This window comes from Gastrolobium bilobum, unplaced genomic scaffold (assembly GCF_033153095.1).
Source record: "Gastrolobium bilobum isolate Gb01-03AN ecotype WA unplaced genomic scaffold, APGP_CSIRO_Gbil_v1 utg1076, whole genome shotgun sequence".
NCBI lineage: Eukaryota > Viridiplantae > Streptophyta > Magnoliopsida > Fabales > Fabaceae > Gastrolobium > Gastrolobium bilobum.
Window position 1 is genome coordinate 142,576 of NW_026899578.1, and position 72,089 is coordinate 214,664.

Here is a 72,089-nt window from a genome sequence, read left to right on the forward strand (position 1 = left end):
ATCTGACTGTTGTTCACCTATATATGAATTATTATAAAAAATAAAAAAATATAAGAATGATGTTGACAAAAAAAAATAACTATATATTATTGATGGCTTTAATGTTTCTAAAGAGAATGTAGATAAGTTATCTACATTCGCTCTCAAAACGACGTCATTTTGGATTGAAAAAGTAAAAAATTATAATGAAAAAGACTATTATAACTCTGAAATAAATTATAATTATAAAAATACCTTAACTTCTGCCTCAAAACGACGTCATTTTATGTTCAATATAGATAAATTATCTACATTAACTGTAGAAAAAACGAACTCATTATTGATAGTACATAATTATAAAGGATATGAATTTATTTTTATGTACTACCCATAATACATAGTTATAAAAAACATAAAAAATAATTATATACCACTTGTGATAGATTTTTTTTTTACAGGACACCTTGCGACAGACCCAAAAAAATTGTAAAAGTAAATGTCAGCTGTTAGGATTATTTAGAATTTATGAGAACATGGTGAAGAAGTAAGAACGAGGGAGAGAAAAGAGCAAGAGAGAAAGAAGTGTCAAACTTATCATGCCATTTTTTTAGCTCACCAGAGCTTTAATATTCCCTAACAAATTCGTAACTGACTCAAGGTTAACTATCCCCTGAGTAGCACATGTATTACACGTCATAGTCAATAAACATTTTACTGAAATTAAAATGGGCTCATTCCCCTAACACTTATACTGATCCAAATAATTGGGTTTCTTTATAATCCTCTTGGGCCTAGCAATAGAGTGGGCCGTAACATCCCCTCCCTGTTGAAGACCTGCCTCGTCCCTGAGGTTGCTGGATTTTGGGCCGTGCTGGTTTGGAGGAGTGACATGTGTGGTTTGGTGAGTGGGTAGGTGAACAACTGTCCTGGGCTCATTAACATCCGTTGGATGACTGGAAGTGGGGTTGAGGTGGACGGTTGTGATCTCCCTTGTTGGTGGTGATGCTGATTGCATTGAAGAGTTGTGTTGTTGTTGGGTGGCCTTTGGCACAACTTCAAAAACAGAGGAATCAGAGACAATTTCAACTTGGAGCGTCGATGGCGGCAAGATCGCAGCTTTATGATCTTGTGTTGGTGTGGGTTGGGTTGGGGTGGATGAAATTGCCGATCTTGTCGCTGACTCCGGTGGAACCACCCTGTCATGAACATCGGTTAGCAGAGAGGGGTTTTCCCTGATGTCACGCTCATCTTCCCAGGTGGAATCTTCTGGGGGTAAACCATCCCACTAGATCAGAAGTTGGGGTATTTGTACATCGTTGCGCCAAATGGTTCGGGATGCGATGACAGCCTGGGGTCTATGGACTAGTGTGAACTCTGTTGGTGACTGGGGTAGTTGATGGATTTGAGGTGTCTGGGAAGAGTGAAATGGACGTAGTAAGGCCACATGAAACACTGGATGTATGCGGGAAGAGGTAGGGAGGTCCAATCGGTATGCAATCGGGCCGATTCGCTCCAGGACTTTAAAGGGATCGTAATATCTCAGGCTGAGTTTATGGGACGATCTTTGTTGCACCGATAGTTGTCTATACGGTTGCAAACGTAACAAGACTTGATCTCCCACCCCAAAGGTAACATCTTTTTTCTTTTTGTCTGCAACTGCTTTCATATGCTGCTGAGCCCTAATCAGGTGGATTTTACTTTTGCGAGGATGTCTGCTCGCGATGTCAGTTCTGAATCAACCGCCTCATTTGATGAAGTCCCCAGTGTGTAAGCTAGCATATTTGGTGGAGGTTTACCTTAGATGATGTGGTAGGGGGACATGCCTGTAGAGCTATGTGTGGTGGTGTTGTAACGATATTCAACCCATGCTAAATGTTTGGCCCAGGAAGACGGAAAATCATGTGTGAAGGCCCGAAGGTAAAGTTGCAAGCTTCTGTTCAACCTTTATGTGACTCCGTCTGTTTGGGGGTGATAAGCTGAGCTGAATTTGAGCTTGGTTCCTTGCAGATGAAAAATAGTCTTCCAGAAGTTACTTAAGAAAAGTGGGTCACGGTCAGATATGATGGAACATGGGATCCCATGAATCTTCCTAACTGTGTTGCAGAAAACCTGTGCTACTTTTTAAGCTGTGTATTGAGGCGGTAAAGGAGCAAAGTGGGCACCTTTGGAGAAACGGTCAACCACTACCAATATGGTCGAGAAGCCAGATGAGCTGGGTAAGTGAGTAATAAAGTCCATGGCTAAGTCAGTCCAAATTTGGTCCGGCGGTGAAATTGGTTGGAGTAAACCCAAAGGGTAATGATTGGGTGGCTTGATCTTTTAACATATTTCACAATTTTGTACAAAATTTTTAACTTCTTTTCTAATGGATTTCCAGGTAAAATTGTGGTTGATCCTTGTCAATGTGCTTCTGACACCGGAATGTCCACCTTGAATAGCTGAGTGCAGATCCTGCAGTAAGTGAGGGATCAATTGTGAGTCAGATGACAAGAATAGTCTGCGGTGGTGGAATAGGAGGTTGTCTTTAATGCACCACTGAGGGTATGCAGTTGGGTTGTCTTTGAGAGACCGTAAAATGGATGAGGCATATGGGTCTCTATTCAGTTCCTCCTCTAGCAACTCTCGGTAGTCACTGATGGGTACTGTGAAAGCTACTAACAGAGGACAAGTTGCAACTACCCCATGATTGGGATGGCGAGACAACGCGCCAGCTACCTTGTTGGTCCTGCCGAACTTGTGAACTATAGTGTAGTTGAATCCCATCAGCTTGGAGAGGAATTACTGCTGCTCAGGCGTCTGGATCACCTGGTTCATGATATTATGGAGGCTCTGATGGTCAGTGCAAATGGTGAAAGGAACACCCAGTAGGTATTGACGCCATTTAGCCACTGCAGATGTAGTGGTGAACATCTCCCTTATGTAAGTAGATTTACCCCTCATGGTTGGTGATAGTTTGCAGCTATAAAATGAAATAGGGTGGCCTTTTGTAATAACACAGTGCTTATGCCCACACCTGAGGTGTCAGTCTCAATAGTAAATGGTTCCTTGAAGTTGGGGAGAGCCAGAGTTGGAGCGGTGGTGAGATGATCTTTTAATTTCTTGAAGGCAGTTTCTGCTTCCACCGACCAAAGAAATCCATCTTTAGTGAGCAAATATGTTAGAGGACTGGATATTTAGGCGTAATGCTTAAAGAATCTTCTGTAATAACCGAAAAGTCCCAGAAATGCTCGCACTTGGGTGGCATTGTGTGGAGGTGGCCAATCTGATATGGCTTGCAGTTTTTGAGGGTCAGGTGCCACTCCCGTACCCGAGATTACATGCCCCAAGAATTGTATAGTTTGCTGAAAAAAACTGCGTTTTGATAACTTGGAAAATAAGGAATGCCTTCGTAGTGTGGTGGGAACAATTGATAGGTGTTGAATGTGATCCTGCAAAGTTTGACTGTACACCAAAATGTCATAAAAAAAAATAACCACAAAGCGACGGAGATAGGGTGAAAACACCTCATTCATGGTAGCTTGGAAGGTGGAAAGAGCGTTGGATAGGCCAAAGGGCATCACCCTGAATTCATAATGGCCACAGTGTGTTCGGAAGGCTGTTTTGTGAATATCATCAGGTGCCATTTGGATTTGATGATAGCCCGAACGCAAATCCAATTTGGAAAAGATTACAGATCCATGTAATTCATCTAGAAGTTCATCAATGGTGGGATTTGGGAACTTGTCCTTGACTGTCACTGTATTTAGTGCTTTGTAATCTACATAAAAACGCCAAGTTCCGTCGTTCTTTTTGACCAAAAGAACAGGTGAGATGAATGTCGATTGGCTGGGTTGGATAATTCCGGTAAGTAGCATTTCCTGCACCAATCTTTCAATTTCGTTTTTTTGGTAATGTGGATAACGATAGGGTTTGACTTGTATTGGTTTGGTTGCAGGTTCCAGAATAATTCGGTGGTTATATGGTCTATCTGGAGGTAGTTTAGATGGTTCAGCAAAGACTTCAGGGAATTGAGAGATAAGGTGTTTGGTTTCGGGAAAGTGTATAGGCTCCAAGTCTGGTGGTGTTGCTTGTATTTTTGTATTGAAGCACATGAGACATGTTTCCAGGGAATCTTGGGTAGCTAATTTGTGTAACTGAGCAGGGGAAATAGGGTTGACTTGTAAAGGCTTGTCTCCTTGTAAGGTGATGGGAATTGACTTGTGGTCAAAGATCATGGTAAGAGCTTGGTAGTCCATAACAATGGGTCCCAAAGTGGCCAGCCCCTAGACTCCCAGGACAATGTCAACACCTTTAAGTTCCCGCACAAATAAGTCCACCTAGAATAAGTGGTTCTGGATCAAGACAGGGGTGTTACAGCATTTTGCCGAGCAGATAAGGTGATCTTCATTCCCCACTTGTACTTTGAATGGAATGATGGACAACAACACCAAATCAAGGAAACGAGCCATTCGCGGGGTTATAAAATTGTGAGTACTTCCTCCATCAACCAAGATTTTTGTTGTTTGTCCATCAATCAATCCTTGCACATGAAATGATCTGGACGAAGAGGTGCCAAATAATGCATTAAAGCTTATTTATGGGGCCACATCTTGATCTGGTGGACTTTCTTCTGTGTCCTTATCATCAGGTGGGTCAGGCTCTTCTTCCATTCCCTCTAAATACAGAAGTGTGGCTATGCCTTTACATTTATGACCGAAAACATACCTCTCATCACAGTTGTAACATAGATTTTTCTCTCTTCTTGCCAGCATTTCTTCTGGAGATAAACGACGGATAGGTAAGGCAGGGATCGGTTTATTTTGAATGGATTTTGGTGGGTTTGTAAGTCATTTGGGTTCAGTGGCAGTAAGGGTGGACATTATGGTTTTGGGTGATGGAACCCAAGACTTATGAGACATTTCCTCAGTGAATTGATCCTCATACACTCTGGCAAGAGCAAAAGCCTCATGAAAATCACGAGGTCTGTGTGTGAGAACCAGGCGACGGATCTTCTTTTTAAGGCCCGAAATGAAAATGCTACGCAACATGGGAATTGAGATACCAGGCACCTTGCTTGCAAGTCTTTCAAAAAGGTCTTGATAATCACTCACAGAGCTTGTCTGCTGGAGTTTCACTAAGGCACCGGTTTGGTGTTCAAATTCTGAAGGACCAAAATGGTATTGTAGTGCTACACAGAAGGCTGACCAAACACGTAAGTTACTATCATCAAAAGATCTATTAAACCAACATGCTGCTGGATCTGTAAGATGAATGGAAGCTAACAATAAACGGTCATTCTCTTGAATGTTGTAGAATCGAAAATACCTTTCCGCTACTGTTATCAACAAAGACGGATCGCCAGACGAGAATTTGGGAAACTCAAGTTTAATTTGACGGAATCGTTGTGTTTCTGATCCCGATTGGTTGTTGTGATTGTGTGGTCCAGGTCCTAAAAGACTTGCTGCCGAAGTACTCGCCGAATTCTGTTGTTGAAGAGTTATAAGGCATGTAAGAGTTTCCTGAACTTGTGATTGGGATTCTTGAAGAGTGAAGAATTGTTGTTCACGGATGGATTCAGAAATTTCCAACCGGTGTTGTAATTCATCCATGCGTTTCTTAACCTCTGTTTGCATATTATCCATACGATTTGTAACATCTTTCAATCGAGTGTTTTCTGCCGTGAATACTGGGAGGAAATTGAGTGCAATGAAAGCTCCAAGTTGTTAGGATTATTTTAGAATTTATGAGAACAGGGTGAAGAAGTAAGAACGAGGGAGAGAAAAGAGCAAGAGAGAAAGAAGTGTCAAACTTTTCTTGCCATTTTCTTAACTCACCAGAGCTTTAATATTCCCTAACAAATTCGTAACTGACTCAAGGTTAACTATCCCCTGAGTAGCACATGTATTACACGTCATAGTCAATCAACATTTTACTGAAATTAAAATGGGCTCATTCCCCTGACACTTATCCTGATCCAAATAATTGGGTTTCTTTATAATCCTTTTAGGCCTAGCAATAGAGTGGGCCGTAACATCAGCCAAAGTTGATTCAACTGGTAAGATCAAATAGTATTAATATTTTTTTTATGATGGATTAACCTCCGTTCTTCTTATTTTTCTTCTTCTCATCAAATACTAATTATCCCAATACTATATTGAGGGCAATAATTATATATCATATATAAAAAAAAAATTAAAGAATTAACACATAATTTTTATAATGAATGAACTAGTTAGTTGAGTCAATGTCAACTCTGGGAATCACAATATGTGTATTTAGTTATAAACTCTATCAATTTTGCAGGTTATTGTCACGTGGTCCAATAGAAAAGTTAATAGTATAAATATGAAAGGAATATATTGAAAGGAATCTATCTGATTTAAATTTTTTAAGCATATCCTATTTAATACTTGTTTAGCGTGAAGAAGAAAAGTGGAATATACAGCGGCTTTTGCTTTCTTGATACGGTAAGAAACGAGGGGGGAAAATGGCTCTTTGATCATTTGGGATTTTTTGAAGATTTAATTGATCAATTTGGTATTTGATTCACGGTGTTTATTAATGGGGTCATTTAGTGACATGAGGGGATCCAACGTCACTGAGTGCCGCTACCATCCTCCGGAGTCATTCGCATTCTTTTTTTTTTTAATTGAGTAACGCCTCCTCTCGTGGGGCACTCATAGGATTGTGCCAAGTGGAACAATCTCGTGAGTCCCGTTATCGTAAAATTTTGAAAAGTCATAACTTTTGACTCGCGTATTTAAATTAAATTTTTTTATTTCACATAACTTTTTGATATCTACACAATGACACCTCATTCAACATATTTTATCTTTCATTAACATAGTTCGAATTTTCAACACTAGTTTCACTTTTTTACAGACGAGATTGAAAAAAAGAAAAGAAAAGAAAAGAATGTGAGTGACGCGGGGAGGGTAGCGACTCTCAGTGTTGCTGAGTCCCCCTCCCAAGTGACCCTCATTGATAAATATCGTGAATTAAATACCAGACTGAAAAAATTAAAGGGATAAAAATTCCAAATGGGTCAAAGAGCTGAGAAAAAATAGTTGTACGAGTAGTTAACATGAGTAATTAAGATGAGAAAAATATTTTAACTTTTGTTACAGATTTTTTTTCTATAATACTTATATAATAATGAGTAGATTTTATTAAAAAAATAAAAGAAAAAAATAGTTTTATACGAACGTGGTTGAAAAAAAATTTATACGGAAAAAACAAAAATATTAAACTCAATTAAAATATCCACTATTTTATTTATGAGGAAGGTTATACTTACAATTTTATTTTTTTACAACTCTTACAATCATATCTTAACACTATTGATTTCTGCCAATTAACGGTTATCATTTATTGGGAATTAATAATTAATTAATGAGTTTAATTTACGAAAATCATAACCGTTGATTGACAAAAATCAACGGTGTGAAAATATGATCATAAGAAGTTGTAAAAAAAAAATTGTAAGAATAACCTTTTCCTTTATTTATTCCCGATTCTCTTTTCCTGACCGGCCCAATTCAGTCAACTATCCGGGGTTGAATTCGTCCATCACCTATTCACCACCACCTAATAATAATAACAACACAAACGTATTTTTATATAATAAAATAGGCTATTACTCATAGGAGTGATTTTATAATTTTTTAATTATAAAATCTGTTTTTAAATCTCAGTTACTTATAATCTAAAAATATATATATATTATACCAAAAAAATAAATAAATATATATATATATATATATATATATATATTTTCATTTTTTTTTACATTATTGATCTTTCTATTCAAATTTCAATTGTCCTACTGTTATAAATGGAAATAGAATACATTATTTGGCAAGTTTTCAATATTTTAATTTGATCTCCTATTAAAATGACATATGTCATGCTTAATTTAACTTTTTTTTATAGTTTTGAATTTATATTTTTATTAATTACGCATTCGCTAAACCGTGTATATATATATGAGAAAAGTATTTCTCCAGTCACTGGAGATAAAGTTATCTCCAGTGAGCTCAAAACGACGTCGTTTTGGGTTATAAGATTAAAAAATTATAATGATAAAGACTAAAATAACCCTGCAATATATTATAATTATAAAAATACCTTGATTTTCGTCCCAAAACGACGTCGTTTTGAGCTCACTGGAGATAACTTATTTTCATTGACTGGAGAAATCTTTTACCCTATATATATATATATATATATATATATATATATATATATATACATATACATATACATACATATATATATATATATATATGTGTGTGTGTGTGTAAAATCATTTCTGCAGTCGCTTTACGTACAACAACGACAGATGTATGGTTATGATTCTTCACATTTAATGTTTTCATCCTTTGTATGGTTATGATTCTCCGCATTTAATGCTTTCAAGTATATATATGGCAAGTATTTAATTGCTGCACGTACAGCAGATGCAGAAATGTAAACCCCACACACACACATATATACATAGAAGATTATATTTACAAATTTGTTGTTTACAAACTATACTAAGTATGACGGATCATACTTCAATCAAGAGTGTATGACCGGTCATACTTAGTGTAATTTGTAAATAAAAAATGTAAACGGATCCTTCTCCATATATATATATATGGGATATAAATCTATCATGTAACAAGAAAATTTTTATTTTTCCTACAGTCACAAATAATGTTGGGGTCCGCTGATTTTTTATTCTCTCTCTTACTTTCACTTTCTCTCTCTTCTAAATGTGTGTCTACAGGAAAAACTAAAATTTTCCTGTGACATAATACATATATATCCCTATATATATATATATATATATATATATAAAGTATTTATTTAATATTATTGAACTCGAATCGAAATACTAGATCGATGAATTATTGATTCGAGTCACTAAGGATATGCATGACAACCATTCTGTTCCCTGACACTGTTTTTGAAAAGAAATAATTCTTTTCTATTTCTGTGCATTGGAATAGTTTATGAGACAAAATATATGTTAAATAACATATTATATTTTTATTCCGAGAATGAGAATTGCATTTGATAACATAACAAATAATATAATAAAATATAATTCTTATTAAGCATAATTTTTTTTCAGATTACACTTTCCTTTAAATATGGTGTGGTGGCGGCGACGTGGTGGTGGTAATAATGACAATGGTAGTGGTGGTGGTGGGGGTAATGGCATGATGGTGGTGGTGATGGAAGTGGTTGCGGCGATGGTGGTGGCGGCGGCGGCGATGTTAGTGGTGGAGGTGGTGGTAATGACATGGTGGTGGTGGTAACAGCAGTGGTTGCAGCGATGGTGGTGGTGGAGGCGGCAGCGGTAATTGTGGCGATGGTGGTGACAGTAGTGGCTGCAATGGTGGTGGTGGTAATGACGGTAGTAGCTGCGACGATGGTGGTGGTATTTGGTGGCAGTGGTAGCGACGACATTGGTAATGGTAGCAATGGTGACGACAGTGACTGTGACGATGGTGTTGGTGGTTGATGGGGTGGCATGGTGGTGGTAGTGACAGTAGTGGCTAGGGAAATAGTGGTGGTGGCGGCAATGGTGGTTGTAATGACATGGTGGTGGTGGTGACGGCAGTGGCGGCGATGGTGGAGGTCGCATTGTGGTTGTGACGACGGCACTGGTGGTACGACAACAACAACGACAATGGTAATGATGGTTGTGTCGGTATGATGGTAGTGGTGGAGAGTGATTGAGAGAGACAAGTCTGTCTCATTTTGTGTCTTGGAACAAAAAAACAGAATTTTTTTGATTCTTTTTTCTGTATCCCAGCACAAAAATTAAATTGGTTTATCCCGAAAATAAAAAAAAAAAACCGATTTTACCAAACGAATTTCCTATCTAATTTTGTTCTCGGAAATAGAAATTAAAAAAGAACTGATTATGGGAAGGTTGTCATGTACATCCTAATGAAATTGCTTAAACTGAATTTACAAAATAATAATAATAGAAACATTGCAACATATATATGATGTTGACTTAGTTGTAATTGTTGCTTGGGCTCATCCTCATTGGTTTAATTCTTTACTATACTAATTGTTTAAATATTGAGAAATATAATAATCATGTTAGAGGATGCCGTGCAACAACAAAATAATTATATAGTACAGATAAGATATAGTTATAACGGATATGAAAAAACTTTAATATTATAACCATATACTATGCGTAATACATAGTTATAAGAGGTATACAAAAATAATTATGTATTACTCGTAATACATAATTATTATTATTTTTACAAAATGTCCTTTGATAGGACATTCGACGAACCCTTAAATATTTTATACAAAAATAAAAAAATCAACTGATTCTAATTCCTGATTGAAATGATTGGACTTCTTAGCATATATAGCAATGTTTTGAAAATTAGGTTCGGTTCAGCCGGGTCGAAACAAGTCTTCATGACCCGGTGGGTTTCTCAGTTCCAGTAGCCATTTGAATTTTGAATCGAACATGCAATTAACTCGGTTTATACTGGTTGACTCGGTTGAGTCTCGGTGACTCGACGAATTATACAAAACTCAATTTGGACCAGTTTTAGCAGCCATTTATTCCACATATATGCGTGTTTTTTTTTCCGTTATATTTTTAGTTCACAGGTTATAAATCTTGGCGCCACTTTGTTTTAGTTCATGTAAAATTATTACTTGCTTTTTCTTCGATGTTGATGATAAGGAGTTTGACATTTTTGTTGTTGGTTGAAAACGATTATGGTCGTTTTTGGTAGCTCTAAGGGTGTTATGTGACCTTTTTTTTATTTATTAATATGGTGTACCTCATCATTTGTTTGAAAGCCTAAAACAAGAAATAGTGATTAGATAAACCCTACATAAACTTTGGCCTTAAGTAATAAAAACTACCATCCTTTTTGCAGTGTAGCAATATAACCCAAAAGCTTGAAAAATGATTTCTTGTAATATGGGTACCTTTGTTTGCTGCATGATGAATTGCCAATTTCTTCTGTGAATTTTTAATATAATTAATATATTTATATTTTTTAATATGTGCACAATATATCCGGTTGAACCAATGACTCAGCACCTCGACCGAGTCGATGACCGATCCGAGTTTCAAAATATTGGTATATAGTAAATGGGAAAAACATTTGTCATTTTAAAGTATATAACTTTGTTTCATTTTAGATTCTAACCATTGATTTCCGTCAATCAACGGTTAAGATTTATTGTGTCAAACTTATTAATTAATTAATAATTCATAATAAAATCCATTAAATCTTGACCGTTGGGTGAAAGAAATCAACGGTTATGATCTAAAATAACACAAAATTATATCTTTTAAAAGTACAAACATTTTTCCCAAAACAAATAGTCCATATTTGTGGTTCATATCACAACTTTTTTTTTACTACTTTTTCTTTCTTTATTTTTAATTTTACCATTTATGAGCTCACTATTCATTATGTTGAATATACGAGGCTTGCATTATTTGTAAGACTAACATTAAGGCAGTGTCGTCCGCCACGCCTTCAATGAAGCAAGAAGACTAACATTACCCTCCCATTATGGCTTCTCATTCTACTTCCAGAAAGTGGGAAAATTTTAATATGCACCCGGCTCACTAAATTTTTTGTGCTCTTTTTCCTTTTTTTGGTAAAAAAAAAATACTCTTAAACCCTTATTTTTTCTTATATTTTTCTCCTAGTCCTTTTTATTTTTCGTTTTTGACCAGGAGCATCACACTTCCGGACTATCAAATAATCGTTCCAGAAAGTGAGGTTTGCCCTAACAGATGTAATAGATATATGATGGAATAGTTGTTTTTTGGGCAATGGTGATTAGTGATCACTAGCATGGTACCTTTACTTCTATATGACATTGATGTGATTTGGATTAGGCAAATGTCATGTCATAAGAACTAATGTGTTAGGGTTAGTTGATGTTGCACTAAATTTCAAGCTTATGTAAGTTGGAGGTAGTTTTAATTCACAATTTATCTGCATTTTGAAGGGTTTTTTCTATTATGGTTAAATTTTGAATTTTCAATAATTGTTGTGAGTGAATGATGTGTAGTTGTTATTTAAAATTTATCAGTTATCTGTCCTAACTTTTCTCTGTTAAAATAACAGAATCAAATCACATGAATGGCTTTTTGACCTTAGTAGTGTCATTTTCATAAGGTTTCACCAGAATAATTTCTCGGTCAAACATATTACCTATATAATGCATAACGACGCGGTACTGTGGGAATCACTTTAGGACGTGACACTTTAGCAACCGCGTCCTTTGCAGTTGTTCTTGACCACAGGAACGTGATACCCTGGCAATCACGACTGGAACGTGATATCCTGGCAATCACGTCCTATTCCCAAGACGCGGTACACTCTCAGCCACATGTCAGTGGGTCCCATCCCAAAAAAAATTCAACAGGAAGCGGTAGTGTTTAAGCCGCGTTCCAGGTTACAAGTCAAGTCGGAATCAAGCAGATATATATATTTTACCTAAAATTTAGACATATTGATATATTCACGGTAAAAGAGTTCAAAAAATCCAATAAAAGCAACAAGTTATTTTCGTACAAAATGGTTTTTTTATAGTTGCTAGCAATTTATTCGTTACTGGTTAGAAGACTAACTCTTAAACCAGAGAATAATTAATTTAGAAATTTAAAAACAATAAAATTATAATTATTATAATTTTAAGGTGTTGGATGAAGTTCTTTATAATAGTTTATATTATTCACTTACACACTCACTTATACGAAAGCCCTTTGAGCTTGAAGTATGAATTTTGCATAGATTCTTTTTTTTTTTTTACCTTAATATAAATCATTAAAAAAACTCTCACTCATCACATTAAAATTTTGGATTAAATTGTTTCTTTCACATATTGAAAATCGAAAAAGCAGACCAAACACGAAACAGGGGTATAAGATTGGGTACTATTGGATTTATTGGATGTTATGTACTCTTTTACAATGAATATATCAATATGCCTAAATTTTAGGTGATACATATATATCTCCTTGGCTCCGATTTGACTTGTAACCTGGAACGCGGCTTATACACTACTGCTTCCTGTTGAATTCTTTTTGGGATGAGACGCACTGACATGTGGTTGAGAGTGTACCGTGTCTTGGGAATAGGACATGATTGCCAAGGTATCACGTTCCAGTCGTGATTGCCAGGGTATCACGTTCCTGTGATCAACAACAAATGCAAAGGACGCGGTTGCTAAACTGTCACGTCCTAAAGTGATTCCCACAGTACCGCGTCGTTATGCATTATATAGGTAATATGTTTGACCAAGAAATTATTCCGGTGAGACCTTATAAAAATGACACTACTAAGGTCAAAAAGCCCACATGAATTGATAATTTTTAGGTTAAATTGCATAAAACCATAATCAACTTAAGTGCCTTTTCAAATAACCACCCTCTAATTTCAATCAAAACAATAAATTCCTTAAATTATAAGATTAACACAATTAAACATATCTGATAATTTTAAGACATTTTTGCCCTTATTCTTACCTCCTATCAGCTATGACTATTACTAGCCACCACCTGTTGCCATTGGCTTGGCCTCCCACCACCTATGATGCACGGACACGGACACGGGACACGACACGACACGACACGCCGACACGTTAATTCTAAAAAATGTCATATTTGGACACGTTGGGACACGTTTTGATATTAAATAAATTTTTAATATATATAATATAATTTATATTTAAGACATATAAGAGTCCATAATAAGTCATATAACCAATCAAATATTTAAATTTCATAACATAAATATAAATATAAATAATTTTTCGTACTTTGTTAATTTTTCATGTCAAATTTCATAACAGAAAAAAATTAATTTATAAATTATTTCTTTTATATTTAGTTAACAAAATAAAATTAAGATTTAAAAAAAAAAAAAAACGTGTCCTAGCGTTGACTGCGTGTCCAAAAAAGTTGACTGTGTGTCCAAAAAACGTGTCGGAACGTGTCGGAGAGTTGACCGCGTGTCCCCAAATATTGACCACGTGTCGGACGCGTGTCCGAGCGTGTCTGTATCGGACACGTGTCCGACACGCAAAATTTTGTTTGATCAGCGTGTCCGTGGTTTAGTGCCCACCACCACGCACCCTTCATTAGACAAATGTTTGAAAAATTCCAGGAAAAAAACCAATATGTGTGTTATACGGTCGAAAAAATTGGTTTATGCCATTCATAATTATTTATTTATTTATTTTTATTTTTTTTCTCATCTTTTATTATTGTTGATCTTTTATATAGTTATCATTATTCAAATTATCCTGTCATAATCCAATGGGTGCAGCTCAGTTGGTAACTTGGCGCTGAGTTAGTGGAGTTGGATATGTGTTCGATTCCCACTGAATGCATTCTTGAGGAGGGGGCTGAACCTTTAGCCATCACTGTTCCCCCGCACTCTGGATTAGTCTCATAGCCGGCTCAAAGAGTCGAAGCTCGTAGAGATACCGGAGAGAGCCAACTCGTCTTAAAAAGATAATTAGAATTGAGTAACTCCAAAAAAAAATTATCCTTTCATATCTTTTTCAAGGATCCACTCCCTCGACAGTAAATTGGGACGCTTCGGCGCACACACTAATCGTAGAATCCAAGATTCGACCCTCACTCTCACACACACCTACTGTGGCGCCGCATTTGAAGACTTTGTCGCACGCCCACGTGCCCCTCCCATGTTCTATTGCTTCATTCCTACGCCGTAAACCCCGTGTATACTCAACCACGGTCAACCGAAAATCTTAACCATGGTTAAACTTGCCACAAATTAATTATGATTCGCAGTTTTATTATGGTAATCAGAGTGCGACCCTTGCATCCTGGCTTCGCTGGTTTCTATCTGCCACGTCGTCAACAATTATTAGCCACCCCATTCTGGGCTCCACTCAGGTAACAGTCACTATCCCTTGTATGTAATCATGACATCATGGTCTCGCAATTGTTTCCATCTTGTCAACTTCTGATCAACTAACGGCTCTGATTTGAAATCCACGTAGCCACCTCTTATTCTTGTTTCTAGGTATGTGTCCAAGCTATTAATGAGCTCAAATTACAACCGTAACCAACGACTTTTTGGTTCATATACGAGTTTTTTTTATGTGCTTAATTATTGATCATTACCAATTATATGACCTATTATAATGCTTTTAATATAGGTCGTGGGGAAGAGATGCATTAAGTACATAGATTTGTGAGAGGAAGATGTTTCTCCGTCTCGACCCCGAATTTTTTATTTTTGGACTAGAAACCCGTACTGTGATCGAATTCTTGTATAGTACCACCACTACATTAGAGAACTTTCCAGTCTGATGATCTAATGTTGAAAAAAATTATATAGTGCTTGAGCATACAAGTTGGTTCAACTATTAATTAAAGACCCAATACTAATTGATACACGTATCAAATTAAATTAAACTGCTTATCCAGTATCCACCACTATCTTGGCCATAAACAAAAGAGAAAACGGCTGGCCACTTCTCAATTGGGACCCTGTGACGCTCTCCTCATAAGTTATATTATCTTCTCATTTCCGATAATTGATTTCAATTCTAATTTAAAAAATATTGAATTACTCGTTTTTTTTACTTTGGCTTATAGAGATATTCATAAAATATGCAGAAGTTGAAACTTCAAAGCTAATTAATTTAAGACTTTAATATTTCTAAAGTGAATGTAGATAAGTTATCTATATTCGCTCTCAAAATTACGTCACTTTGAATTAAAAATTAAAAAATTATAATAAAAAATATTATTATAACTCTGAAATAAATTATAATTATAAAAATACCATGATTTTCACCTTAAAATAATATCATTTTGAATTGAATGTAGATAAATTATCTACATTGACTTTAGAAAAAGCAAACTCTTAATTTAAATTAAATTGAAAAGTGGAAGCGTACAATAGAGGCAATAGAAAAAAGGGGAGGATAAGGATGCGTTAGAAATTTAGAATTCAAAACTAGAGGGTAAGTAGTTGGTCTGAACGCGCACTAAAAGGCCAACATGCTTAACGACAAAACTAAAGAAAATGACAACGTTGAAGACACCGGCACCTGCCAGTTTCAAGCGGGCACGTGTCGTTTACAAACATCGCATCGGACACGCGTCGTTTTTTGGTTGGCTATAGCGTAATATTTGCGTCATTACAAGCATTTTTCTGAAACTAACTCGAGGTTATGACAGGGTTAATTAGGGGATTGATTATGTGATTAACAGTAGTAATCAAGGTGACACGGTGCTATATAACAGAGTGAGAGTCTGAAAGCCAAAATCAAGAGCGGCGAGAGATACTCACAAATTTTTTTTTGTCCCCATTTTCGTGAGCGCTTTCAGATTGTGTGGTAGAGCTTTCTTTCATCTTAATTCGTCTCCTTTTCCCCCCTCTGTAACACCCCGCTTCTCTGAATCCCTTTCTGTTAATCATCTGTCTTTCAAGTTATGATTTTTGGGTTTGTCTTTAAATTGATCAAGAAGCAAACTTGAAGGATTTCTCGAAAGTCAGGTGTTTTCAGAATCGAGATCCAGTTTTTTTTTTTTTGTTTGTTTCCTTTTGCCTTTAAATTTGTTAGTAATCCCCCCGCCCCCCCTTATTTCCTGTTTTTCATCTTTGAAATTAGCCAAGAGGGTTAATTTTTGATCCCTCAAAGTTTTTTTTTTTTTTTTTTTTGTTCTTCTAAGATCCTGGGATTGAAGGGATTGTCTATTTAAAATCTCTTTCATCCTTTTTTTCTTGTAGAAAAAATTTCTTTTTTTTTTTTTTGGTTTAAACTTTTAGTTTCAGACCTGTTCTTCAGTTTTAGAAAGACGCAGGCTTAGTTTTACAAGCTATGGCAGCTATGATGGATTTCTACAACAGTACACAACTTCTTTCAGATCCCTTCAGGGGTGAACTAATGGAAGTTCTTGAACCTTTTATCAAAAGTCCTTCCCCAACCCTTTCTTCTTCTTCTTCTTCTTCTTCTCCCTCTCCCTCTCCCTCTCCCTCTGCGGCCTCATCCCCTTGTTCAAACTCATCTCTACCTTCTACTTCTTACTCTCCTCCTTCCACCTACTTCCACTCCTCTCCTCCTCTACCTACTCACCCCACTTTCTATTCCAATGGTTGCCCAACATCGATGACCCATGTATTTGTAGACGGGTTATCCAACAGCCAAAACATCATAGGCTTCGAGCAACCAACTTCTCTACTTGGTCTCAACCACCTCACACCATCTCAGATCAATCAGATCCAGGCTCAATTCCAGTTACAGAACCAGCAGAACTTGTCATGGCAACATCATCATCATCATCACAACACACTCAATTTCCTTAGTCCTAAGCCAATCCCAATGAAGCATGTGGGTATGCCTCCAAAACCCACCAAGCTTTACCGAGGGGTGAGACAGAGGCATTGGGGTAAATGGGTCGCTGAGATCAGACTCCCAAAGAACCGTACAAGGCTATGGCTTGGTACCTTCGACACTGCGGAAGAAGCTGCCTTGGCTTACGACAAGGCTGCTTACAAGCTCCGAGGTGACTTTGCTAGGCTTAACTTCCCCAACCTACGACACCAAGGTTCCTGTGTTGGAGGAGAATTCGGTGAATACAAGCCTCTTCATTCCTCTGTCGATGCCAAGCTTCAGGCTATTTGTGAAGGCTTGGTTGATTTGCAGAAACAGGGGAAGTCAGAGAAGAAGAAGCCTTTGACCTCGTCCAAGAGGTCAGCAACAGCGCGATCGAAACTGGGGTCGAAGGTGGCTCAGCCAGAGTCGACGGTGACTCACTCGGAGGTGCAATCGGTTGTTTGTGAAGCTGATTTGAAAGGTTTGGAGAAGAGTTACAAGGTTGATTCAGCTTCCTTGTCTCTGGTGATGACCGAGAGCGAGGGATCTGAAGGTTCTTCACCCCTTTCGGATCTTACTTTTGCTGATCATATCAGTGAGCCACAGTGGGAAGGTGATTCGGATAATTTCAATCTGCACAAGTACCCATCTTACGAGATCGATTGGGATTCTCTGTGAAGCCGTGTTGTGTTCTAGTCTGTGTCAGATATATTATGTAGTTTGTATCTTAGGGAAAGGTATCATGCATAATTTAAGTATATTTGTAGGTCTTAGTGTCTCAGGTGGCTACTGCAATGGAGTTTTTGGCAATTGCAGGGCTACTCCTTAGGGTATTTTGTTATGTTTTTTGCATGTTAATTATTCTGTCAATATCTTGTATAATCTCTATCTACCTTAGGGTCACAGCTGGGTTTTTTTTTCTTGCTGGGCCAGGTAGAATGTCTCTAGTTATGTTTTGAAGTTTATTGTTGTAATCTACTAGAATTCCATCTTATGAATTATTAATATTGTACTAAGTTTGTATGATACGTGTTTTCCCTTTTCATATACGTCTCAATTCGAAATATTTGGATGCTTTCTTGATCGCTGTGTTCTTGGACATCTACATACGTGTGAGAAAACCCCATTTTAATGGGACTGACATCCCCAAGTTTTCTTTCGAGTGATTTTAACTCATCTCGACTAATCTTATGCATTAGGAATTACGTTATATTTTTCTCGCTAGATTTTGCTCAAGTTTCATAATTTAAGGTTGATTCAATTACATCTTGTGCTCTTGAAGATTTTCTTAAGCTTGGTCTCTATTGAAAGGAATAAGCCAATAAGCATAAGTGATTTTAGTCTGGGTTATTATAAAGTGTGTACGCGATCAGAATCAGGACATTGCCGGAAGGCTCTCAGAATATATTCCTCCATTGAGTAGATACAGCAAATTTTATTTGCTTAATGAGGTGCTAAATAAAAAGGATAGCACTTTTTTGTGAACCTTTTTATTTAGTAGCTGGTACACGGAATGTGGGCACAGTAATGCTTCACTTCTGATTTGGACATTCCGCATAAGTATAACCCCTCACACGTTTAAAATGGCTATGAAATATGAATACACTCTCAACCAGGTTATACAATGAGATGGCCAGCATCTGTGACTTCTGTAAGTTTATTTTGTTTTATCTTATTTTTTCACTATATGTGAACACTGAATAGCTCTGCAGAAAAAATATTTCTTGATGACTAATTTTGAAAATTGAAAATTCGAAAATCGCAAAGGGTTCCCATGAAAATCCCGAAGCACAATATGCTGGCTTTAGCAAAACTCGTATTCGATAATCAAACATAAAAAGTATAAAACAAAGCTTTCACCCTTTCACTGTTTCACATCTTTCGCGTCTCCCCATGATCAAAAGTTAATCAAGAAACTTAAGTGTATTTGATTGTTGATTTTTTTTTTAAAATTATTTTGTAAAATAATTAATGAAATATGTGTTTTTTATTTAAATTAATTTAAAAATTAAAATACAAAACAAAAATGGAAGAGATTATACTTACCACCTATTTACTACATGTTATTAGCAAATCTTAACTGTTGATTTTCGTCAATCTAACGATTGTAATTTATGAGGTCATACTTATTAATTAATTATTAATTTATAATAAATTATAACCGTTAGATTGACGGAAATTCACGGTTAAAATTTGGTAGTAACAAGTAGTAAAAAAATAGGTAGTAAGTATAACATTTCTCAACAAAAATAACTTAAATATGTTCTCTAAATTTAATTGTAAAAATAAAAAAATCTATTTCCATAAAAGTTATTTCAAAAAATAGGGAAAAAAAAACACTATTGAAATACCCTATTGACTAATTTATTATAAAAAATTCGAATGTGCGTGTCTTCTCAGGTAATGTACAATATATTATCTGTTCTTATCTTTATTCGGGGAGATGGGATGAGTTATCCGAATAACTTCTATCAACAAAGCGGGGTCGGGGCCATTGCATAATCCAATCCAAATAAAGAAGATGGCGCTAACAGGGTGAAAAAATTGTGTAGAGATAGAGGGTAACATGTCATTCACGAAAAAAAGAAAAAAAAGCATCCTTGCACTTTGCTTATCATTTGTTCTTTGTAATATTACTTTTATTATTATTACTTTTTTTTGAATGCTTCTTTTATTATTATTACTACACATTATGCATGTCACTTCAAATCGTTGATGCAGCAAACAGGATAACTAAAATTCTAACATAAAGGTTTAATTACAGTTTTATTCCTGTACTGTAACTAAAGTGTGATTTTGATCTTTAATAATTTTTTTCAGCAATCAAATCCCTTGGGCGGCGTTTGGTTGAGGAGAAATTTTATGAATAATAGGAAAATGTTATGCATAGGAAAATGGGTGAGAAGTGAGATTGGTAGGAAAATGTAAAAAAAAAGTTGTTTGGTTGGAAAAAATTTTACAGGAAAAATTAGGTAACTTTTGTAAAGTCTATGTTTGGCTATAGGTAACATATAGATGGGAAAATGCAGTGGCTATTATGAAAATAATCCTGATTTAAATTTTTTTTGAATGAACAGGGAAGACACCCGTTACCCGTAAACAGGGTTTTCCTTTCCCAACGTCAATGAACGTTATGTATGAACAAGAATAAAATAACAGCTACTAGTCTTAGTTTCAGCTCCAAGGACAGTGATTCTTTCCAGTTCTGATCTCATCCATTATTTTCCCATCATGCATTTAAGTGTTTCAAAAACAAAAAATCATTCACTTCATACCCCTCTCACTTTCACATGCAACACCAATCAAGTTCAGAGCAAAAAATCGACGCTTTACGTTTGTTCCTATGCGCCCAGACATCACTATTCCTTCTCCAATTCCGAATTTGCAATGTTTCTTCCCCTCTCACTCGCGGCGCAAAGAACGGAGGCTTCGCCGCCGCCACGGCGATCCTCGGCAACCCTAGTGAAGAAAGTGATTCAGATTCTTCTCCCTTTCTCTGCGATGAAAACGCAGAGAAGAAAACATCCTAGGCGGTTGTTCCTACGGGCGGAAGCATCGAATTGAACGCGAGCACGCCACGAATGTTGGCTGCGGCGGCGGCAGCAGAATCGAGTTCGAGAACCCCGCATGGCGGCAGAGCAGGACCGGCGGCTGATGAGGTGCGGCCATGGGGTGGCTTGATGCCGTGGACCCAGCGAACGAGTGCGATGCGAGAGGAACGGTTAGGGTCGTACTCGATCCTTTCGACGACGCCCAATGAAGAAGCGGTGTTCCGTTTGAGATCGACGGTTCGCTGCAACCGCTACGCGCCATTGCCTTATTGCTCTCTTGACCCCAGACAGGAGGGTACGCTCGTCATCTGATTCTTGCCCATTGTGACGATTTACATAGATAACATGCAATACCACATAGCAAATTAGAAAATTTCACCGGGTATTTGGATCAGATACACATGCAAATTGTTAAGGTGGGGTAATGATATAGGTGGGCATATCTTCAAAAAGCTTCAACCAAACAGGGGCACTCACTAATCCCACTTCTCAAATGCCTATGCATCTCATCAGAATCCATTAACCAAACACCTCCTTAATTTTTCCCATACACGAGTCACGTTACGGTATTGTTTATATATATATATATATATATATATATATATATATATATATATATATATTCTTACTTTTTTTATTCTTTCGTTTTCCTTAATTCATTTTTGACCGGTTGCTAATAAAAATCTTAATTTTGTGATTTTATTTTGTTGCGTCCAATTCAGAATAGAAAACTAAAGAGTATTGAGATAGGATTTGAACTCAAGACCACTTTAGCTGGACTTCTATTGGCTGATAGCAAGTTCACCCATATTCATGTTATATCAATTTGGGTTTGCCATTAATGGGCTGGCTATTAAATTACTACTATTCAACAGTATACAAAATATCGGGCCTAATTAGTACGCGATATAGGCCCATTAGGCATTACGTTTTTAAAGTTAAGTTTGTCCGAAAATGGCCTCCATCCCATATATGGTTTCAATTGGACAAACTTAACTTGACCATTTTCGGAACCAAATAAATGAAAGCCCAGGATGTGATCTATCACACCACTAACAAGCATAGCTCCTAGATAGGAATTTTGCTCTTAATGTTAGGCTGGGTTTATATTTTTACATAAAAAATGCACTTACAGGTAATTACTTTCATTTCTTTTTTCATTAGAAGTGTTAGTACGCGATATAGGAGAGTAATAATTGGCCTGGAAAATCAAATCTCTAACATCAATGTTCCACTCAATTTTAAAAAGATCGATAGCAATTGAGTTACAAACTCATGATAGATGGGATCATTTTTTAATTTCTATCATGTATGCAAACGTAATTCTGGAATTTTGTTTTTATCTTCATGACTATTATCATAGAGAAAACAAAAAATATTTGATTATCTATATATTTATGGACCTTTACTTAAGTGGCATTCTATATTTAACATTCTAACCTAATATTGGGATGTCTCCCGTGTCTCTTATTTTCAACCAAAGCTTTACTACTTTCTCTCTAAATCACTTATTATCAATTCTCTCTCATGCGTAGTGCATACACTAACGCCACTTTGATGCCCCAAGCAAACTACACCCCACTTTTCCTCTCTAATAACATCACAACGTCGTACGACCCCTTCTTCCTTGTCTCCTCCCCACCGCTCCCCATACTCCCATGGAGGAGCGGGACCCGCCACCACATTATGCAAACAATAGCCATAGTTCCAAACCCAAGTTACCTAACATCGACCCCGGCACCTACGTTGTCCACGTCCCCAAGGATCAAATCTACCGTGTTCCGCCCCCAGAAAATGCCCGTATCGCTGAGAACTATCGAAACCCTCCCTCGAGGGATACTAAACAAACACGCTGCTGGTGTTTTGTGTTAATCATTGTGTTCATCGCCATTGTCATTTTTATTGGAGGCCTTCTTGGTGGCCTTTTCTCCATAGTACTTACACCAAAGGACCCTAGGTTTTCCATCCAACGCTTTCTCCTAGAGACCACACCCCACCCCAAATACAACATCACTTTACAAGTCTACAATCCAAATTCAAAAGTGGACATTTCTTATAAAGAAGGAGGGGTTGTTTCCCTCTCTTTAAGGCGACAAGGAATTGCTTCAGGAGCCTACCCAACTTTCCATCAACCACATCATAATTCAACAGTGTTTGGCGTTGCTTTGAAAGGCTCAAAAGCTGGTTTCCCTAAGGAGGTGGACGAAAGCATGAAAAGCGATACTAACAAAGTGCATGTCGCATTCTCCTTAACCATTCACGTCCTAGCACGAATGAGAATGGGGTTGTTGCGTAGTGGGACAATGAAATACGACGTTACGTGCCAACTGCTGGTGGATACATTGGCGAAAACCACTACTCGTGTGCTTTCTCAACAATGCCAAACCAAACGACACTAGCTGCTTGATCAGCAGTTGCTGCTTCCTCGTCATCTTGACTTGTGACCCAGGTGTTATAGATTTTAAAGTTTTCTTCTTCAATTCGATGATGTTTTGGTTTTGACCCAACGTGCATATTTTAGTGATCGGAAAAAAGTTGTATATAAGTTGTATATTTTTATTACACCCCTTGCGAATATTAGATGCTTAATTATAATTTCTTGTATTTGCTTTTTGCGGTTGAGGGACGCTATTTCCTACGAATGAGTTCTGTATCACAAGTATAACGGAAGTGAGTCACTCTAACGTAAAGATAAGGATGGTAGTATTTTATACATGGGTTTTATAAGAGTTATGTTGTAGAAAAAATGATTGTGTATTATTATAGAGATTCGTTTTGTGTGTGTAATTTCTTTTATTTCTTTTTTTTTTCAAAAAATGTAGATCCCACAAAATGTTGTGTGCAGAAAAATTTGTTGTGTCGTGTTAAATGACAAATGCAAATCCCTTTATACATGTATATGAATCATGGGTATAGTCATATGAATTGGCTACTGTGTGCATCAAATTTTCTGAAAAGAAGAAAACTACTGCACAATCAATAGCGGAAATGGAGTGGACAAATCTAACAAGGAAGCATAATTTAAATATAAGGTCACACCATCACAAAGCATTTAGGAGAACTCTTGTGATTGTGACTCAGATTGACTAAAAGGCTTCTTAAATAGTAACAAAACCTGATGTTGGTGTATAATATCATTTGAAGTCAATTTCTATTTTCTCCATTCATTGTTTTAATTTTTCCAAAATCATCATATATACTCCTCCAAGCTTTTTGATGAGCAAGTGAAATAGTAGATGATTTTCAACTATTTAATTAAGGCACTTAAACAATTTGTTTTCCAATGACGAGTTCTCTATTATTAATTTTTTTTAAAGGGAGGCAATCAATCAAGAATTTGGAGGAAATCCCACGACACCTTTGTTCGAAATCAATAGCGGGTGATTCATTGATAAGATTATGTTGTCAAAACCTAAATATATCATCACGTCAAAAAAATAAAATAATAATTATTGGTTGGATCTGAAATTAAACTTTGAACAACGAAACGTCTCATCTACTGTTTAAAATACTCATTGGAAGCAAACTTATCTCCCCTGCATGCATATAAGAAATATCTAACAAAGGAGCGCGAAGGTATTTAGTGGGCCTGGACTATGGTGATCTTTTCTCAAAATAAAAAAAAAAGAAGGGATGGAAGAGAAAAAAATCAAAAAGAAAATGGTATAAATGAAAGAAAAATTTTCATTTATAAAAAAGGAACCACTGAATAAGTGATGGACTTGGAGCATATTAAATTTTTCCCGAAGGCACCTTTGGGTACCTTGTAACTGAAAGAGAGAAAGATTCTTTCTAATTTCTTTTAGTTTTTTTTCCGTTACTACTTCCCACTATTCATCATAAACTGTTACAACAATCACATTAACACAACAAAGTATCTTATAGTAAAGAACTATTAAATTTTTTTATTTAAAATGAAATTGAAAAGATATCTGAACAGCTTCGGAGGCCCGATGAGGTGATTGGGCTAATTTATTTGACAGGCTTCTAAGTTAGTGGTCTTTCAGGATTGTTATGTACACATAAAATAAATCAACAATAAATAAATCAATTTCATCACACTTAATTATTTAAAGAATAATAAATAAATAATAAAAATACATTAGAAGTGAACTTAAAGCAACCCTGTAAATGGGAATTATCAGATATATATTTTAATTGGAGAGTAAAAGCAGAGATAGATAAAAAAGAATAGATTACTTAATTTGCCCCAAATCAGGTCTAGTCTTCTGTTTTGGTTGTTTGTTTGCTTTTTACTTTTTAAATTTTTAACATTTCAAATTATAGTTCACCTCTGATTTTTTTTAAAATATTTGAATTTGAATTTGTTGTTAACAGTTTCTTTTCGTAGACAATGTGCAAGTGCTTTCCAAGTTTTGGCTGAAATTAATGACCTAATTTTAAAATGAGATAGTTTACCCTCATTCAAACTTCTCTAATCAAATAAATAACCTTGTGACTTATTACCTCTTGGTGTATATAATGATTTTTTTTTTTTTTTTGAAAAAAATTAAACTGTGTTGTAAATGCCCAAGTGCTTGTACGCTCCGCGGGCTTGACTTAGCAATGTACTTGGAAAAAATAAATTTTATCTAGACTTATGCACAAAATTCTAGTTTAAATAAGTTCCGAATTAATTGTTTATATTTTTAATATATCGTTTTGACATTACTAGCTTCTCATGAACTAATCCTGAGTAGAATTTTTCTTAATGGTAAAAGAAGACGTAATAAATTAGAAAAATCATTTTTCAAAAAAAAGAAAAGAAGGGTAACTGTACTTTTTTATTTATTTTTGAAGGTGGGGCAAATTTATTCTCTAACTCCAACAACAATAATGATAAAGTGCAAAATAGAGCACTTGCAAAGGAGAAACGAAACGTTAAAATTGTTGGCACATATCCAAAGGCCACCCTTCTTAAGCACTGAGTTGTGTGTACGTGTTATATGGAGCTACTACTCATTAAAAGTTGCAGCTTCTAGGTAAGGAAAGGTTAAAATGCCAGCCCATACAAGCATTTTCTTTGGCATTGTATAGTCATCAAAGTTAGCTGCTTGCTCGAATGCTCGTTATGGTTACATCTGTCCCATTTGAAGAGCTGGCTCGATGCATGGTAGCCGAAAGCTATGCTATAATGCTCAGCGATTTGTTTTTATAATTATTTTTTTATTATATAGTTTATCATCAATTTCAGGTTTTTGTCCTTCTAATGAGTCAACCATGAATGAAGGGCTAGATACCAGCAATAACCCCTTTATGCAAACTAAAAAACCCCACTATTTTGCTCCCTCCAACAGCAACAGCTGGTAATAAACGTACTTATCCAATTATTCAATTCCCAACCGGTGCTAACCAACAATATATATACCATTAATCAACACCGTACGACGTTTCTTATATTTTGGCGCATTTGCATAATATAACAATGAACACCGATATATATGCTCGACCCTAAATGCGGGGACCAATCCAAGTCCTTCTGCAGATTGTAGACACGTTTATATGTATATCCATCCATTATTGAGTACCTCTATGGAAAAATAAAGCATGACGGAGAACCATATATAACTTATTGTTTAAGCAATAATAACAGTGTACTTGACTAATAATTAAACAATAACCCTAGTTGTTGAGGACGCAAGAGTATTTTAATAAGGTGGGAACTTTAAAGGTTTTAAATATATCCCCTTTAAGTTGGGTTTGGTCTGTCAACTTATGAACGCAGAGCGTATTCTAGCAATTAAACTTTCTAGGATATTTTTTTATTCCCAGGTGTGGTTTTATTGGGAGCACAAAGGTTGTAACTTAGAGCTGAAAGGTATATAAATCTTAAATTGCCTCGATATCACCCATAATAGGAAAATGAATATATAGCAAGCACGCTTTATATAATTTATCATTCACAAGTAATGAATAATACTTTACATGAGTGAAAGCTGTTGGACTTTAGCATAATGAGAGAGTGATGAGGGGTTCAGTTGGATGTGTTGGGGAGTGGCGGTTTTCTTTCAATAATTGGAGCTTCTAAGACTTGGTTTATTTCAGTTTAAGGCACCAATGATGAGAGACTGAATCTGTAGTGCAACCTATCTTTACACGTATGAAAATGAAAGCATGGGTTCCAAGGCCTGGAAGCATGTTTGGTGTCCCCATTAAGAATCCCAATGTCTTCTTCAAATCAAGCATTTTGAGTGGATTCCAACTCCTCTTCAACCATTTATAAGATTCACAAAGTGGTGGGTTTCCCTTTCAACACCTAACCCTTTGAAAATAACCCATTAAACTAGAAATTAGATCTCTAACTTTGTATAAAATATTACTATTTTGAGATTCCACTTTGATGATATTCGATTGAGGTGGGCTCTGTCAAATCTGGGTGCCCAATGGTTTAGTTCACCGTCTCTTTGTGAGCAATTAAAGGCTCTGTTGTTGAGGTTTAATATCCTAATTAAACAAGGATGGAACTTTCAATTGTTAATTGTAAGGGATGTTGGGAATTAGAATCAATATCAACCCTCTGCCGTAATAAGTGCTTCTCTTAATTAGTTTATTATCCCAGATTCTCTTCTTTAATTAGCTATAGGAACAGTCTTTAACATATAATCATGATCATAATTAATAAAATATGCCCCAGATTTAGAGTTCCTGGCTCCCTGTGATGGTGCCAGCCGCTCCAACTCTCATCTCAGTCCCATTAAAGTTTATTAAATTCATTCCTTGTGCCCATGTCATTTTCAATCTCATGTCTGTCAAAAGGATGATCATAGATATGCGCCTAGTATGCAAGTTGGAAGGTACAAAAACGAGCATGTTATTTAGTGAGAATCTGAGACTATTATTGTCATGGATATATATATTTCGTTCAATTTCAACTCCCTATGTTTGGTAACTACGTGACTAGGTTCGCAGCACCTTGATCATATGGAATATGGTTTTGAGCAATAATGGAAGTGTCTTTGAGGGCTTCATGACACAATGATGGGTATAGGGACTAGGGTAGAGTTGATCCTTTGACGTGTTAGTTGTCTTATTAGCTAGTTTAGTAATAATGCTATGCATAATTCAGGTCAGGAAAAAGTGGGCAACCAAAACAGAAACATGTATAATCGATAATCAAAGGAGGAGCCATTACGTTACCAGTTTGAAATAGTATTTATGCTTCCACACAAGGTTTGAAATTATACCCTTTGAACAATTATTGCATGGTCATTGCAAAAGACGCAAGCCAAAGCATGATTTACAAAGCTTTTTGGGTAAAACACAAACAATGCGATTTTATTGGTCTCACTTGGATTCTATTTATTTTATTTTTGGTGCGAGTGACACCTGGATTTATGATCAGGCTAACGCGATTCGTGATGATAAGGATATGCATGAGAAACATAATTATTGACTTTTTTCTGTTCCCTCCCTCTTTATACAGTTATAGTGAGCGATTCAACTAACCGTACTATTGTTAATTAAATTAAAAAATTCAAATATTTAATTAAATGCGATAGTTAATTTATATTTACAACCTCTTTTTTATAATCATTTTGTTATCGTTAAATTAAAATATAAATAACAATTTTTTATCCATTAATTTAATTTTAATTCAACGAAAATAAAAATGATCATAAAAAAAGAGAGAATGTAAGTATAACTTCTTTCCTAATAAATAAACCAAATAAAATTTTATATTGACCCCAAAGTTAAAAGAGTTTTGAATTAACCCCACTAATCTAATTCAGTAGGGCAAGATCAGAAGGGTGGCCAAAATTGTCCCTACCAAAATTTCTAATGCAGTTAAAGCTATTTTCAAGTTGATCAGCCACTCACCTTCTGTGTGCGCTGCTGGGCATGTTCCCATGAAAACTTGGTTCGGTATTTATTTTTTTGACATGATATTGAAGCATTGTTAAGTGGTGAATAAAGTTTTAAACATTTATTGTGAAATAAGTAATTAATAAATGCTTAATAATCCATTTTCGGTACCCCACCTATAACAACCAATGTTATTAAAATCAGCCCGGTCATTGATCCGGTCGAGGTACTGTGTCACTGGTTCAACCACATGACCCAATAATTATATGCAATTCTATAATTTATATTATAAATTATAAATATACTGAAATATCTAAAAAAATATAAAAATATAAAATATTTTAAAATAATAAATAATAAATTACACATTATTATCCAATAAAGGATTAAACAAAAATATAATGATCGTGATACGAGATTTCAGGTTTAGTAAAAGACATCTCTAATTATAAATCAAATCAAAATTTTCTCCATAGTGCATAATTGAGATAATATTAGTATTGTAGGTACATAACCTATGTAAGTCAATAAACAAAAATACTCAAATATGTCCATTATAATTTTTTTTGAAATTTTTTATTGGGAATCGGGTCGGGTCACCGATTTTCACAAAAATTGGCCGGGTCGCACCGGTTCTCATGCATGGCCGGTCCGTTGCTTTACCTAGACCGCTTATATGATCGATTTTTCGGTTTCCAGGTTGACCCGGCCGGGCTGATATGATTTTATTAACATTGATAACAACTATACCTTAACAACTGTCATCCAATTAAACATCAATCAATAGAATTTCAACTTGCGTGCACTTATTAATTTGTTAGAGATAGACCTTAAATTCGTAATATTTTTAATACAAAATAGAGTCTTAAAACTCCTAAATTAAGGACTAAAATATGAATTTAATGCCTATAATTTGTTAATATTGAAATAATAAGATAAATTGTTATTAAGTTTTTTTATGATTAATTAAGTTAATTTTATGCTTTTTGGTGTTTTAAATATTTGAGAAGATATGGAGGCACAATGATATGCCCTCGGCATATAGATATTTAAGGGTTAAAAGAGCAAGGATTTGACAATAATTCAGTGATAAAAGTTATGCTTTTTAAAGAATTATTGATAATCACCTTCAGGCATGTTCTCAATTTGATTCTATGTTTTTGTAGGAGGAAAGAATGAAAAAGCCACTGTTGCAAACAATCACCTCACACGAACATTGTGAGAATGGGGCGGATCGCGTCATTATCACGGCCTTTCCACGCGAATTGCGCAACATTGGCGCTGATCGTGCCAAGAATGAGGATGAAGGGGCCAACACCACTGTATCTTCACGCAAATAGCGTGGTATCCACGCTGATCGCGCCAATCACAGCTGTTGTCCACTGCCTGCCCGCGTAGATCGCGCGGAATTAGCGCTGGTGGCGCGGGTGTCGCGAATGCAGTTCCTGATTTCATGGGCTTTTCTAACACGGAAGTAAAATCAAATATTCTAGAGGATTTTGACCTGATTGAGATTCTTTTCAGAAACAAGAAATCAAAGTTTATAAAAGGGTGGAAAATTACAGAGACAAGGGATCTTTTTGGCTGGAGAAATCACAAAAAAACAAATTGAGAGAAAGCTTTTGGGAGACGGGAGACTGAAGATTCAAGATTCTTCTTCATCTTCTGTTTCTTCTGGTTTTATTCTTTTATGAATTCTTTTGCATTATTTAATTTGTCAGAGATGAATATGTGTGGCTAGTCTTTTATTATTGTGGTAAGGGTCACAACCCTTAATGTGAACCCCTTGTAGTTTGGTTAAATTTATGGTTATTTATTTAAATTGAATTTATCTTGTTTTGTTCTTCATCTCATAATTCTTTTGGAACCGATCAATCTATTAGGATTGCAAGGGTTAGGGTTTTCAATAGGGATATTGAGATTCTAATTCCTGACAAAAGGTAAGGTAACTGTTCATGTATGCACTAGGGATAGGCTACATGAACCGCAAACGTTAAAGATTCACTGATTCTAAGGCTTAACTTGAAAAAGGATTTCTAAGGGATTAGGATTCTAATAGAGTTAATAAGGTTAAAGTCATTAAGGAATTAAGGCTTAACCAATTAAATAAAAGATAGTAGATCATTTGATCAATTGAATAAATTAAATATAAATGTTAATCCAAGTTACAAGGTGGGGATCATAAATGTGTTTGTTTCTCGTTACCGCAATATTCTTCCAAATATTTTCTGATCAACCATTAATCTTTTGTTCTTAAGTTTAAAAAGAATCTTGGAATTTAATTTTACTTTATTGATTTGTCTTTGCTTATTACAAACCACAATTGTTCTTTAAACCAATTTTATTAATCCCACAAGAAAAGAATAGTTATAATAAACTCGGTGCTTCAATCCTCGTGGAGACGATACTCTTTTGCTGAGGCTTTAGCGAATATGCCTAACTATGCTAAATTCATGACACAAATATCGTGATTGTTGCAAAAATTAGATGAAATCTCATTTAAAAGATTTGGCACCTGAACACCCAAAAAGAAAAGCCCATTCCTAATTCCTAGTGTTGACGTCTTTACAAGTATTACCTTCATGGCTTTCTAAATGAGTTTTTGGGGGACCAAGATAAAGCCTTGTGACCAGAAGCTTTACACGTAAGGAGATCAAATTGGGATTCATAGAGATTCACCACGCCCTCATTGAGATGGAGATTGAGGAAGCCTTTACGATTTCTTTTATTTTTGTTTCAATTGTCATGTTTGTCTAATTGTTTTTTTATAGATATGGCTAGATAAAACCCTTTTGAATCTTAAATTAATTTACTTTTTCCTCTTTTTTTCATGTTGCGCAATTATTCTGCTTATCATTCTTAATTCTTCTTTGAATTGACAATCATAAAGGGATACTGGGGTTATGCGTAACAGTAGGAATAATGGTGTATGACTCTATTTTGAATAGATTTCCAGGTTTTGTGTTATTTAGGGATAGACTAATAAAGTTTACGAGGGGGTTAATTCATCGTTCTTAACTATAAAGCACCAACACATAATTTTTTTTTGAAAAATGCTTATAGGACACCAGCACGTTACAACACACGGTGAGCGCTCCGACACGCATCTGACATATTTTTTTTTGTAGGTCTAAATTTTATTTTATTAACTAAACATGAAAAAATAATTTATAAATTAATTTTTTCTGTTATGGAATTTGACATGAAAAATTAACAAGGAACGGATTTTTTATTATTTTATATTTATGTTATGAAATTTGAATATTTGATTGGTTATATGACTTATTATGGACTATTATATGTATTAAATATAAATTATATTATATATATTAAAAATATTATTTAATATCAAAACGTGTCTTAACGTGTCGAAATGTGGCATTTTTTAGAATTAATGTATCGGCGTGTCGTGTCATGTGTTAGTGTCGGTGTAACATAGTTCTTAATGCTTGCCCTAATAGGGATTACTAAGGAATTATGATTCGTAACAGGTCAAAGAATTAAAATATCAAGGGATTGAGTTTTTGAATAATTTAAGGATGAATTGTTCGATAACATAAGTTTGAATATTGTTTGGGAGGGGAACTAGATTAGTTTGGAGGAAAATGGCAGAAATCGAAACCCTAACTGCGTGTTCTATTCTTGATTTTTGACCCAACTTTTAATTTGAATTTTTTTCTCTGCACTTAATTAATAATATTTAACAATTGTTTCCTTATAATTACTATTCCAATCAATTCCATAAAAACCTTTCCAATTAATTCAACTTTGTAAATTAGTACTTGTGCTACCGGTGTACTTTCCATGCAACAACAATTAGTTATCTTTAGGGTGTGTTTGGTACAAGAGAAATTTTTTGGTGACCGGAAATCATGATTAATGGGAATTCAGTAGAAATTGAGTTTACTTGGAATCTTACGAAAGAGGTGTTTGGTTCGCCAAAATATTACCGGGAATATTGGGTAAAAATTACTGATTCCATATTTGGTTTAGAACGAAATATGACTTGTAATATGAGGTTATTTTACAAAAATAACCCCAAACTATTTTTACTTTTGTAATTGATAGATTGGGTCTAGATTTTTATGTGTATTGAGGTATTTTTGTCTCAAAATTTATTATTGTGCTTTCCCTTTACTTGGTATTCTGATTGGTATTCCGAATTATCATATTATTTTTGGTAATCTGAATAGTGACTTTTCTTTATAAATCAAATTACCAGTAATCCTTGGATATCCGGGAATCGTAATTTATTCCTTCTACCAAACGTGGTAATTACATTTACCAAAAGAAGGATTACCGGTAATCCTCTTCAAAAACCTGAAACAAACACCCCCTCAGGGATAAAATTTTAAGCACAGGAAGACACTTCTCCTTTAGACACAAATACGTATATTATGTCAGTCACTTTTTCATTTTTACTATAAATCGTAATATTTAAATATAAATAATTTTTTATTATGTATTGTGAGGCGGGTATCAGGAGAAGCTCATGGAGGAAAACCACCACCAATAGGCTGAGCTATACCAATTGTAGCAAGTGAGTCTAACACTATGTCACAACTCAAAACCTTAAGACATTGTGTTCATGCAGGTCAATCCACTTATATACGCTTCACTTAGCCCATTATCTACCAATGTGAGACTCATCACACTTGAATATCCTAACAATCTTTCTCTCAAGTGTGAAATCCAACATTGATATACTCTCCCTTAACCGAGTACTCTAAGCCCAGTACTCAATCACCACACTTGAATATTTCAACATGTATATAATAAGAAATAACACTAGTATATAAGTAAATGTTAGACATATATAATATAAAAATTGAGCCTCTACCTACAACCTTAAGCTGATATGTGAAATGGTTGCATAACATGATTGGTGACTACGGATAGAAAAAAAAAAATTATATTATATCTCTCAAACACCAGATCACCCGATGGTTCTTTACTATAACATTACAATATAAGAAGAATATCTTACAACCGGATGGGCTGCGCAAAAGAATCTTGACAACTGTTATAAAGCTCTACTCTTTTTTGGTGAATTTTATATAACTCTACTCTGTATAAAGATTGACTTGGCTCTGATTGTGGAAATGAGGGTAAGAGACACCAAGTTCAAGATTTCACATGGTTTTGTATCTTTAATTTTCTTTAGCCTTCACTTAATTGGATGTCAAACTGAATAAGCTGGAGTTCCCGAGAACACTGTTATCCATAATTTCCTTTGAGTTTAAAATACTTATGCCATATGCATTTGGTCAGTAACCCATATCCACAAACTTAAATTTATGCCACAATCGAGGTCAAAATTATATATAGTGACTGAGCAATTACCATAACCATAATGATATAAACAAGTGTTAAGTGGTCGAAATTACTCATTTCTTAAACAATTGAAAGATGAACTTCAATTGTATAGATTCTCTTACTTGAATATAGTTTGCGTCTGGTACGAGTTGAAACAAAAAGATTGGAAAAGAAATACTCCATAAAAATTGAGAAGTTTTGAATACATATCTTGAATGTAAAAAAACTACTTATTTAATACTGTAATTATATTTGTCCAGATGATTACAAACCTTCGCAAAGTGAAGGAAAACCATTGATAAGGGATGCAAAAAAACGAAAAGGAGACTTTTTAATAATAAATTAATAAATGATTAATATGAAATGTATGTAAAGTTTACGATAGACTTTTTCTATGTAAGGATCATTACTGTATTAAATTTCCTAAACTAACGATCATTTTTGTATTTGATTGTCTAAATCAGCTTTTAAGTTGCCGTTTGTAATTATCTTTTCAAGTATAAATTGGTCACACGTACGATAAGTACATTTAAGAGCAACAAGGTTGACGTGCCATTTGCAACTGCAGCATAAAACATCTGTCTTTCACTATCCCCATGCGCATGCAAACGAGTGAAGGAATCTCTCTGTTTGGACTTTGTCCTTAAAAATTTAAATTATGAAAATTTGTTATTTTCCATTTTCAACAAGAAAGTGATACAATTAGATCCACCCCTTCACCAAATTCTGAGGTGGTGTCAATTCCTTAAACTGATCGTCTACAATCTAAAACTTTATACACTTGTGGGTGTCACGGTACTTGATCTTTTCCACTCCACCAAACGCCGCAAAAATTGCTCAACCTGTATGTAGGCATAAAGTTATTGTTTATATATTGCTCAGATTCACCATTCATATTATAAAGATATAACAGACTGATGCTTGAATTAAACAATATTACCAATTAAACATTTAAAAAATTACGAATTATGTTGGATAATATATTGGACTTGCCTCGGATGGATCTTGTAATGTGTAGGAAGCGTCTGTTTCTTTTGGAACTCTAGAAACAAGAATCCCAATCCCTTGACCCCTACCGCGCAAAACCTGATGATTATATTATATCCATAATGTTAACTAGTCAGTTAAAAAATATAAGTGAAACATATACAATTAAGAGCAATATACTTTTAGTTTTAACTATGAAGGTGGCGGCATTTGTTACCTTAAACGCATCCTCATCCGTTCGGTCATCACCAATATAGATTGGAAATACGTCATCAGAATTCTCGTATCCTAGAAAAATGTAAAGAATAATATAAGTTAATTAGGACAAATGGCTCATAAAAGCAAGGCTAGCTATTTTTGCATGAATATGTACTCACCTAACGATTTTAATAAGAATTCAAGAGCCTTGCCCTTGTCCCATTTGATGGTTGGACGAATCTCTAGCACTTTTCTCCCTTGGGTGAGCCTAAGTTTTGGGTACTCATTGAGCACCAATCTAACTTTCTCCGCCAACGCTGCCCAACTCTAAGAAAAAAGCAAGGGGTAAAATGGTTAGATAATTAAAATGGTGATTTTTTAATTTCTTAATTTTTTTTATTTTTTTACGTGTTCGTGTGGGTTTGGTAATTCTACTAATTGAGCAATTATATATTATGTTGACTGGTACCTTTTCCTCAACACAACGGAAGTGCACGGACAAGCAAAACTTATTGTTCTCTACCTTAGCCCCTGGGACAGACTTTGTTTTTTCTAACAAGATCCTGTGCACCTGAAAATTTGTTTTGATAACGTACGACTCAGTTAATATCCAATTTGGTGGGAATAGAGGTTTGAAAATAAAATAAAAATAAAATGAACCTCATCAATCATGGGCAGGAATTGACTCGCAGGTTGGAACAACACTGATTCATCATTACCCTGAAAAAAAATCAAGAAGCTAAGCAGAGAGAACATAAAGATAAAATCTTCAACACATTTATTAGTTACAGAAACTCTCTCTCTCACTTTCTTAGGACTTTGGCTTTTTGTTGGCCCCTTGATGTCCATGCCATGGCTTCCTGCGTAATACAGTTCTGCCAATTTAACAAAGTTATATACCTGAAAAAGAAAAAATCAATTACTTATGAGGAGAAAAATAAAAAACATTTATCATTGATATAATCAATAATAAGTTATTTTTATTTTTATTTTTATTTTTTTGCTTTGAAGAAAATGTACCTTGTCTCTGCACCTTCCGGTGACGATGGCTGTGGGAAAATGTCTTGCTATGTCCTTTAGCGTGGCTCTCATCTAATTTAAGGAAACAAAGACAAAAATTAATGACAAACATTTAACATAAGCTTTATTATATATATGGATATGAATGAAACACGAGGGAACAAAAGGAAAACCTTTCTAGTCATGAAGGCTTTATCTGGATCTGCAACGATCGGGGAGAGAGTTCCATCGTAGTCAAGGAAAATTACTGTCTGCTTTCCTTTCGAGTTATATATTATCTGATCAAACATGTTCAGCGCTGAAGGATGATAGAGCTTCAAAAAGTTGAAAAATCGGAGCAGAGCCAAGTCAGCATATATAACCATTGATACACAATAGCCAAAAAAAATAAATAAAGTTAAACCAGATGTTCCAAAAGAAAAGTGCTTACAATCCAAGAACTTTTTTCTTGGTTTTCAGAAGCAGGTGGTAAACTAGATTTGACACGCGTTGGAGAAGAAGCTCTCATTGAATCAATCCATGTGCTAACTTTAGCTCCTTCCAACCTTTTCATGTGGGGCAGTCCCAAAAACCCACCAAACGCAGCCAGTGATTCTGGCACTACTACTGTTCTTGGTAACACAGGCGAGTTTGAAATGGACGCTACAGCAATAAGCGTGTTAATACATGACTCTTCAGGAGTCACCACATTCAAGTTCGTCATCTTATCTTACCTTCAAATTTCAAAGCCTTTTTTATGCTAACGCAAAGGTTATTAGAAACTTGTGGATAGAGAAATGTAACGAAGAAACTGTGCAAACAGGGTATTATTGGATATTAGAATAAAGGGGAAGTAGAAGGAGAAGAAAAACAGAGTAGAGAAGTGATGGTGATTATGGTACGTGGTTTCTTCCTCTGCTCAATAAGGGCTTTATAGAAAGAAGAAGAAGAAGAAAAAAAAAAGTTGTGGGAAAAAAAAAAAAATCAGAGTCGGGTTTGAGTGGTTGGCTACTTGGCTAGCTCAAGTCACAAATAATTATAAACAAGCCAGGGGTGTCTGGTCAATTTATAAACTTAGGTTTCACGGCACAAACCGACGAAGCAATCACTTCTCTTTCCCTGACCCTTGTACTTTTCAGCAACTATACTAAATATGCAAATGGAGGGGCCACCATATGATCCCACAGCTACCTCCTTTTTTTTTTCTGGTGTAAAAAAGTGTGCATAATAATTTGGAAACTTCACCGCTAGTTTCGTTACACTTACCACTTATTTGCTTTATCCTATCCTAGTTAAAAGGATACCTGTTTATCAGAAGAGATTCTTAATTAGGTGAATGGGGTTTACGTAGTTAAATAAATTATGTCGATAATTTGATTATGGGTGTCCAATAAATTTAATAAAATAACTGGACAGGGGAATGAGAGAAATTTTAAATTAACGATCTGAGAATCACGGTTTTTGTATATACCTATCATAATTATCTCTTTTATGCGAGTCGGTTCTCAAATATTCCTAGAAGTTTTAATTTTCTAAACCGGTTATAAGACTAGTCTTGACTCGAATCTCAGTCGCTGTAAAAACTCTTTCTACTTCTCAAAAATATATTGAATAAATTCTGAACTCAGATTTCCCTCAACAAATCACGGTTTTAGTTTTGACTGAAGGAGCAATTGTATGGTGAATCTTCTTATTCTGCCTTACGCACAGCAAAACGTTGTGAAATAGCACTATCTTGGTGCACTATCTTAGGAAAGGGGGAAGGACCACATTATTTACCCCACTCTAATAATTTTTATTGTCTTGAGCTTCATGAAGTAAGAATTGCCAGCTAATATATATGAATCTTGCAAACCTTAACATGCATATTGACAAAGGTATCTCTTACTTGTTGAACCGCAGAAAATAAAAAAATCTCTGGTCATATTTGACTTAACTTATTTTTAGCTTGAAACTATTTAAAAAGCTAAATCTGATATGGGATGTAAACAACTATTTCAACCCAAAAATTTAATTAGTAAGTTACGGTATTTTAATGGTTATATATATCTCTAACACGTTCCCCTCATACGAGAGCATACTGAACTTGAAGAATGGACAATGCACAGGCTCGCTTATCTGTGCTAAGTAACTTCATAAGACTTAATTAATTATTAAATTAAATGGGGGCGGTGAGGATCGAACATGTGACATCGAGACTCTATTATAATATTTTAAGTTTTTAATATGGGAAAAATTTAAGTTTTTAAGTGAATAGCTTTTAATGGTATATACATCTCTAATATGGGAAAATTGTTTCTTGTTTTACAAGAAGGTAACTGCAACCCCAAAATTAACTAAGGGTATTTTAGTAATTTTGTTCGTTTCTTTATTATAATATTTTACCAAAATTAAACCTCCGATTAATTCTCCTAACTTTCAAAATTACGTAACTTTAGAATTGTAGGAGATAATTTTATTTTATCTTATAGGAGAAATGATAAACCCATTTAAACTATTATGTTTATCTCATTTTACATGAGATAAACAACTTTCCTACACACACAAAAAGGGGTTGGGTCTCACTACTCTTTTTTCTCTCTCCTCTTACCTGTGGGTCCCACTTATACTTTTATTTCTACACTATGAGGTAATTTTTTCCTACAACATAAGAAAAATATATCCCTTAAACTATAAAACTAAATATGTTTCGTAATAATATGATTTTTTTAAGCTTAACAGTACTTTAAACCTCAATCTGTAAATAAATTATTCGGTAAAATAATTTATACAAACTCTAATCTAATTAAAATTATCATAAAAGGTATTCAATTACAAATTTCGATATTACTAAAAAAAACTTAAAATAAAAAAAACTTAAAAAATAATTATATATTTTGAATATATTTTAAAATAATACTAAAAATGTTTACATACTAAATATCAAGTTATAAATATATCAACTTTGTATTTAAGAAATACTTATTTATTTAAATAAATATTTTAACTTTTTTCCAAGAATTAGAAGGTTATACTTACAATCTATTTTCGTTTATAACCTCTTACAATTATATCTTACCCGTTGATTTTCGTCAATCAATAATTATCATTTATTACAAATTAATAATTAATTATATTATAATAGCACGCCTCACTCAATTAACTACACAACTAATACAGAGACCACGCATTCAGAGAACAAAGATAGGACAAAATATTCATAAAACAAAAAAATGACAACATGTTTATAGTGTAATGTTAGATAGATATAATATAAAATTGTTGAAGATCCATCACTTAAAATTTTAAGCTTTTAGGTGAAGTGATTACTTATGATCATGCTTAAGTAAAAATAGGATTAGAAAAGATCTACCAATAATTGAGTATGGTAACTGCCTGGCCCAACACTAGACTAGAGATGACCATGTGAGTATAATGTGAGTTTTTCTTATAAAAAAAAGTCAAAAGGTAGAGGCTCGAACCTCCTATTTTTGGAAGCTTTTCATAAAAAATTTAATTTTCTGTTTCATCCTTCACCATAAGAAGGGTTTAATGTTTTTTCTATTATAAAAAATGAAGTTATTTTTTATAGCCTAAAAACGACTTTGTTTTGAAAAAAATGTAAGCTATTTTTGAATCATGTTACAAAAGAAAAACTAAATTCCCCCAAAGGCCTATATTTTTTTTCTCCCCAAGCCCCAAAATAATATCTTTTTGGATTTGTAAGAGAAAATTCTATCTCATTAAAAAAAGAGATCTTTTAAGAGCTTCTGTAAAAAAAAAAAAAATTGATTTCTAAGAAGAGAAGCTGAAAAAAAGTTATGTCAAACATGTACTCAAATGATAGTATAAATTCTATACCAAAAAAAATGATAGTATAATTTACTTCTATAATTATATTTGACATATTGTAAAAATATTCCGAGAGTATGAAGTTAGCTAATGTAAACATAACATCCAATTGCAAATTTGAGAGAGAAACAACGTTAGAAAATCAGTTTATATAATCGATTAATATTTTTCTTGTGCAAACTTTAGCAAATATTTTTTAAAAGACAAGATCGTAGTCATCATAGGCATTTATTTATTTTTCTCTTTTTCTCCCTTACATTGATCTCAAAAGAGACCTTTCTATCCCTCTTGTGAAGGTGTTGTTGAACTTTAGCTTTGTTTTATTTTTATTTTTCTCTGGGTAACCACACTATTATCGATTCTCCCCGGGTACCTTTTGTATTCCCTTTCACTACTTAGAATATAGGTACCAAAAAACATAATCTTAGCACGAGCTCAATGATAGGTGAACCCCTTAATTAATCGCCCCTTGTATAGTTTCACCGATACAGAAACAAGCAGCTCCTACCTAACTTGTCTTCGACTCTTCGTGAACTTCAAAACCAGCGGCATAAATAATTTATTTTTCTTCTTTCCTTTATTTGTTTTCTTTTACTCTTTTCTAGTCCTTCACCAATTATGTTAATGGTAGCTAGTGATTTCGCGTTTCATATTCTCACAAACTTCAATCGTCTGGCCAGTCACAATTAAATCTCATTATCTCTTTTCAAAGATATATTTGATGAAAATCAAACTCAGATTTTCTCCCTACCTATTTAGACTATGTTGTCAACTGGGTTAAACTCATTGTGTAATGGTAGATAGTTATGTGTAGTTATATACATAGGCAATAAACAATTCGCCTTTTAATTCATGCACTTCTTGTCATTGTTAAGTAATAACTATATTTCATTTTCGATTTTGCCTACACCAACAAAATCTAGTAGAAATTGGCTTCACAATCACAAGAGCTTAAGAAGCATACGTATCTAAAAAATCTAGTACGTATGTGCCACTGAATAAGTATATAATTAATTTATGGGAAATGCTATTTATGAAAAAATCTTTTGCGATATCAGTGACATCTAAAAATATGACTTTCTTTTGTTTTTACATTTAGTCTTGTCCTTAATTAGATATCTCATATTATACTAATTAAATGTAACTGAATTGCATAAATTTGCTATATTCATAAGAGATTGACAGATATTGAACTTCTAACCTTACCATATATTACAACTTTAAAAAAAAATTATCCAAAATAAAATTTTATAAGATTAGAGTTTATCAAAGATAGCATAAAGAGCAAATTATGGGATAGAATCCGTTTACAATTTTTTTTTGCAAATTACACTAAGTAGGACCGGTCGTACACTGCATGATTAAAGTATGACCGGTCGTACTTAGTGTAGTTTGTAAGAATTTGTAAACAAAAAAAGTTTGTAAATATAACCTGCACCGCAAATTATACATATACACATAAACACACAAAATTTATACTTTCAAATCATTAGATATAGTAAATGTGACTTGCAACGTAGTAATTTTTAACCTGAATGGGAATATACATATTAATAGTTGAGCATACAATAAACAAGTACACCAATTTTCTCGTTTACTTGTCATACATTTGATTCAAACCGCATATTTTTTGTCCAGAGTAAAATGGAAATCCGAAATCCGTCCGGGTTGCTGAACGCATCTGAAATTTTTTGAGAAAGTTCTTTCATTTGAAAGCCGGAGGAGAGAGAATGTTTCTTGCTAATGCATTTGTGACTGAGTTACTAGTAGATTCTATATTACTTTTCGTTCTCGACATTGATAGAGTAGGCACAGAGACATTAGTTGACGTTTCTAAGGGGACACGCGTGAGTCCTTCTTTCCCTTCCTTACAAAGCCCCCCGTTTTTTTCATCGGCTTTAAATTGATTGGTCTTGTTGTGCATTCATATAAATATATTTAGAATAAATAATCTTTTGGGTCTCTAATAAAAAATATGATTTTTATTTTAGTCTTTTACAAAAAAAAAAAAATTAGTTGTATGGTCTTTATAAAATTTAGAGTGAATCCATTTTAATTTTTTTGAGGTATTAATGTGGATCTTTTTTGAATTTATAAGGGACCACGATTTTAACTAAATGGATCTATTTTAAATTTTTTAGAGAACTCAAGACTAATTTTTTTTATAAAAAACTAAAATAATAATTGTGTTTTTTGTTAGGAACCCAAAAAAATATTTACTCATATAATTACAATCGGAAATATATTCCTCAGTGTGAATATGATTGTCAAAAGCAGGTTGTACGTACTTAGAAATTAAGTTTATGAATAAACCATTTTATGGCCCAATTATTTGAACAGAACATAAGAAGGTCAAATTTTAATTCATCATGTGTTAAATATTTTATGGGATCGAAAAGAAATATTTACAAACTTTTTTTACATGTTACATTAAATATGATCGGTCATACTCTTTTGATTGAAGTATGATCAGTCATACTTAGTGTAATTTGTAAGAGTTTGTAAACAAAAAATTTATAAATATAACATACCCCATATTTTATTATATAAAAGTGTATATTAAGCATAATATGTTTTCCATTGCAAATTCAAAAGGTTTGCATGGCCCGAGTAAAATAAAACTTAAAAGTCATACGCCTTTCTTCTTGCGCTTTGTTGTTCTTTCCATATCTACAAATTAATAGCCCACGTTCTGTCAAAACTGGTGGCCTTGGAGATTCTTCCTAGCTAAATTCCAAGTAGAATGAGGCTAGATTAATTCCAAAATTCAAAGTTTGGTGTTGCTCTCATGTTTTTTAATGACGATTATTATTTCTTAAAATCACTTCCCGTTAAATCTGACTAGAGATTGCATAATTATAAAAAGGCTAATTTCTGGATTCGAATCCATGATCTTTTGGTCATGAAAGAACAGTTTTACCGCTGCTCCGGTTCGAATCTAAAAAATAGCATTTTTGCAATTATGTAAAAGTAATATTGCGTACAAGGATTACCTCCGTCCTACACTCACTAGTCGAGTTTAACGAAGAGTGATTTTTTTTTATTATTATTATTTCTTAAAAAGATGAAATAAGGAATTGTCAGAAGGAGTTAGGCATGCCAACTAGTAAATTAAGAAAGACTACAGATCCCCGGTAAAAAAAGACGGAGAAGGGGTTTAATTTGAGTATTATTCATATTACTGATTACTGATTCATTCTAGTTTATTCTTATATATGTTTTTCCAATTGCATTAAGTCATGAGGGAACATAATAGGTTAGCATTGAATAAGAAAACAAAATATAAGTGGACCAAACTGCCATAACTGCAGTGGACTTTGAAGGCTCCTTTGAATCAAATGTTTGTCGCTGTTATTAAAGAATAAGAAAAAAGTCAAATAATCTGACTAAGCAAAGTGCCAATGTTGCTTCCAACGGAAACCAAAGATAGAAATTTAATAACAAAAGGTTCAAAAACGACAAGGGAATTTTAGCAACTAGCATGCTTTTCCCTAGTACGTGACTGCTTTCTTATGTGTAAATTTTTCATCTGTTCCCTCTCCTGCCCCTCATTGTTTTCTTTTCTGCATATCAACTTTCGCCGAAAATAAAAAAGGATTGGGGGAAAAATGACGGGGCTCTTGATTTGATTGATCTATGTGGGGCCTGTGGAAGAGTTGATAGTAGAGATATGGCCACGTGTATCCATCGTGTCCACAATGCAATTGGGTTACTTTCAGTTGGCTGATTCTTCCATTGGGTAGGAACTAGGCAATGCATGATGATCATTTGGCTTTACCTTAACGCACCGTTTTTTTTTTTTTTTTTTGGTATAATGATGTCAATTATTAAGGTATGAGATTGGATATTTAATTAAGTTATGTAAATTATTTCTTTAGATCAATGTGAAACAATTATCTTATCTTAAATTTAATGGACAAATTGTTCTTCTTTTCTTTTGAAAAAAAACCCCGACAAACTCAAGAAAATATATAGCTCATTGATCACAACAAAACTTATTATAATTATAATGATACGAAGTCATGCAATATCTCATTAATTAATTGACAATTTGAAAGAACACTTTTAAGGTTAGCCACTTGACAACTTGTCAAATGATAACTTATCCTTCTGTTATTTTAACAAGATAGAATGGCACGAGAACATATTACTTTTTTGTTTTCAGTAATTCTTGTATAAAACAAGTGGAATTTTTTTCTTATTTAATAATTGCTCATTTGAGGACTTGTGATGCATGGTGGAGCCATGTACCATGTGTGATGTGCGTGTCTATATAATACAAAATAAAATCTGGACTTCGTTATTTTTAATAAAAACCCAGCTGTGTATTTTATTTCATATATATGAGAAAAAGTAAATAGTATCCGATTCAACTGAAAACAAAACAAACCTTTGTCAGAAGACAGATAAATTTGTATTACAATTATTTTGAACTATTTATAAACCCATACAAAAGTTACTACACTTTTTATTTATCATAAAATGGTACTTTTTATTGTATTTACTCATCTGATTCTAATTTCTTTCACACAAATAATAATATGATACAGGAAGCAATAACTCAATCGGCCGGATAAATAACTAAGTTTAATGTTACAATGGTTTTCAACAATTAAGTTCTAAAATTGAGTTTTTAGATTAGTTTATTTCGTGTTTGAAATAACTTATTGTCAAAATATTACTAAGAGTTTTTTTAAAAAAATAAATATATTTTTTGTCTAAAAATTAATCAAAACAAAACATGGATTAAACATAGTAATTATAGATTTATTCTTTGATAAAATATTTAGGTTTATTCTGTCGCATGTACAATGCATCATAGCTAACTAAAACATAAGAGAAATTAAAAATTTGTCATTAATAACATTAAAAATGCAATTTCACTAATAATATATATTTTAAGCTGGTTAGGGTATAGCAAAATGTTAACTACAATCTTTACGTTCCCTCGATCAGTTTAAAACAAAAAAGAAACTGTGTGGTTGATTTCATTTTCGTTTACAAAATCCAAGGTTTCTTGGATTCCAATATGTGTCCTGACTTGTGAGTCACAGTTTTTGAATAAAACTTTTTCTCCCTCTTTGGCTGCCAATCTAACTCACGAAAAGTGGCATCGATCCATAGGCCATATTTTCTTTTGATTTTTATACCTTAGATTCTATAATGCATGAACCTCTCTTTGGGTCAAAGATAGAATCCAATGCGCTTCAAAATGTCCTTTGTGACGAAGAACATATAGTATCTTTCGAAATAGTGACATAGGTTCCTTCATAAGAAACTTATATGGGATAGAATAAGTCGCAATGGGGTTATGGTCTTGGTCTTGCTACTTTTCGAGCATAAAGCTTCTTTGTTTTCTCTCTGTTCTTGGTATGAGTTAAAAGCTCAGGTCTCATTCAATTTGATTTTATTTTTCTTCACCAAATATTAATTTTCTTTACTATCTTCCTTCAAGAATACATTGCGTACGGCAAGTATTGTTCTTGATGTTGATAACTAAAGAATAACAAGAGCTGGTTCAATTTTTACCATAGAACAGAAAGTAGTTGGATACTTAATACTTTGTATGTGTAGTAAAGAATAGAAGGAATTCAGATCAATGGAACGTGAGTTGTTCCTATTCAATGAACGGAAACAATGCAGGTCCTCCCTCCAAATTAAGTTTCGGCTTTGGTTTAACATAATGATTGCTTTTCAATTGGGTCCTGTATGAGAGGTGATAATTTGAGTTATTTAAGTTGATTTCATTTGATATTTAGTAAACTGCAGGTTGCAACTAGTTGTGTACGATAGTAAGAGAATTGCCCATTTTGAAGAAGGAACGACGTTCAAACTTTTCAAAATCCTAATCACAATAGTATTGAATGAGTTAATCCCACAAAGTTACTTAAAATTACATAAAAATTACATTGGTTGAAAAAATTTCTTTTTCCCTTTTAAAACAAGCTTGAAGTATTTCCGTCAATGATTTGATTTTTTCTTATAAAAATATGTTAAATTTACTTGTTCGCAAACTATAGTCTGGAAATCCAAATTCATTTCATACGAGTATAGGAACTTGTCCATTCCCATTTTTTTTAGTTAAGATTAAAAACAAATAACAATTAAAATGAATTTGAGGTAAATTTAAATATATTATTGAATAAAAAACCACTCATGTATTTTTATCTAACAACTTAATTCAATTCTTGCTTTGTTCTAATTCGTTTAAATAAAAGTTAAATTTTAACACAAGACATAGTAATTATATAGATCCATCTTTAAATAAATAAACAATAACGATAGTTGGAAAATAAAAATAAAAAAGGAATATAGAAGCTGATACTGTATATATGGTAAATAGACATATTCACTAACATATAAACCATAAATTTAAAAGATGGAACAAACTTAATCTATTTAGGGGATTTTTACTTAAAAATTCAAGCAAAGTATTTAAAGAAAAAGAATTTTGTTTGAGTTGCCACAGTCCCTAGTCCCTAAAACTATGAGTGGTTCCGCTCCTGTTCTCGTCAAATAAAAAAATAAAATAAAATAACTCTTAATTAAATTCAAGCATGGTCCAGAGATTTTTTTACTTTACATGTATCTCGACGAGATTGTTAATTAGTTGTTTATACTTATACACTTTAGCCTTGATTTTATTCAAAATTATCATCAATTTTTATTATGTGTTAGGGATTATAATATTTTGAATCAAGCTGTATGCAGCATAATGTAATATTAAAGCATCTTACTATACTTGGTCTCACCATTCTCACATGTACCACTTTTGATCATCATTAAAATAACTATTTAATTTTTCCGTTTGACAAGTTATGTATGAATAAAGATTTTCAATATCAGCTATACAAATTTTTTAGTGAAAGCAATTATAAGTATAATAAGAATTTTTTTTTTAACAAATACAACAAATTATTTCTCAAGTTAGTGGGGGCATTTTCCCTGACAACTTTATGCGTGGGTCCGTCCCTAGATTTAGTGTGCTAGGAACATTAATACTTTTGTTTTGATTCAGCATGTGTAATTATGTTCTCTCTTTTATAATTCAAATTAAAGCATGATGAATAATTTAGTAAAAATGAGATGTTTTTGACATGAAGTTTTGCTGCTTATAAAAGAAGTATAAGGATATGCAAATATGCAATATGCAAGCCCGCAATGGCGCTTCCTCCGACCAAATTATCGCTAGCCTACCAGGCTCCAAGTAGTGGTGCGGTCACCGTACACCCTCACTTCAAAAAGGTTAAATCTCTCAGTCTCAAAGAAGATTTATCCCTAAAATGGAAAGTGCACTCTGCGAGCACTCACCATAACTGGTAATCAACTGAAAAAACCGCCAGCCACCATTGAGAGAACAGAGTGAGACCTTCATTGAATCAGTTTTTCACATAATAATAATAATAATAATAATAATGATGATGATGTTATAGGGTTTCAAACCTCTGCTGTAAGCCTGCACTATTTTTTTTGGGCGCAGCAGACATAAAAAAATGGGCCACACCATTTTTTAAAAAAAAAAAATTAAAATCCACATACTTATCCTAACTTTTTATATGTTGCTGTAAAAAAAAAAAGAGAAAAGTTCACCAATGCCCCTGTGGTTTGCTTCAGAATCATTTATGCCCCTGTGGTTTTTTTCCTATCACATATGCCCCTGTGCTTTGTAAAAAATAAGAAACCATAGGGGTATATGTGATAAAAAACATACCCTTTTACAAACCACAGGGGCATATGTGATAAGAAAAAAACCACAGGGGCATAAGTGATTTTGAAGTAAACCACAGGGGCATTGGTGAACTTTTCCCAAAAAAAAAATCTGGGATGACAAAAATTATAAAAGCCAATGATATATAACAATAATAAATAATAAATAATAACAATAATAATAATGGGTCCCCATTAAGGAAGGAAAACCCAGTAGCTGGAGGGCATGGGTCCACACACCTTGTTGCCTTTCCGTGATGTGACTTGCCAGCCACAAGGCCTGGGCAATGATTCATCTTGGACCCACAAATTATGGCCTAGTGCTAAGCCCACTTATGCCCCCCACGCCCACTCATCATTAATTCCCTTATGCCCACCACCTCTTACCTCTTCTTCTCTATAGTATCCACCTCATTTCTAATCTGTATTTCCGGATATCCACTCTAACCTTAGCTTTTTTTATATTTTGATTGGCTTTAGTTTTTATATCCTATCCCGCTCAGTGGCTCATTGGAATTGAATTCACTTAGCAAATTAAGATTGAAAGTTGGATTGTTGCTATTGTGCGTTTTGAGCAACTTGGGTGCATCTTAGACCCCTCCATCAATTCGATCTCTTTCAGTTTTATCAATCTCAAAACAAAACAAAAAAGCTACGAATTCCAAAGTTTGGTGATATTTTTTATCCCATTTTTTTGATCTGCTTGAATATGCAAAGATTAGGTGCCCAAAATCGTATTAGGCATGCATAGGAGATTTTATACCTCAATGAATAATGGCACCAATAATATTGTCATAGAAGATTTGGAATTCGATGAAAAGAGTGAACTTTATGCGTATAATGATGGCTTAGTAACTACTCGTATAAAGTATAATCAATGCACTAGATAGATGAATATCAGATTGCTCACATCTTTTGAATTTTTTTATAGGAAAGAATCTAGTTAAGTGTACTTGGTGAAACGAATGAGAACATTCTACGAACAAAATTATTGTCATAATCTAATTTATCCCTAAGATAATGAACAAAAAGGATTGTTCTTTGAATCTTTGTCAATATCTTGCAGAAGTTTCCTTCCGTTGTTTGTTTTTATTATTAGTGCATTGAGCACTAGCTAGAATGGTCCATTGGTCCAAACTATAATTGATTGTCCTACAATGCTACCCCATCAAAAACAAATCTTATAATGTATTGCTACTTTAATTTACAATTATATATATTTTTTATTTCCTGTTTATTTTAAGATCGAGATAGGGTCCGGACCATTGAAACTGCCAACTCGTGTAAATCAATGCCCTACTCTGCACATTGATCACAAACAAAAGTACTAGCTAGGTTTAACCACTACATAAGTGGCAACGGTCCTAAAGTAGTGCATATTGAATAATATGTTCTGTTGTTAAGGGAGAGATTTAAGAGAAAAGCAATAAGTTCAATCATGATTAGAAGAAAAAAGAAAGGTCACTATTTACTCGAAAAGGCAGTGCAGTGCAGTGTAAAGGACCCCTTCAAGAGTCAGAGATAACGAAATTCCATATTTAATTTCTCTCCCCCCCGAATTAACCCAGGACAAGAGGGTGAAGGAATACAATACACATTAATTCACAAATTATATAAAAATAAAATAAAATAAAGGCAAGTGTTAGTTGTACCGAAAATAATATCACAAAAAAGGGCATAGTAACCGACCCACCCACACGTCGTAAAAAGGAAAAGCAGATATATGGAGAAAGAAAATAAGGGGACGTGCATTGCTTACATAGAATCCGAGTCAAATTAATGCGCATCCATCATGTATGCTGAGGAACACCGAGGCAGAGAATAAAAAAGAAAAACTGTGAGAGGCATTTTCGATGATCGTAGTTTGATGGACTATGTTGTCAAGAATCCTGCTGCATGCTTTGTTGCAGAATTTGAAACCCAGCCCCACAGCCACAATATGTAAAGTTATAATTGGCCGTGATTGGCTTTGCTGTAAGATTTTCAATATGATGTGATTTAATATACACTCTATTAAATGACAATTTATTGGAGAGCATAAGCACCCACATTTGACGAGACTGGACCTTTGCTAACAGCCCAACAACTTACAATCGACGCATTTTGAGCAGTTCCCTGTTTCTCATCACATGCTTATATGTACGGAGGGTTATTTTTATCTCATTTTATATGAGATAAACAATTTTTTTACACACACAAAAAGGGGTTGGGTCTTACTATTTTTTTTTTCTCTCTCTTCTTACCTGTGGATTCTACTTATATTTTTATTTCTATAACATAAGATAATTTTTTTCCTACGACATAAGAAAAATATATCTCATATACGAAAGTATGTTAGAAGTAGAAAGAATCTATTGCACGTGTTTATTATATTCCCAAAAGGTTAGAACCGCAGAAGGAAAAAGAAATTAGTACCCCCCCCCCCCCCCCCCCCCCCCTCCCCCCCTCCCTCCTGGGTATGCCAATATGCCAACATCAAAAAAAAAAAAATTATGCAAATTTAGGATACAAATAACAATATAATTTAAAGAAAATATCCTATATATCTTAGAATAAAGAATTCCTTATCACTGAGAAGGAAAAGGTTGCTTCATTTGATTGTGTGATGTATGCCAGTCAACAATGTTCCATTAATGTGATTCACATTATTATTAACCTTACTGCGTAGTGAGAAAATAACTAATACAAGAAACTGATAAAGAAAAGGCAAGAATTGAACAGAGGAATGAACTGAAAGATCAAAAAACAATGATATGGTACTAGATGGAAATGAAATGATTACTCACTACTCACCACCATAACTCCTAATACTCCTTCTAAGAAGAGAGCTGCTTCTAGATTAATAACAATTTGACTTTTAGGGTGTGGGTCATTGGACAAGTTGCTCGATTGTCTTAGAAATTTTCTATGCGTTATAAACAATCAATTCAACTCAAAAATTTAAGTTATTGAATGAGGTTACATTAATAATTTTATATATATTTAATACGTTCTCTCATACAAGAGCCTATTAGACTTAAGGGGTAGATAATACATCAGGCTCAGCTGTCGCGGAGACAGACCAAAAGTTCAGATGGTGCCAAAAAAATTTAACATATCAAAATATTTATCATAATTACACAAATTAATCAAGAAAAAAATTTATTTTGAATTCTACCATAGTTATCTAAATTATGTATTAAATAATGTCATGTAACATTGAAAATTCACATGAACAATTGTCAATGATTATATATCAAAGTAAATGAACAATTGTCAATGATTATATATCAAAGTAAATATATAAAAAGGTACTAACTTTTCAGGTAAGTATTTCAAACATAAAAATTTTAATTTATGAGTAAGGTAAAAGGGTTTGGGTATTGGGTTTTGTTTTTCAGATTGAAAAATATAAATATAATTATATTTATTTAGGTGGTGCCAAATTATAAATTTAATCTTTGTTAATTATAATTAATTATATATTTATATATAATAAGTAAAAAATTTTAAAACCAAGCAGGTGCCAAGGCACCTGCTGGCATAAGTGTGGCTACGCCACTGAGGCTCAACTTACCTATGTTAAGAAACTCCATAATATTTAATTATTAGAATAGGGACAGTGAGAATCAAACTCGTGACCACTTAGTCACGTTGGCTTTGGTATCATGTAAAAGGTCAATTCAACCCAAAAACTTAAGATGTTAGGTGAGACTATATTAATGTTTTTTTTTTGGAGATATTTCAATCAATTTATCACTTCGCGACTAGTCCGATTCAGGGCTGGTTCCGGAATTAAGACTTTAGACCCCTCCCAAAGACACAATGCTAAGTAAAATCGGACACATGTTCTCACATTCATCTACTCTGTTCTCTAGCGCCAACTTAACTATCATCATTTGATTACATTAATAATTTCTATATATATATATATAAGAAAAAATGTGTATCATTTTAAAAGATGTAAAGTTGTGTCATTTTAAGTGAGAGAAAGAGATAGATAAAGGAGGAGAGAGAATGCACAAAATGGTATAAAGGTGTGGGTCCTACCTCTTTGTGAGAGTGAAAGGATATAAGTTGTATCATTTAAAAGGATAAATATTTTTCCCATATATATATATATATGGAAAATTATTTCTACAGCCACTTTAGATAAAGTTATCTACAACTATCCCTTTTTAACTAAGTACGACCTGTCGTACTTAGTTATAACAATAAAGCTGCTCTTTTTTTCTCTCTCCTCAAACACTGTCGGCTGACGTGGCGGAGAGAGAAAATGCACTTTTAATGTATGACCGGTTGTACTTAGTTAAAAAAAAAGTAGCTGTAAACACCCTTATCTAGATTGACTGCAGAAATATTTCCTATATATATATATATATATATATATATATATAACACGAGTCAACAACGTTAACATGATATGGGATTGGGATGAGGATCTTTAAACTGTTTTGTAGTTTGTAGCAGCAAAACGCAGCACGGGCACTTTTGATAATGTTTACAGTCATTGAGATGGATTTTCCTTCTACTTTTCTATCATTAATTGCAAAAATCTGGATACTCTAGCCTTCCCTTTACGTGCCTCTGGTTTCAAACTTTAGGCCGCAATACAGCAAACGTGGTCTACCACAAACTCGAATGTTTCTCCCACCACAGCTGTCCTTAGTAATGAGTGTGACAGACACAGCTATTAGCATTTTTTTTTAAGGAACCATTTATATCATAGTTCCCTAACACGTCGCTCACATATGGTTAAAGGATGGACAATGTTAAGAAACTCTTCATATTTAATTATTTATTTATATAATGAGCTAGACGGTTAGAATTGAACTCATAATGACTTGATAATAAAAGATTTTAATATCATATAAAGAATTATTTTGAGCCTAAAGTTTAAAATGTTAACGGTCATATTAATTATTTTGTAATATACTCTCTAACATTTCTTTAAGTTTTCCTTTTTCTCCTCCATTATTCTTTCTCCAATTAAATATGCTCTCAAGCTTCAAAGTTATTTTGCTTGATATAGAGAAGTGAGAAATTTATTATAAGATATCTTTAATCTTCTCCAGTATCATCTTTGGGAGAGATTTAAAGCATTAAATTAATCCTAAATCCGTCCCGAACAGGATTGTCTCCATGGAGGATACCTATGATTTATTCAAAAAAATAAAGAAATTTTATTATAAAATTTAATATTTCTTTTTTTGCTGCAGAAATATTATTTCTACCACGTTCATATAAGAGTGAATAGATCCCACTAACTTCTTCTCTCTCTTCTTTTCAAAATTGGGTTTTTTTTTTACTTTTATGTGAGTGTACCAGAAAAATACTTCTGCAGCAAAAACAGAAATATTTTTTACTTTATTATATATGGACAATATGAATTATTAGTTTTGTATTTTAAATCAATAGGATTAATGAATTTATAATTTAAAGAAGGTAAGCCTAGAGCAGTGATAAAATTATTTCTTTGTGACTAAAAGATTACAAGTTTGAATCCAGTAGATAGCCTCTTTTTATTGGGAAGGGATTTAATAAATATTCTAATTTAATCAATTATATAATAAATTTATTGGGATCATAAGACTTTTTTATATATTATTTTTGTGGTATTGAGGTTTGAACATATGAACTCGTATAACTACCCAAACCTAACCCTAAAAATCTATCAAAATAATCCTGAAACACAAAAAAGGACTGAATTTCAATGACATATTTCGATACAACCAAATAAATTTCGGCTCAATCCGAATTTGAGGCGTTGAATCAGTCTTTAGTATATAGATACAGGATATATAGTTTTATTCGTGGGTCTACGGCCGGTGACAAGGTTGGGTCACTAACTACATATTAGTTATTACTCTTGAAATTTTGCAAGCCACTCGCACCAAAGTTGTGGCGAGGAGATTAGATAATTTCTAAAAGATCTTAGTTAGGTTTGAACTTTCATGTCCCCATATATTGTATCAAAAACTACTCAAATGTCTTGCGGCTTCGTAGTTAAACGGTCAGTAATCTTCCAAGGAGTTAACGCGAATAACAGTTCAACTCCCTCTTCCCCCGAAAATAAATAAATTATTGAATAAAGCTAAAGCAAGTACAAAAGCTGATATTTTATCATACATTTCATTTATATTGTCGGTCACTACTCACTAGCCATTTGGCGTATTCGTTGTACTGTGAAAAGTTAGATAATGACTTTTGGAATTTAGTGATCAATAAAAGATCAAACCCAATCTAATATTTATCGACTAGGCACGAGCATGCATCGTCGATGCACCGGAGATGAATACATCATACATCTCACATAAGCATGTTCTCAGCAATTTTAGACATAGATTTAGATTTAGATTTAGAATACGTTTGAATAAGTTTTTTACTTTATTTATTTATTTATTTTTTGGTGGAGATTTTACTTCTTTTTTTTTTTTTTTTATCTTTACATAAACTACTCTTTTTTGTGTTAATAAACTACTCTCTTTAATTTATAAAAAATGCTAGAACTGTTTTTTTTATTTTAACTATTTTGTGAAAACTTATATAATTATCTTTAAAAAAATTTAAATTTTTTTAGTTAAAATATATTTTATTTTTTAAAATAAAAACAATGGGCCCTTAAAGATTTAAAAACCACTAAGTAAAAACCAAACAAAGAGAAAAACATATATACGACGGACCAATAAAAGAAAGTATCTCCGTGCCCTTGCCCTCTTTAACCTTTTTTTTCTTCTAATTTTACCTTGGCATGATAAATCATAGTTTATACATTTTTTTTTCTTATGTTTACTCTACTAATATCATTTGAGTAATGCAACTTACATGTATAACTAATTCTGTCCTATTTCACATACTCCTTGCACATTTTTTCTTAAATCATTTGGTTCCTGACTAAATTTCTCTTACAATTATTTTACAAAGTTTTTCATCCAGTCTAAATTTTATTGCTTGAAGTAGTCTTGAACTTCAATATTTCATCATTTAACATTAATTAGTCTATTTATTTATGGTTTAATGTTTCTCATATTGTAAAAAATAAAATTATCTCCTATATACACATAAAAATGTGTGAAGCCCGTGTGAGAAGAAGAGATAGAAAGAAAACTAGATCCCCATACACTATTATATGTATAGCAAATAATTTTATTTCTAATAACATAAAAAAATTTAAACCCTTTATTTATTGGGTGAAAGCTTAGGAGGGTATTCAATGGGCTTATATCGAGCACGTTATGCTGGACTCTAGATTTCTAAACCAAGTTAGGTTTTGCCCATTTCAATATGTAAGTTTGGTTGTCCCTCTTATCACCAGGGGCGGACCCAGTAGGGGGCTAGGGTGGGCCCTCACCCCCCTCTAAAATTTGAGAATATTTTCTTTTATAATATATGTAGAAAAATATAATGATGAAATTATCGTGTTGTACACGTTTTTTTCTTCATGGGGCATTTGGCAGAGAAGAATTTTTTTTTTATCCAAAAATCACAATTTCCAGGAATATGATAGGAAGATGAGTTTTCTGGCAATGTTAGCAAAAAAGTGTTTGGTAGATTAAAATATTCTCGAAAATATTGGGTTAATTTTCTTAATGCTATCTTTAGTTGTATTAAATTTTTTCTTGCTAAAGAAATTCTAAAATACCACCCCTGGATGTTATTTTCAAAAAAAATTATCACAAAATAAAATCCCAGAAAAATCAAATTTTCAGGAAAATTTTAAAAAACTTGTACCAAACATAGGTAAATATGATTACCACTCTATGTTTCCCAGAAATCCTAAAAAATGCCTCGTACCAAACGGCCCCTCAGTTCCCTATGTTTCTACCCACACTCTTACCCATATTTTTCCTTGAGAACATCATATCATCTAGGGGTGTTCATCAACCGATCCAAACTGATTCAAACCGCAGTGACCGAACCGAAAAACCGATAACCGAATAAACCGAAAATCGAAAAATCAAAAACCGATTAAAAACCGCAAATTTTAATTGGATTGGATCAGTTTTTGGATGGGTTGATGAAAATCGATCAAATCTAAACCGATCCAATATATTAATTTTCCTCTACCTACTTGGGTATTTCCCTAATCATAGCCTAAAAATTTCTAAACTCAAGACTCATTAACCCATCAACTAAACCCAAGAAAAAATCTAATCATATCTCATCAACAAAATTTTATCTTTGTAGAGCTTCATATCTCATTGTCAAAATTAAAAAAATTATATTATAGTTTACTAATGCTTTTGTATTTCAAAAAAAAATTCACAAAGTCAATATATACAAAAGATGTTATTTGCACAATAATCATGAAATAAATTTTAGGATTTTCAAAAAACCGAAAACCGATTCAATCCAAACCGAAAAAATTGGATTGGATCGGATTTGAAAAAAAATCAAAACCGAATGGATGATTATATGATCAAACCGAAAAGATTGGATCAGATGATTTTTGCTTCCAAAACCGATCCAATCCAGACCGCGAACACCCTTAATATCATCCTCTCTCCTTTTCGTGTTTTGTTCATTATCTATCTCCTTCTTTAGCCTTTCGATTTTGGCAGTGTATTAAAAAAAATAAAAATTCTAGAGCCAAGCAAAATCAACTTCCACCTTTCTAAGATCATTGCATGTATGTATAGTCATACACTATCTTTGATTACATACATTAAAAAAGAAATTATTTTGAATTTTAGCACGGATTCAATTATATATGAGTTTAATAATATGAAAACACGTAGAGCAAGAGTAAGTGAAGTGATATTAATTTCTGTAATAGTTTTTTTTTCAATTTTTTGTATATTAAATTTGTATTGTATTTCAAGTACTTTTATTTATGATATAGTATTTTTTATTTTCGCCTCCTCTTATTAAAATTCCTGCGTCCGCCACCGCCTATCACCCTGTCTTCGGCCCTTATTGTTGATAGAATCATTATTTGTTTCGAGTACGTAGTCTATATATATATATATATATATATATATATATATATATATATATATATATATATATATATATATATATATATATATATATATATATATATATATATATAAAGGTATGAATAATTTGATGTCCTAAAGAGAAACTCTTATGATTTTCATCAAGTTTAAAATTTAAGAGGGGGTTTTGTAACATTATTCCCAATTTTATACATGTCTAATGTCTCGTCCCCAATTAATTTAGAAATTGAGTTTACTTAGAGTCCGTTTGGATGGACTTTTTTTTCTTCAAAAGTTATTTTTTTTTTTAAGAAAAAAAGCACTTCTCGAAAAAAAATCTGTTTGGATGCCTACTTTTAAGAAAAACAGAAGTCATAAAAAAAGTCAAAAACTTACTTTTTTCGGAAGCTAAAAATTTTAGCTTTTAAAAAAAGAAGAAGTCAAAAGCCAAATATTTTTTTCAAAAATCAAATATTTTTGAAAAAATATAAATAGCTGTAACTTTTGTAGAAAGTACTTTTAAAATAAGGAAATCATAAAAAGAACTTTATTGAAAAGTTAATACAAACGCAACCTTAGTTTCATTTTCGGCAGCAGGCCCAATGGACCATAACCTTGGGCTTCTATCTTTGAATTCCATTCTAAGTTTGAATAAATATTTTCCTTAAACGAATCTCGATGATAATTTACGATGAAATTACATATCACATGTTAAAGAGAAAAACATAAGAATTAAACTCAAATCATTGTTAACATAAACGGAAGGTTCCACCAGATATGCGAATGCCGATTAGCTTCTATTGAGTTTTTGAATTTATCTGAATGAATAATATACGGTCCAGAATAATAGGGTTGAATAATTGCTCATGAAGGAGCATGCCTAAAAAACAATTATAATCTATTATCTCAAGCTCAAATTGCCAATATGTTTTAAATACTACCCAAAAAAAAAAATAACCAACACTTTTTTTTTTTTGGGTAAACAAAATAACCAACACTTAAAATCCATTTGTAAGAGCTTAAAAACAAAACTTTTTATAATTGCTTATATTTAAAAAATTCAAAAGTTAAAACTACTGTATAAATGAATAAATATCTAAAAAAAATACTTTTAATTAGAAAATATTATTTTGTTTTTTAAAAGAAAAAATATTAATTTTTTTTTTTTTTAAAAAAAAAGCTACAACCAAATGCACACATAAAATGAAAATTATTTTTATTTAAAAAAACAGCTTCTTAAAAAATGATTGAACCGCCTTAAAACCTCTTGCTTTTCTTATATTCTAACAATGTCTTTTTCTAGTTTAAACAAGTAACCATTTTTTAAGCACTTGGATCGGATACTAATAAGTAGGCGACTCAATAAGGAATAAAAAAAGGTAATTCATTAAGGAAAGAATCAAACTCCTAGTGTTATGGACCCATTCCTCCTTGCCATACAAAATGGGCCTAGCCCATTAGCAGGTAAAGTCCATTCAAAAGTAAAGAATTAAGCCTCATAGGTAAGTTCTATGAACCCTAGCTAACCTTAGTTAGCTATCACTATGTATACAGTAGTATACACACACTACTACATTCTCTTTGGCTCTCAGCCTCCATAGGTGCATAAGGATTGGCCATCATCCGTGGTGGTCTCCCTCAGAAATATCGATCCCCTAAAATAAAAAATCTAGTATTATTATCACACTCAAAAGTTGAATAAGGCGCTCAATTCCAATTAAATTATAATTTTGGTGATAACAAAGAGAAAAGTTATACTTACAACCTTTTTTTTTTACAACCTCTTACAATCATATCTTAACACCGTTGATTTCCGCCAATCAACGGTTATTATTTTTGCAAATTAAACTCATAAATTAATTATTAATTCAAAATAAATGATAACCGTTAATTGACAGAAATCAACGGTGTTAAGATATGGTTGTAAAAAAAAAAAGTTGTAAGTATAACCTTCCTCGATAACAAATATGAAATATCCATTTTAATTATAACATTATATTATATATTAGATATATTTGCAATAAAATTTGTTACACAACTTAATTAATTAAATGTATAATTTGCATTCGTTAATATTTGCATTTTTATCAATAATTTTTGGCATTTGTCTATAATAGTATTTACAATAAAAAAATTTGCCAAATTTTACACTTTAACAAAGTGCTATTTCCAACTTTAAGTTCGTGAAGAAAATTTCCTCCTTTGAGATCTCCAATACTTAATGGTTTTAAGGAGGACTAAAAATGTCAGACTGATAAAGAAACAATAATTAATTGAATGAATACGTAAAGCAATTTGATTCAGTTGGTTTTTGATAACTGGTTTTATAAACAATATTTTAATTTAATTTTTTTAAGAAGTTATAAAAAAATATTTTTTTACAAAAATAGATTAATTTGAACATATATTAGTATTTAAACATATACTTTTCACCTAATTTAAATAAAGTAGGTGAAAAGAATTCAAAATATAAGTGTATATATACTCAACTAAAATAATGAAAATCAATCAATTTAAACAAACAAATTGAAATCAAGTCTAATAGATAAAACTATTAATGAGACTGAGAAATCTGAAATCAAATGACTAAAATTATTTTACCCTTACTTAGAGAAGTTACATAATCAATAATAAAAAACGTGAACATAACGAAATGAGTGACCATAGGACATGTAAACGATGTGCAATAATGTTCCAAACAAATCCTAGCTAATGTCTTCCACCTTCGATGTATTTGTAGGCATTTCTAAATAACTATCTAATCATTTATGATTGAACGTGGATTCTCTCGTATGTTATTTGACATGTCCATATAATATGAAATGATCATAATCATACATAAACAAATTAATGGCGATAAAAAATTAGAGAGCAAAAATATTGGGATAAGAAATAACAAAATTATCACATCTTAATTTGCCTATAAATAATTAGAATAACATGATTGTGTTGAATAACATATAATAAAATTCATTTCCTTTATAATTACATTTTTATCCTCATTCTATTTGAGTGAACAAAATATTAACTGTTTTTTTTTAACTAAATATTAACTGCTTTAGTCATTGAATTTGAACTACTACATTTGGTCGAATAATGAAATAATACCTGACTCGTTAACTTATTTAACCAAATGTTTTCTTTGAGCATATTAACTTCTCTTCTTTCAATCTTGTAACAGCCCGTTTGTTTCGCTTTCTCCAAGAAATAATTTTTACCTCTTCCTTAATTTAAAAGTGTTTTTTTATAAAAGTTAAAACTATTTATATTTTTATAAAAATATTTAGTTTTTAAAAAATAAAATATTTGACTTTTGCTTTTTTTAGAAGTTAACATTTTTAGCTTATGAAAAAAAGTAAATTTTTTACTTTTTTTGTGACTTATGTTTTTTTAAAAAACAACATCCAAACACACTAAAAATAAGAAGTGCTTTTTTTCAAAAAAAAGAGCTCATCCAAACGAACCATAATTCTTGTCAAACTAAGCACTTTACTAATTCTTTAAATTCATATCCCAATCTTTGGTTTTGTCCCGTTCTTCTTTTTGATAGGTTTTTCATTCACCAAATTAAACTCGGTAAATTCCGAGTGTTCCCTTTGAACCGGTTCAACATTTTATATATATATAATATTTTTATTTTTATCGTAGAATATTTTTCTTACCATATTCACATAAAATTGAGTAGGTTTCATTAATTTTTTCTCTTTTTTATTATAATGAGATCCACTCATTTTTATGTGAGTATGTCAAAAATATAATTTTTTACAATAAAAGTAAAAATATTAAAGATATATATATATATATATATATATATATATATATATATATATATATATATATAACACATACAAATTACTTCGTCACATACTGACATTAGACTTCAGATTATTGTTAAGTTATTATCTTAATTTTGAAATTTATATTAATATCAAACAATTTGATTTTTGACTATAATACTAGAGGGAGGATATTTTGGCTACCAAAAGTTTTCACTACCACCTTACTACCTATCTAATCACCATTGGATTAACATTTTCTCTCGCTTCAAAAACTTTTTAACATTCTCTCTCTTTGATCCAATGATGATTTGATAGGTAGTAAGGTAGTAGTTGACACTTTTGTTAGTCAAAATATCCCCCCTCATAATACTAAACTATTATCAGTACTACTAATTAGGTGATATTTTATTCCTCTTTTTCATTCAAAGTATTTTTCACCATATTCACGTAAAAGTGAATAGGTTTCGCTAATTTTTTCTCTCTTCTTAATATAATGAGACCCACTCGTTTTTATGTAAATATGTCAAAAATAATTTTTTGCAGTAAAGTGAAAATATTAAACTTATATATAACACATACAAATTACATACTCACATTGGACTTCAGATTATTGTTAAGTTATTATCTTAATTTTGTAATTTATATTATTATCAAACAATTTAATTTTTGACTATAATACTAAACTATTATCACTACTAATTAGCTGATATTTTATTACTCTTTTTCATACAAAGTATTTTTCAACATAGTATTTCATAAATGGTATTATCTGGTATGAATTATTTTTCCTCTTTTATTTGGGATCTTTAATCAGTGCTCTAGCCTTTTGACGAGGTCAATTTTAAGTCAAGGTTATACAATTATGGTTTGAGATGAGGAAAGCTTGTTTATATTTGAGTAAACACCTTTTTTAGTCCCTGTCAATATTTACGAAGTCTTTTTTAGTCTCTGGCAATAAAAAAGGACCAAATTGGTCCCTGAAATTACAAAAAAAGGGTCATGTTAGTCCTTATGTCAACTCCCAAATATGTAGAGTGGCCCTTTTCTTGTACTTTCAGGGACCAATTTGGTCTTTTTTTATTGCCAGGGACTGAAAAGGACTTCGTAGATATTGTCAGGGACTAAAAAGGGTGTTTACTCTTTATATTTCAAGGTTTGGACATTTAACCAAACTTAGCAATAATTTATAGAGAGAGGTTATACTAACTATCTTTTTTTGTTACTACTTGTTACTACCAAATTTCAACTATTGATTTTCGTCAATCTAACAGTTATAATTTATTGGGTCACACTTATTAATTAATTATTAATTTTAATAAATTATAACTGTTAGATTGACGGAAATCAATAGTTAAGATTTAGTAGTAACAAGTAGTAAGAAAAAAAGGTAGTAAGTATAACCTCTCCCTAATTTATAATGATATTATATATCACTTACTAAGTGAGAATTTGTTATGAGCCCCACATTAGCTGTCTATATAACTAATGTGGGGTTTATAAAGCCTCAGACTCTTCCACCCTTTGAACTAGTTTTTGGGGTGGTGACCTCAAGATCCATAACATAATCTCTAAATTAAAATACAAATTAATCATACATGCAACCAGTGTTTTAAAACTCGGACCGGTCGAGGTATTGGGTCACTGGTTCAACCGGGTTGAACCGGATTTACTGTTCACATATTAAAAATATAAAAATATTACTTATATTAATAAAAATTCACATAAGAAAACTATCAATGAGCTTCAAAAAATATATTAATTTTCAATGATAGCAAATATTATATACTTCCAAGCTTCTAGCTCTAGACCATATCCTAATATTGGATTAAAATTGCAATATAAGTTAAATGCACCTTTTGTGCTTGACATGATACGGATAAATTAAATCATGATAACAAAAAGTATGCATGAAATATACATTAAGAAAAAAAGTGTCACCGTTATCATGATAACAAAAAGTATGCATGAAATATACACTAAGAAAAAAGTGTTCGCCATTGAGATGAGATCATGAGACCATCACTGTTTATCACCACTTAACTTCATCAGATCATTATAAGATGCAACTAAATTACATAAATGAACTGCACTAATCTAAAATACCTTATTATTTTTACCTTACTTTTAATCATATTCATCACAAAATATGAATATGATTTAATTCAAGAGTTCTTTAAAAACAAAATTTACCAAAAAAAAAAAGAGGAATAACTGGTCTAACCCGGGTCGCCGGGTTTCGGCCGGGTCAACCGGTTCAATCTGGGTTGACTGCAGAAGCGGTCCAACTACCTGCTCACCGGGTCGACCCGGCCGGTCCGAGCCGCGTTTTAAAACACTGTATGCAACTATCACGAGCAAAAACTAGCAAGGCGATGGTTTAATTTCTTTCTAATTTTTTCTTTTGGGTAAAATAATGATGGAAATCGACATACACACAAATCGAAAAATAAAAAAATAAAAGGAAGAGAGAAATTGACACAGTGATTTATCCTGGTTCACCAAATGTAGTCTACGTCTAGCTTATCTGTAGTATATTCACCTCAACGCCTCTCGTTACAAGTCACTTGGTTTACAAGAGAATATAAATAAGATTTAGAAAATTCTAACAGTTATTCATGGGCTCAAGCCCAAACTACTAAGTAAAAGAAAATTACAATAAGTCAGAGACCCACAACAGTACCTGGCCTCTTTCAGGACCCCAATTGGCTTTCTGCTGACCATGCCAACAAGGACCCTCATCAGTATGCGAAGTATGAGCCATACTCAACATTCTCCTACTTGGTGAATGTTTTGCTTGTTTCTTCAATCCTAATGCAGTTGTACACCATTCAAACTTCTCTGAAGTCATTGCCTTGGTTAGAACATCAGGATTTTGACCTTTGTGTCAACCTTCTCCAGCAATACAACCTTGTATACAATCTTCTCTCTGATGAAATGGAACTTTATGCCGATATGCCTGGTCCTCGCATGAAAACATGGGTTCTTTGTCAATATACTGGCGCTCAGAGTGTCATACCCAACAATCATGTCTCCTTATGCAAAGCCAAGCTCTTTGCACAACCTTTGTAACCAAATAGCTTCCTTAACAGCATGTGTCAATGCTATGTACTCAGCCTCGGTAGTAGATAAAGCAATCATGCTCTGCATCTTACTCATCGAACTGATAGCTTCGATGAATGAGGAAACAACATATCTACTTGTAGACCTTCTACTATCAATGTCACATCCCCAATCAACATTCACAAAGTATCTCAGCTCTAATAATGCTTGTCCCTTGAGCCTTTTACGCCTTCATAACATAACCTAAGGTCAGACGTACAGCGAAGATAACGAAACACATGCTTCACTACCGTCCAATGCTCCTTTCATGGCTTGGACATATACCTGCTCAATAGAGGTGGCAAAACGAGCCGTCCCGCCTTCAACCCGCCAAAAGCAGGGCAGGGCGAGTTGACCCGCTATTTGATGGTGGGTTGGAAATATCAACCTACCCCGTTTTGAGGTGGGTTGGCAGGTCAATCCGCCTAAAAAACAAAAAATAGTTAAATAATAATAATAAATTATATTTCATTAGTTTTATAATATTACTTATTTTTATTTCACACTTCCCTTTATTTTTTTTCAATCTCAAGCCTAAATATAAGCTAATATTCAGTCAGATATTTTTTAGGAACTTATTTTTGGCTCTATATATGGATAACCTTTGTCATAAATAAAGTTTTTTTTATTTTTTAATTTTTTTAGGGGAGTACTAAAATAAAATAAAAAAGATTTACATCACAAAAGCTTAGTGACAAATAAAATACTACCTAAAAGTAAAAAAAAATCTGACCCCCGGGCCAACCCGCCACCAAACCATTTTGACCCACAACTAAACGGGGCAGGTTGGGGCGGGTTGGTGGGTTGAAAGGTATAACCCAACCCGCCCTGTTTTGGCGGGTTGACTCGTCGGGTTCAACCCATATTACCACATCTACTGCTCAATACTCCCACTGCTTAACTCCACACTGCACTAGCATAAGAAACGCTCTTCTTCTTCTTCTTGGGACACTGGTTAGATGATAACTTAGAACCAGTAGACATGGGAGTCAACATAGGTTTGCAGTCAGTCATCTTGAATTTCTTCAAAACATCCTCTATATACTTCCATTGACTCAACCATAATCTTCCTTTGTCACGCTCCCTCGTAATCTACATAACCAAGATCACATTTGCAGCGTCTAGATCTTTCATTTCAAATTGCTTTGCAGTAGTTCTTTGCCAGTGCTGATCATATTCAACTATTTCCAGCAAGCAGCATGTCGTCAACATACAAAGTTAGAACAACAAAATTAGCTTCTAACCTTTTCACATAGACGCAATGACTAGTATCACAACGGTCAAAGCCAAGCTTCATCACATAGGTGTCATACTTCAAGTACCAGATCTTGGGGTACTGCTTCAGGCCATACATGGATTTATTCAGCTTGCAGACTAGGTCCTATTTACCTCTTACAACAAATTCCTCTGGTTGCTTCATGAAAATATCCTCCTCCAAATCACCGTGAAGGAACAGAGTCTTCACATCCAGCTGCTCCACCTTATGATCATATGCAACTGCCACAGATAAAACGAGTCTTATAGAATTTAATTTTGCAACAGGTGAAAATACCTCACCATAATCATCTCATTTTGTCTGTGAGTATCCCTTCGTAACCAAACGAGGCTTGTATCGTTCAATTTCTCCATTGACACCAACTTTTTTCTTGAACACCCACTTGCAACCAATTGCTTTTTAGTTTGTAGGTAGTTTCTCCACACTCCAAGTTCAATTTTTCATCAGAGACATCATCTCATCTTTCATAGCTTCCTCCCATTGTTTGGCATCCTCTAAGCTCCTAGCTTGTTTTACAATGCTCGGATCATCACCTGTAATACTTAGGACACAACTATTATCACTAGGACAGAGTATATAATCTTTAGATGTATACCTCTTAGATGATCTTCTTTCCCTTGTGGACCTCTTTAGCACTGGTGCTTCAACTTCAGCCTCAATTTTAAAATATTCATCTTCAACCACGTTATGTTCAGAAGCTTCGAAATTTGAACTTTCAATTCCAACCTATGAGTTTACTGCATCCTCTTTCAAACCCACATCTAACTCCACAGTCTGTGGCTTTTTAGGAACTTTCAAAAAAATCTCATTCGGCTTAGATTCCTTGAACACAACGTCTCTGCTGTAAGTTACACTCTGAGTATCAGGATTCCACAACTTGTACCCTTTGACGCCATCCTTGTAGCCGATAAAGATACACCTCTCTGATTTACTGTCAAGTTTGCTTTTTTTCTCCTTGGGTACGTGCATATATGCCTTACAAACAAACATTTTTACATGAGATACGTCTGGCCTCTTCCCCAACAGTGCTCCATACAGAGTCTTCTCCTTCAAAGCTGATGTAGGAGATCTGTTCTTCAAATAACATGCAGTAGCCGCTACCTCTGCCCAAAACTCAGCTGCCAAGACTGCACCGTTAAGCATAAAAGACTGGTTCAATCTCTTTACCACCTTATTCTATTGAGGTGAGTAGGTGCATTCTTCTGCCTTGCAATCTTTTTACTTGCACAGAACTGGTCAAATTTTGTTGAACATAACTCCTCTTCATTGTCAATTCTCAACACCTTGATTCTTCGACCAAATTATTTTTCCACCAAAGCCTTGAACTCGTGGAATTTATCGAACACGTCATCCTTGCTGCGCAAGAAATATATCCACACATATCTCAAAAAATCATCAGTAAAATAAATATAATACCATTATTTTCCATGTGATGCTACATATATGGGGCCAAACACATCGCTGTGTATCAAGTTCAGAATTTCCTCAGTTCTTCCTCCTATGGAATCAAAAGATACCCGATTTGCTTCCCTTGCAGGCAATGCCCGCAAAATCTAAACCCCATAGAGCAACTCAGAGTTCCATCCACCTATTTCTTTGATGTCAGAGTCTCTAGACCTTTTCCTCCAATATGCCCCAGCCTCCTATGCCATAACATAGCAGTGTCCTACTCCGCCTGTTCAGTTATGTAGTTTTCACCATTGAACATTGTTATTGTCAAGCAGCTTGCACAGTTTACCATGATCCTATCTTCTTGCAATAACCAAAGCTCCACGTGTCAGCTTGCAAGAATACTTGTCACTGCTGAAATTAATACCCGCATCTGCCATACAAGTAACGGAGATTAGATTTTTTGTAAGCTCCGGAATATGCATCACGTGCGGCAGATTCTTAACTGTTCCATCATTCATCTTCAGCTTTACCTTTCCACGCCTAACAGTAGAATGAATCATGTCATCTCCCATTATGACTGTATTGCCAGAATATGATTCATAGGTGAAAAACCACTCCTTATGAGGTGTCATATGAAATGATGCTCTAGTGTCAATGATCCAGTCTTTGCAATCGCTATGACTGCACTATCTCCATCATCCTTTTTTGTACCAGAATCAGAAGGTGGTGGATTATCTTGCTTCTCAGGAGGACCTACACTTTTATTTCTGCAATTCCTCCTCAAGTGTCCAATTGGTTTGCACCTCCAGCACCTTACTTCAAATTTATCATGGGACTTTGACTGTCCCCTCAATCTTCCTCTCTGACTAGACTTTGATATGTCACCACTCCTCCCTCTAATGATCAGATCCTCATTACTGGTACATTCAGAACTGACACGAGCTGTCGAACTCACTCAAATTAATCAGGTTTGTAAAAATAAAGATTTGTAATAAAGCGGGCAACCCGAATCATCTCTCAAGGAATTTACAAGGAACTTAATCGATCAATTAAAAACAAGAAAAAAAGGGTTTTGTGTAATTAAAAATAGAAAGTAAAAACAAGGATTTAAAAACTGAAATTATCAATTAAAAGCAATCAACCCAAGAATTAGGATTCCAAGATATCCATCATTGGAGAAAGGATTACCAAATCGTGATTGACCCTAAGCAATTCGAAATCCCTGCAATTACTTAGGAACCTATCTCTAGACGATCGCCTAGCGTTTGATCAATACGACGAATCTACTCGCGCAATCGTGGAGTATCAGCCCGTTTGACTTAAGATCATTGGGTTAATCAACCTAAAAATTAAATCTAACATTCAATCGCTTACCTTAGCTGCAATCGCAGAACTTGAATCCGAGTTGAAGGAAGAGAAACAATTTGGATCAAGATGAAGCGTAGGTCCTCCGGATTCAACCGCAGCATCCTTAATTCTTGGATTGATGAAAGAACGCTTAGCCTAGCATGGCTAAGTAGAAAAATATAATTAAAATTAAGAAAATAAAGAAGAACAAAAGAGTAAAAGAGAGAAAACGTAAATCTCAATCGAATGTTGAAACTGTAAAAACATAAACTCTCAAAACGAAAACTAAAACTGAATTACAAGGTCTCCTAATCATGCCTTTATATAGGTTCTACAAGTCTGACCTAGTATAAAAGGAAAAAAAAAAGATAAATAATATATTTGGGCCTCATAAAGATTGGGTTCCCAATTACAAACTTAAATCCAATTAACTAATTAAAATTGCAGCAACTTGTGACGAACTTGGGCTTGATTTTCGACCATCCTATTGTCCGAAATGGGATTTCATGTCTGCATAACATTTGTATCCCTCTGAGTTAGCTGCAAAATGCAATAAGAATGAGATCAATCGGACACCTGTGGAATAAGTTATGGTAAAAATACTGCCGTAACGTAAATCTGCATTTTTATTACGAATTTCAAAATAAACCCAATTAAAAATCCAACATCTAATTTAATCCAAAAATCACTATTTACATACTAAAAAATCCAAAAATCACTAATCAAGAGTAACAAATAAGTTTAATAAATATAAATGTTATTAAAACCGCCCGATCATTGACCCAGTTGAGGTACTGGGTCATTGGGTCACTGGTTCAACCAGTGGGTCACTGGTTTAACCGCATGACCTGATAATTATATATAATTTTATAATTTATATTAAAAAATTATAAACATACTCAAATATCTCAAAAAATCATAAAAATTTCAAATATTTTAATATAAAAAATAATAAATCACATATTATTATCTAATAAAGGATCAAACAAAAATATAATAATTGTGATACGAGGTTTTAGGTTCAGAAAATGACATCTCTAACTATAAATCAAATTAAAATTTTCTGCATAGTGCATAATTGAGATACTATTAATGTTGTAGGTACATAACTTATGTAAGCCAATAAGCAAAAAAATATTCAAATATGTCCATTATGATTTTTTTTTTGAAAAAAAAACTGGAATTTTTTTTTGGAACCGGGCCGGGACATCGGTTTTCATGAAAATCGGCCGGGTCAGATCGGGTCGCATCGGTTGTGATGTATGGCCGGTCCGTTGCTTCAACCGGACTGGTTATATGACCGGTTTATCGGTTCTCGGGTTGACTCGGTCGGGTCGGTCCGGTTTTATTAACACTGATAAATATGAATTATCAAGAACCTACCCTTCTTATCTCCTCAGACAATAGGGCAAAACCAACTGTCTCAAACAACAATTTATTAACGCTAGTACCAATTGAAACAATGATGTGCTCCCAAGAGTTTGGCAGTGAACAAAACAAGATGCAAGCTTTATCTTCCTCATCCATATTTATATCTATAGATGAAAGTTGCATACAAACAATGTTAAATTCATTTAAATGAGAAGAGCAAGAATCACCTTAGCTCATTCGCAAATTATACAGCTTCCTTCATGAGAACAACTTGTTTACGAGTGACTTGCTTTGATAGAGGCTTCCCAGCTTTGTCTAGAGATCCTTCGCAATCTTCTCAGAAGTTACATTCACCAGAACGATATCTGCCAGGCATAAACAGATCAGGCTTCATGCCTTTCGATCGTCTCCGGTCCACGCCTTCAACTCCTTTGACTCGCTTTCCTCCGACGTTCCATCAATGAAAGTTTTTCTTGGTACTGATGGCTTCTCATCTTCGATCATGTACCACACGTCCCTGTCAAAGAGCAAAGCTTCCACATTCAATTTCCATAACTCGAACCCCTTTCCTTCGAACTTTTCAACCTCGATTGGTGATTGTCCATTCGACATCCTTTCAAGATCAATTTCACAGTTTTCTTTACGCCAAGAAAAATTCTCAAATCGTGAAACCCCAATCTACCAGAGGAACCCCAGTCGCAAACCAAAGCTCTTGATACCAAATGTTGGAAATTGACACACACACAAATCAAAAACGAAAAGAGAAAGGGAAGAAAGAAATTGCACAGTGATTAGGGGTGTTCATCAACCGATGCAAAGCGATTCAAACCACGACGACTGAACCAAAATATCAAAAATCAAAAATGAAAAATAAAAAACTGAAAAAAAAACTGCAAAATTTAATTAGATTGGAATGATTTTCGATTTGATTGGTGAAAATTGATCCAATCCAAATCGATCCAATAATTCTCCAACCTTACCCTCTACCTACTTGGGCCTTCTCCCAATCATGGCCCAAAAATCATATAGCAAAATTCTAAAATCCAGACCAATTAACCCAACATGTTAGAGAAAGTGGGTCATACTTGATCTATGTTATGTTTTTTTTGGGTAAGATACGTCATATATTTTTATTGTATGGGTTATTGTTGTACATCATCTCTTCTATAGGATGGAAATTTGGGTTACTCCATAACTCAGGCAACCACATTGTAAATTTTTTGTTGGAGGTAAAAAATGGTAATCAACTTTTTGTTGTACTATATTAAAATTAGATTATCGTTTGCTAATGCTTCTAGAATGTACAATATTCATCATACAAACTTTACTAAGCCGATACATACAAAAGATATGTTATTTGCAGAAAAATCATTATACAAATTTAGGCTTTTCAAAAAACCAAAAACTGATCCAATCCAAACCGAATAAAATTGATTGGATTGAATCGTATTTGAAAAAAAACTCAAACCATTGATGATGACATGGTCAAACCGAAGGGATTTGATCAGATAATTTTTGCTTCCAAAATCGATCTAATCCAGTCTGCGAACACCCTAACAGTGATTTACCCTAGTTTGCTCGATGTAGGCTACGTCCAGCTTGTCTATACTATATTTACCTCACTGCCACTCATTTCAAGTGACTCGGTTTACAAAGGAATATTAATAGGATTTAGGAAACCCTAACAATAGTTGTTTATGGGTCCAGACCCAAATTACGAAGTAAAAGAAAATTACAATAAATTAGAGGCTCATAACAGTACCAGGCCTCTACGGACTCAGGGCGACTCCCCCTAATCCTCACCCGCTCACCTGGAAGCTGGACCCAATTGACTTTCTGTTAATTCCACTAACAAGAACCCCTTGTCAGTATGCAAAATATGACTCATACCCAAGGTTTAAATATGTAACCGCATCAAACTTTCAAAATCCTTTAGCAGTAGCATATAATTGTCATAATATCTCACCTATATAAGCTAACGTAACATCCCTTGAGTTTTTATAATGAAAGCAAACAATGTAAAATCAAATTATTTTATTAAAAAGATAGTTGTTTTAGAAATTAAAATAACTTTTGTGACCCACACTTAGAAAAAGAAGAAGAAGAAATCAACACTTTTAAATAGAAAAGATATATGTTTCGAGTTATTACATGGGTGTGAATCGCTGATGAAAGTTTTTCGAGTTATTGATATCCACTGGACCCCAACGTCATTAAAATAAAAACCTTTGAGCAACCACCCACTTCGTTTGCTTCCGTTGTGGTCTAGCTTGCAGTTGCATTCTGGCCCAAATACGAAGCATCTTACTTTTCCTAAAAGTAATATGGATCATGGGACCATAATTATGGAAAATGTATAGATTTGATGATTATCGAGATGTACACAATAAAAGAAAAATCTATGTACCAAAAAAAAGAAAAAAGAAAAATCTGAAAAGGTGCATGAAGATTTTAACAATAGGATGCATAGAGATTATTTTAACAATAGGATGCATATTTAATTGCATAGTGCTAAACTATCTCACCTCAAAAGGGGCATGAATATCTAACTGATCATGGAATTTTCAGGCCCACTTTCCCATCTTCAATTGCAAGTTTGCAACCATAGTAGAACTAAAAGATGTCATGCTAGGATTAATTTTCTCTCTTTATTTTTTTTTTCAAAAAAGCTGAAATTCTTGAAATAAAATTTGACATGATTCGGTATTAATAAGAAATTGTAATGTCCCTACAAAGTTACCTATTATGTTTATGAGTGATTGAAATCCACGTGTTTCAATATCAATAGGACCATTAAATTGCACGTTTCAAGTTTATATCAGACTACTTTTTCGGTTATATGGTAATTGGTAAATGCCTTCATAAGACTTTCGTCTGTCTTCTTAAAAGACAACTAGATATGCTGTACATTATAACAAATAGAACTCCTATTTGACGCGGTGTTGGGCGAAAATGACTTCTTGAACCTCACTTCACTAGGTAGCATCTTCTCCCTGCCCCACTTATCTCATAGGTTTGTATCTTAATGGAATTGAGAACAGTTACCTTACACTCTTTTTTTTTTTTTTTTTTTTGATACAGTTACATTACACTCTAATGTCATGTTACTGCACCAACATATAATACTGCATCTTCCAAGCTTTTACCCTTGGCTTGCTTGGCCCGCAAGCTTTTCTCTGGCCTTTCTTAAGATCTT

At 33.5% G+C, this 72,089-nt stretch overlaps 3 protein-coding genes and 1 pseudogene across 3 annotated transcripts; 2 read left to right on the forward strand and 2 right to left on the reverse strand.

Moving 5' to 3' along the window:
- Positions 1-16,280: 16,280 nt before the first annotated feature.
- LOC133291631 (ethylene-responsive transcription factor RAP2-4-like) lies at positions 16,281-18,338 on the forward strand. Its single transcript, XM_061489920.1, has 2 exons — positions 16,281-16,999; positions 17,132-18,338. Exons 1-2 carry the CDS (start codon positions 16,825-16,827, stop codon positions 17,995-17,997), a joined length of 1,041 nt encoding a protein of 346 aa, XP_061345904.1. The 5' UTR covers positions 16,281-16,824; the 3' UTR covers positions 17,998-18,338.
- Positions 18,339-20,605: 2,267 nt separating this feature from the next.
- Positions 20,606-21,390, reverse strand: LOC133291649 (large ribosomal subunit protein uL2m-like; annotated as a pseudogene).
- Positions 21,391-22,528: 1,138 nt separating this feature from the next.
- LOC133291650 (NDR1/HIN1-like protein 13) lies at positions 22,529-23,269 on the forward strand. Its single transcript, XM_061489951.1, has one exon. The coding sequence runs from the start codon at positions 22,529-22,531 to the stop codon at positions 23,267-23,269; it is 741 nt and encodes a 246-aa protein (XP_061345935.1).
- An 11,493-nt stretch (positions 23,270-34,762) lies between these two features.
- Positions 34,763-36,946, reverse strand: LOC133291651 (probable trehalose-phosphate phosphatase C). Its single transcript, XM_061489952.1, has 10 exons — positions 36,625-36,946; positions 36,368-36,508; positions 36,195-36,266; positions 35,982-36,074; positions 35,835-35,894; positions 35,644-35,745; positions 35,354-35,501; positions 35,194-35,264; positions 34,983-35,075; positions 34,763-34,831 (listed from the first exon to the last, which is right to left on the reverse strand). Exons 1-10 carry the CDS (start codon positions 36,895-36,897, stop codon positions 34,763-34,765), a joined length of 1,122 nt encoding a protein of 373 aa, XP_061345936.1. The 5' UTR covers positions 36,898-36,946.
- Positions 36,947-72,089: the final 35,143 nt, after the last annotated feature.

Bases quoted from the DNA above. Each gene is read 5' to 3' on its own strand.
- LOC133291631 (XM_061489920.1), top strand. From the start codon at position 16,825: ATGGCAGCTATGATGGATTTCTACAACAGTACACAACTTCTTTCAGAT. The intron at 17,000-17,131 runs GTTCAAACTCAT...ATGTATTTGTAG, and splicing joins CTCTGCGGCCTCATCCCCTT to ACGGGTTATCCAACAGCCAA.
- LOC133291650 (XM_061489951.1), top strand. From the start codon at position 22,529: ATGGAGGAGCGGGACCCGCCACCACATTATGCAAACAATAGCCATAGT.
- LOC133291651 (XM_061489952.1), bottom strand. From the start codon at position 36,897: ATGACGAACTTGAATGTGGTGACTCCTGAAGAGTCATGTATTAACACG. The intron at 36,509-36,624 runs GTAAGCACTTTT...AACTTTTTGAAG, and splicing joins AAGAAAAAAGTTCTTGGATT to CTCTATCATCCTTCAGCGCT. The intron at 35,895-35,981 runs GTGAGAGAGAGA...ATTTTTTTTCAG, and splicing joins AAAGCCAAAGTCCTAAGAAA to GGTAATGATGAATCAGTGTT.